At 37.4% G+C, this 72,089-nt stretch overlaps 2 protein-coding genes across 2 annotated transcripts in view; one reads left to right on the top strand and one right to left on the bottom strand.

Moving 5' to 3' along the window:
- Positions 1-19,431: 19,431 nt before the first annotated feature.
- On the bottom strand, positions 19,432-43,898 carry LOC128664911 (translation initiation factor IF-2-like). Its single transcript, XM_053719703.1, has 7 exons — positions 43,742-43,898; positions 29,437-29,490; positions 29,232-29,258; positions 24,550-24,628; positions 21,434-21,489; positions 20,682-20,828; positions 19,432-19,792 (listed from the first exon to the last, which is right to left on the bottom strand). The coding sequence occupies exons 1-7, from the start codon at positions 43,896-43,898 to the stop codon at positions 19,644-19,646; spliced, it is 669 nt and encodes a 222-aa protein (XP_053575678.1). The 3' UTR covers positions 19,432-19,643.
- A 12,492-nt stretch (positions 43,899-56,390) lies between these two features.
- MRPL9 (mitochondrial ribosomal protein L9) overlaps positions 56,391-72,089 on the top strand; it is a 20,951-nt gene continuing 5,252 nt past the window's right edge. The window contains 6 exon segments of the mRNA XM_053704076.1: positions 56,391-56,519; positions 57,692-57,851; positions 60,148-60,272; positions 60,360-60,413; positions 60,661-60,762; positions 69,417-69,500. Of these exon segments, the coding sequence (XP_053560051.1) occupies positions 56,412-56,519; positions 57,692-57,851; positions 60,148-60,272; positions 60,360-60,413; positions 60,661-60,762; positions 69,417-69,500 (633 nt within the window). The 5' untranslated portion in view covers positions 56,391-56,411.

Below are 72,089 nucleotides of genomic sequence, written 5' to 3'. Positions count from 1 at the left end.
TTTTTTTTGGGTCTAGCTATACTCCTCATTAGTCTCTTCAGTAAGGGCAGTGGTGACTTTTTTTTTTTAACATGTTTATTTAATTTTCCATCAATCTCAAAAGAACTATAACAGAGCTCATTTGCTCACATTGTGCACCATGCAGGGTATAATTTTTCAGATCATATATACAAAAACAGAGATAGATATATAACATTTGTGCCTACACAATTACTCTAAATCCGTGCCCATTGCCTTCTGGACACCACCTGCTGGTTAAGAATTGTGGGCATAAAAGAAACAAAAAGCCCAAAATACTGCGTTGTGAAATAAGTAAAAAATACTGCATATCGTTCTTATTGACCTGAATACAAATGAAAAAGAAATAAGGAAAGAAGACAAAAAGATAAAAAAAAAGGGAGAGAGAGAAGAGAAAAAAAAAAATTAACTAAATTTGACTACCTCCTCCTCCCCTGCTCTAAAAGCAGGCTAACTTATAGTCCGCAACTTTTTTTCTTTTTCCCTTTCCTCCCCTTTCCCCCTTCTCCTTCTCCTTTCTCTTTCTTTTCTCTTTTGTCCGCACTTTTCAAAACCAGGCTACTGGAAATATTTCTCTTAGTATCAAACCTTCAAAATAATCTGTTTTATGAAATGCCTTAGGCCTAGATTTAGAGTTTGGCGTTAGCCGTGAAAACCAGCGTTAGAGGCTCCTAACGCTGGTTTTAGGCTACCGCCGGTATTTGGAGTCACTCAAAATAGGGTCTAACGCTCACTTTCCAGCCGCGACTTTTCCATACCGCAGATCCCCTTACGTAAATTGCGTATCCTATCTTTTCAATGGGATTTTTCTAACTCCGGTATTTAGAGTCGTTTCTGAAGTGAGCGTTAGACATCTAACGACAAAACTCCAGCCGCAGGAAAAAAGTCAGTAGTTAAGAGCTTTCTGGGCTAACGCCGGTTTATAAAGCTCTTAACTACTGTGCTCTAAAGTACACTAACACCCATAAACTACCTATGTACCCCTAAACCGAGGTCCCCCCACATCGCCGACACTCGAAAAAAAAATTTTAACCCCTAATCTGCCGACCGCCACCTAAGTTATCCTTATGTACCCCTAATCTGCTGCCCCTAACACCGCCGACCCCTGTATTATATTTATTAACCCCTAATCTGCCCCCCTCAACGTCGCCTCCACCTGCCTACACTTATTAACCCCTAATCTGCTGACCGCAAAGCGCCGCCACCTACGTTATCCTTATGTACCCCTAATCTGCTGCCCCTAACACCGCCGACCCCTATATTATATTTATTAACCCCTAATCTGCCCCCCACAACGTCGCCTCCACCTGCCTACACTTATTAACCCCTAATCTGCCGACCGGACCTGAGCGCTACTATAATAAAGTTATTAACCCCTAATCCGCCTCACTAACCCTATCATAAATAGTATTAACCCCTAATCTGCCCTCCCTAACATCGCCGACACCTAACTTCAATTAGTAACCCCTAATCTGCCGACCGAATCTCGCCGCTATTCTAATAAATGTATTAACCCCTAAAGCTAAGTCTAACCCTAATACTAACACCCCCCTAAGTTAAATATAATTTAAATCTAACAAAATTAATTAACTCTTATTAAATAAATTATTCCAATTTAAAGCTAAATACTTACCTGTAAAATAAATCCTAATATAGCTACAATATAAATTATAATTATATTATAGCTATTTTAGGATTTATATTTATTTTACAGGTAACTTAGTATTTATTTTAACCAGGTACAATAGCTATTAAATAGTTAAGAACTATTTAATAGCTAAAATAGTTAAAATAATTACAAATCTACCTGTAAAAGAAATCCTAACCTAAGTTACAAATAAACCTAACACTAGACTATCAATAAATTAATTAAATAAACTACCTACAATTACCTACAATTAACCTAACACTACACTATCAATAAATTAATTAAATACAATTGCTACAAATAAATACAATTAAATAAACTAGCTAAAGTACAAAAAATAAAAAAGAACTAAGTTACAAAAAATAAAAAAATATTTACAAGCATAAGAAAAATATTACAACAATTTTAAACTAATTACACCTACTCTAAGCCCCCTAATAAAATAACAAAGCCCCCCAAAATAAAAAAATGCCCTACCCTATTCTAAATTACTAAAGTTCAAAGCTCTTTTACCTTACCAGCCCTGAACAGGGCCCTTTGCGGGGCATGCCCCAAGAAATTCAGCTCTTTTGCCTGTAAAAAAAAACATACAATACCCCCCCCAACATTACAAACCACCACCCACATACCCCTAATCTAACCCAAACCGCCCTTAAATAAACCTAACACTAAGCCCCTGAAGATCATCCTACCTTGTCTTCACCATACCAGGTTCACCGATCGGTCCAGAAGAGCTCCTCCGATGTCCTGATCCAAGCCCAAGCGGGGGGCTGAAGAGGTCCATGATCCGGCTGAAGTCTTCATCCAAGCGGGCCAGAAGAGGTCTTCCATCCGATTGAAGTCTTCATCCAAGCGGCATCCATCCAGAGCGAAGCAGCAGCATCCTGAAGACCTCCACCGCGGAACATCCATCCTGGCCGACGACTGAACGACGAACGACGGTTCCTTTAAATGACGTCATCCAAGATGGCGTCCCTCGAATTCTGATTGGCTGATAGGATTCTATCAGCCAATCGGAATTAAGGTAGGAATATTCTGATTGGCTGATGGAATCAGCCAATCAGAATCAAGTTCAATCCGATTGGCTGATCCAATCAGCCAATCAGATTGAGCTCGCATTCTATTGGCTGTTCCGATCAGCTCTTCTGGCCCGCTTGGATGAAGACTTCAGCCGGATCATGGACCTCTTCAGCCCCCCGCTTGGGCTTGGATCAGGACATCGGAGGAGCTCTTCTGGACCGATCGGTGAACCTGGTATGGTGAAGACAAGGTAGGATGATCTTCAGGGGCTTAGTGTTAGGTTTATTTAAGGGGGGTTTGGGTTAGATTAGGGGTATGTGGGTGGTGGGTTGTAATGTTGGGGGGAGTATTGTATGTTTTTTTTTACAGGCAAAAGAGCTGAATTTCTTGGGGCATGCCCCGCAAAGGGCCCTGTTCAGGGCTGGTAAGGTAAAAGAGCTTTGAACTTTAGTAATTTAGAATAGGGTAGGGCATTTTTTTATTTTGGGGGGCTTTGTTATTTTATTAGGGGGCTTAGAGTAGGTGTAATTAGTTTAAAATTGTTGTAATATTTTTCTTATGTTTGTAAATATTTTTTTATTTTTTGTAACTTAGTTCTTTTTTATTTTTTGTACTTTAGCTAGTTTATTTAATTGTATTTATTTGTAGCAATTGTATTTAATTAATTTATTGATAGTGTAGTATTAGGTTAATTGTAGGTAATTGTAGGTAGTTTATTTAATTAATTTATTGATAGTGTAGGGTTTATTTGTAACTTAGGTTAGGATTTCTTTTACAGGTAAATTTGTAATTATTTTAACTATTTTAGCTATTAAATAGTTCTTAACTATTTAATAGCTTTTGTACCTGGTTAAAATAAATACAAAGTTACCTGTAAAATTAATATAAATCCTAAAATAGCTATAATAGAATTATAATTTATATTGTAGCTATATTAGGATTTATTTTACAGGTAAGTATTTAGCTTTAAATTGGAATAATTTATTTAATAAGAGTTAATTAATTTCGTTAGATTTAAATTATATTTAATTTAGGGGGGTGTTAGTATTAGGGTTAGACTTAGCTTTAGGGGTTAATACATTTATTAGAATAGCGGCGAGATTCGGTCGGCAGATTAGGGGTTAATAATTGAAGTTAGGTGTCGGCGATGTTAGGGAGGGCAGATTAGGGGTTAATACTATTTATGATAGGGTTAGTGAGGTGGATTAGGGGTTAATAACTTTATTATAGTAGCGCTCAGGTCCGGTCGGCAGATTAGGGGTTAATAAGTGTAGGCAGGTGGAGGCGACGTTGTGGGGGGCAGATTAGGGGTTAATAAATATAATATAGGGGTCGGCGGTGTTAGGGGCAGCAGATTAGGGGTACATAGGGATAATGTAAGTAGCGTCGGTTTACGGAGCGGCAGATTAGGGGTTAATAATAATATGCAGGGGTCAGCGATAGCGGGGGCGGCAGATTAGGGGTTAATAAGTGTAAGGTTAGGGGTGTTTAGACTCGGGGTACATGTTAGAGTGTTAAGTGCAGACGTAGGAAGGGTTACCGCATAGCAAACAATGGGGCTGCGTTAGGAGCTGAACGCGGCTTTTTTGCAGGTGTTTGTTTTTTTTTCAGCTCAAACAGCCCCATTGTTTCCTATGGGGGAATCGTGCACGAGCACGTTTTTGAGGCTGGCCGCGTCCGTAAGCAACTCTGGTATCGAGAGTTGAAGCTGCGTTAAAAATGCTCTACGCTCCTTTTTTGGAGCCTAATGCAGCCTTTATGTGGACTCTCGATACCAGAGTTATTTTTATGGTGCGGCCAGAAAAAAGCCGGCGTTAGTTTTTCAGGTCGTTACCGACAAAACTCCAAATCTAGGCCTAAGTAAGTATATATTGTATGGGAAGCGGATATGTCTGTATAATTTTTACCCATTTCTTAAAGAAACGTTGAGTTGATTTATTATATAAATTTGGGGTATTATATTGTTCAAACATAATCTGTTGTCTCACTTCTTCTAGGAATACCTTGAAAGATAATGGTCTCGTCTGTTTCCAGTTTCTTAATATTAAATTGCGGACTATAAGAATAATAGTATTAATCAAATTATAATTCTGAACTGTTGTATTTAAGAAAAAGATGTTTATAGGTTCCAGAACTAAGTATTCCGAGCAGAATTTGTTTAGCCAGAAGTTGACCTTCTGCCAAAATTGTCTTATTTTTGGGCACAACCAGAAACATTGCATCAAATCTGCCTTAAGCATTGAACATTTATAGCATATTCCAGTATTTTCAGGAGACCATACTGCCAATCTTTTCGGTGAAATATAAGCGTTATTAAGTAGTTTTAAGAAAGATTCATGCCAGGAGGAACGAAGGGGAGCTTCAATCAGCCATTTAATACCCTTCTTAATGTGATCGCAATTGAGTCCTGGAAAGAATTTTGCCCAATAACCTATAAATTGTTCGTAATTTAATTGTCCTTGGTTTGCCAGTAAAATTTTATATAGCAATGAAATTGAGTGCTTTCCTTGATTATAAACATTAATATAGTCTCCGATTTGTTCAAAACCTATTGACCCAATCCCAAGGTTGAATTTCTTATGAACAAAGTGACGTACTTGAAGGTATGCAAAAAAACTCTTCTTGGGGAGATCAAATTCACTAGCAATACTTTCAAAGGTTCTTAAATTGAACCTTTGATCAAAAATTTGTATTAACTTGTCAAGTCCTTTATCCGCCCACTCTTTGAATACCTTATGCTCACATCCAGCTATAAACTCAGGATTCCCTCTGATCGGGAGGTAATGAGAGAAGTGAAAATTAATTTTGAGATATTTGCATGACATTTGCCACGCTTTAACCACATTGTACATACTGATAAACCTTTTAATATTGTCTGGGAGTTCTACAAAAGTGCAATGTAAAATTGCTTTACATGAGAACGGGTATATCAGGCTCTCTTCTAAGGTTAGATTAGTTAATACCTCGGCAGACTGAAGCCAGTCCACCCCGTTCCTTGCCAAGATAGCCATATTATATAACTTAATGTCGGGAAAGCAAGCCCCCCAAAATCCTTTAATTGTGACAATTTTTTAATAGCTATCATATGCCGCGATTTGCTCAAAGAAATTTAGCACATTATTGATTAAATATTTTAATATCTTTTGCCTTGATAAATAACGGTAAATTATTCATAATATAAATTATCTGAGGAAATAGGATAGATTTGATCATCACAACTTTAGCTGATAGGGAGATTGAAAGTAAAGCCCATCTTTGCAGCTTAGTTTTAATCCGTGAGAAAAAGGGCATAAAATTAAGTCGATACCAACACTTAGGGTCTTTATGTAACATAATTCCCAAGTATCTAATACTCGTGACCTCTCTTAAATTATGTTGTGTCATGCTGTCCTTATTTTTGTGCATCCATAAGATCTCTGATTTAAGCGTATTTACTTTGTAACCAGAAATATTACTAAATAACTCTAATGCCTTAAACGCAATTGGAATATTTCTGTACGTTTGTTGAAAATATAAAAGTAAATCGTCGGCATATAAGGACAGCACAAACTTCTGAGATCCAATCTTTATTCCCTCTAATTCTTGTCTAAGATAGGTTGCTAACGGTTCAATGGCCACATTGAATAGAAGGGGTGATAAAGGGCACCCCTGACGTGTCCCCTTCTCTAATTTAAAAAACGGTGATTGGATATTATTGACCAATATCGAGGAAATGGGGTAGTTATAGATAGTTTTAATAAATTCAATCAGATTGCCTGAGAAGCCAAATTTTTCAAGCAAAATGTAGAGGTGTTCCCATATTATAGAATCAAATGCCTTCTCCGCGTCGACCACAACCATAGCAAGATCATCATGATACGTTGGTTTTTCCTTGAGCAATTTATTTCAAAAATATTCAATTAACATATATGTTTTACGAATATTCTTCGTTGGTGATCTATTACACATAAAACCAGCCTGATCTTGATGGATAATTTTATGGAATATTTCCTTAAATCGTATTGCATTTATTGTGGTTAATAATTTATAGTCTATATTCAACAAGGAGATAGGTCTGTATGACCCAGGATCTGATAGAATTTTGTCTATTTTGGGAATAAGGGTTATGGTCGACGCGGAGAAGAATCGAGACATTGTTTTCCCATTGATAAAATATTCATTAAATAGACAAGTCACTATGGGGGCTATATCTGTCTTCAACAGTCTATAGAATTCCGCCGGAATGGTGGTGACTTTAAAGCAGCTAGGAATTTGTAAGGTGGGCCTTACTGATTTTCCTAACATCTTTGCTGCCCTGTTATAGAGTAGGTGACTCTGTTCTTTCTGTCTTATAGGTCTCTGTGAGGAGCTGTGTCCTTGCATACCTAGTGCTGTCTACATGCCGGATAGCAGATTTGGCAGGTAAATGCTTTTGTTTTCCTTCCAGGTGGGGAGATTATGCACTTACATTATTTGCTGAATTTTCTAACAAGGGACTAGTTATCCTAATGTGAGGATAAGTGGGCATGAATTCAGGGCATGTGACTGAGATGACATTTTTTTAGGCTCAATTTTATGGAGATGGTTCAGGGGGATTTAACTTTTAGCGTTTGTTTGCCCTTAGCCAGTCAGATAACAGGCAAACTGTTTTACTTGTAAAGCACTTTCATTGAAAGATTATGTGTTTTACTTTTGTTTAGTTTAACGTTAGTGTGAATGCCAACGGCCTCGATATGTGTGTCAGTTTCCTCCGTATCCAGAAAGTGAAGCGTTGGCTGGTTTCGCGCTTCTGTGGCACAGTTTAATTCAGCCGATCACGTGATCGGCATTTCGTCTCAGTCTTTCAGTGGGCCATCAGCAGAGTCAGTGTCTTTCTGAATTGCTGTGCACAAGTCATCCGGTTATCGGAACTTAGACAAGTTGTTTCCATTTATCCTAAGGGGATTTGGTGAAGGTAGGCGCCTCAGTTAAAACTGAGGTGTTAGGTTCCTGAGGTTAATCCTTGTTAGCGCATAGTTTATATATATATATATATATATATATATATATACTGCTTTTTTTTTAGGTAAAAAAATTGTTTCTTTTTCTGCAGAGGGTATTGATTTATTTTTGTGTACATTACATCTAAAAGATTTATAATTCATGTCTGACACAAATCAAGAACATGATCAATTGAATGCCTGTCTTTTGTGTTTAGAAGCTCAGATTGCTTTTCCTATGCAATTCTGTTCCTCATGTGTTAAAAAGACTTTATAATGTAAAGAAAGAATTTTAGTTTTTGAGCCTCATGTTTCTCAGGATGATGCTGTTCAGGTAATTTCCGCAGCCTTCTTCTGTAACGTCCCAAGCCTCTATGGTGTCACAAGCTGTGCCCTGCGGCTCTTCTATTGCTCCAAGTGAAGTATATTTGAAAGCTGAAATTGCTGAGCAAGTATATTCAGCTGCTTTTCCAATGTTAAAGGGAAAGCATAAAGAGGAAGAGGAGTTAAGACGGAAAGGTTTGTGATCCCAGTGGTTTGTCTCAGATGGCTCTTTCTATAAGATCTGATGAGGAAGATGCGTCAGAGCTTTCTGAGGGTTAAATTTCAGATTCGGATAGTGTAATTCCTTTGTCTGAAGCTGATGGAAGTTCATTCAGATTGTCAGTATATAGCAGGGTTATAATACAATGTATTTATTATTGTTCTTTAAAACAAAACCCAAATTAAAATGTATATACGAAACAATTAAAATTAATATAAATTCCTAAATTCTTTTTATTAGTTAAGATTTATATACACATTGCAATATATTATGTAGAGATCAGATTATGAATCAAATGATATACACTTAAACTGTTACAATATTCTATACAAAGATCATAAAAATATACCTTTACAATTTACCTTATTCACAATGAATTACATTAAAATACCACAATGAAATACCAGAATCTTCTGTAATTAACCAATAACTCTAGTTCAATACCCAATATGGATTACCAACGTACTATGCTTAATTAATAACTACCAGGGATTTAACCACAATAACCAGTTTGTGTACAGTTCTGAAAGAGTTCACTATAATGACTGACTTATAAATCTGGAGTGCAAAACCTTATCTAGCAAATATTTTTTTTTAGCAATAATGACTAGTTGATCTACACAGGATTATGAATATGAGTTTAAAATACAAAGTATGCTCTTTAAAAGTACTAGCTGTAATCTAGCCTTAGATTTAAATATTATATATACTTAACCCATACTTTATACTTTACCCAAATAAGCAAATCAATGTTTCAGCTTCCAGAGTTTCTTGTGGGTCATCTATGGAGGGTTTACTCACAATTTGCAAAGGTATAGACCTCAAGAATTGTTAATCTTTCTTTGTTCAAGAAAATGTCCCCAAAATGGCAGAGAATATACTTGGTACCAAAGCCTATGTATTTTTCTCTCCAAAAGTTAATGCTTCTTTGAGTCTCGGTGTATCCTTTTTTTTTAGAGTGTGTATGCATCTTTATCCAAAAATAAAGAAAGCCTCCTCCTTTTCCTTAATCAATGCCACAGAATTTTGATAGGCCCTCGAAGCTTGTCTTTAGATTGGCCCTAACGGAGCTGAGCACTGATTGGCCCTTCGAGCTGAAACATTTGATTGGCCTACTGGGAACATATGTTTTAAACAGTCAATTCGTTTGGCTGTCATACCAGTCTTAATACCCTAGGGGGCAGCAAACAACCAGAAATGCAGTCTCACCATCAACATTGCTAACGGCCTAACTATCTCATTTTATATGTATATTTAGTATATTCACTGTCATCTGATATTAATAAACTATGTGATCAGCATATATATCCCATTTAATATAATTGAAAAAGTACAATTTGAGATCAAACACTAGTATTATCAATTCTATGTTAAGATAGAAAATATTATATAGACTTCCTATACATTCTACTTATAATATTTTGAGAGCTGTATTTAAAGTTATATAAATATTTAGTGCATGACCATATGATATTACTTAGGTGACCCCATGCAGGCAATCCTGTATCAGCATCTATTAGCCCCATCTGGAAGATAGAAAAAACAAAAATATGTTATATATTTTAAAATGGGATTATTACAATTGTTATTTAATCTATTACAAATCTGAATTGCATTTCCCATATCCATATATAGATATTTATACAGTCTGAGTATCAATTAAATCTTTGAGAATTATACAGTTCATGTAGATAAATTTCTAACTTCTCTTTTTAAAATCAAGATTTAAATTCTTATATGCTTTCAGCACTCATAGGGTTAAACATGTCTTTCTCTTGTAAGGTGTATCCAGTCCACGGTTCATCCATTACTTGTGGGATATTCTCCTTCCCAACAGGAAGTTGCAAGAGGATCACCCACAGCAGAGCTGCTATATAGCTCCTCCCCTAACTGCCATATCCAGTCATTCTCTTGCAACTCTCGACAAGCATGGAGGTAGTAAGAGAGTAGTGGTGAAACGTAGTTGTTTTTTTCTTCAATCAAAAGTTTGTTATTTTTAAATGGTACCGGAGTTGTACTATTTTGTCCCAGGCAGATAATAGAAGAGGAATCTTCTTGTGATTTCTATGATCTTAGCAGGTTGTAACTAAGATCCATTGCTGTTCTCACACATAACTGAAGAGAGAGGTAACTTCAGCTGGGGAATGGCGTGCAGGTTATCCTGCTATGAGGTATGTGCAGTTAAAAACAATTTCTAGAGATGTAAATGCCCCCTGAATACTATAGGACATCTCTATAGGGCTCTTAGGCTTTCCAAAGTCATTTGTTTGGGAAGGTAGGGCCACAGCAGAGCTGTGGCAGTTTGTTGTGACTGTTAAAAAACGTCTATATCGTTATTTTGATCCGTTTTTTTGAACTAAGGGGTTAATCATCCATTTGCAAGTGGGTGCAATGCTCTGTTAGCTTATTATACACACTGTAAAAATTTCGTTTGATTTACTGCCTTTTTTCATTGTTTTTCAAATTCTGACAAAATCTAATTTCTCTGAGACTGACGCTTGATTTTATCAAAGCATGGCTTCTCCGAGTCAGTCATTGATACCTTAATTCAGGCACGAAAGCCTGTCACCAGGAAAATCTATCATAAGATATGGCGTAAATATCTTTATTGGTGTGAATCCAAGGGTTACTCATGGAGTAAGGTCAGGATTCCCAAGATATTATCTTTTCTCCAAGAAGGATTGGAAAAAGGATTTTAAAATTTTTGGTTCTTAAAGTTCTTCAAGGGGTTCCGTTTGAACCTCTTCATTCCATAGATATCAAACTTTTATCTTGGAAAGTTCTTTTTTTGGTAGCTATTTCCTCGGCTCGTAGAGTTTCCGAGTTATCTGCCTTACAATGTGATTCTCCATATCTGATCTTCCATGCAGATAAGGTAGTTCTGCGTACCAAACCTGGGTTTTTACCTAAGGTGGTATCTAATAAGAATATCAATCAGGAGATTGTTGTTCCATCATTGTGTCCTAATCCTTCTTCAAAGAAGGAACGTCTATTACACAATCTTGACGTGGTTCGTGCTTTAAAGTATTAATTACAAGCTACGAAAGATTTTCGTCAAACATCTGCTTTGTTTGTTGTCTACTCTGGACAGAGGAGAGGCCAAAAGGCTTCGGCAACCTCTCTTTCGTTTTGGCTAGGAAGCATAATCCGCTTAGCTTATGAGACTGCTGGCCAGCAGCCTCCTGAAAGGATTATAGCTCATTCTACTAGAGCTGTGGCTTCCACATGGGCCTTTAAAAATGAGGCTTCTATTGAACAGATTTGCAAGGGGGCGACTTGGTCTTCGCTTCATACCTTTACAAAATTCTATAAATTTGATACTTTTGCTTCTTCGGAGGCTATTTTTGGGAGAAAGGTTTTACAGGCAGTGGTACCTTCCGTTTAAGTACCTGCCTTGTCCCTCCCTTCATCCGTGTACTTTAGCTTTGGTATTGGTATCCCACAAGTAATGGATGATCCGTGGACTGGATACACCTTACAAGAGAAAACATAATTTATGCTTACCTGATAAATTTATTTCTTTTGTGGTGTATCCAGTCCACGGCCGCCCTGTCATTTTAAGGCAGGTATTTTTTAACTTTAAACTACAGTCACCACTGCACCCTATGGTTTCTCCTTTCTCTGCTTGTCTTCGGTCGAATGACTGGATATGGCAGTTAGGGGAGGAGCTATATAGCAGCTCTGCTGTGGGTGATCCTCTTGCAACTTCCTGTTGGGAAGGAGAATATCCCACAAGTAATGGATGATCCGTGGACTGGATACACCACAAGAGAGGCCAAAAGGCTTCGGCAACCTCTCTTTCGTTTTGGCTAGGAAGCATAATCCGCTTAGCTTATGAGACTGCTGGTCAGCAGCCTCCTGAAAGGATTACAGCTCATTCTACTAGAGCTGTGGCTTCCACATGGGCCTTTAAAAATGAGGCTTCTATTGAACAGATTTGCAAGGGGGCGACTTGGTCTTCGCTTCATACCTTTTCAAAATTCTATAAATTTGATACTTTTGCTTCTTCGGAGGCTATTTTTGGGAGAAAGGTTTTACAGGCAGTGGTACCTTCCGTTTAAGTACCTGCCTTGTCCCTCCCTTCATCCGTGTACTTTAGCTTTGGTATTGGTATCCCACAAGTAATGGATGATCCGTGGACTGGATACACCTTACAAGAGAAAACATAATTTATGCTTACCTGATAAATTTATTTCTCTTGTGGTGTATCCAGTCCACGGCCGCCCTGTCATTTTAAGGCAGGTATTTTTTAACTTTAAACTACAGTCACCACTGCACCCTATGGTTTCTCCTTTCTCTGCTTGTCTTCGGTCGAATGACTGGATATGGCAGTTAGGGGAGGAGCTATATAGCAGCTCTGCTGTGGGTGATCCTCTTGCAACTTCCTGTTGGGAAGGAGAATATCCCACAAGTAATGGATGATCCGTGGACTGGATACACCACAAGAGAAATAAATTTATCAGGTAAGCATAAATTATGTTTTCTGTTTTTTCTTGCTATTTCTTACTTGAAATGCCAGCTCGTCTGGGAGATGTATATTGGGGGCTTAGGATGGGACAATTTATCACCTATATGCTAAGGGCTATTTCCTCTGAAGACGTTTGTACATTCCATTATTCTTATAGACGGACCGTCTGTTCTTTACAGGGGTTCCTGTGATCTAAGTAATTAATTTCTTTGGCTAAATTAATTTAGAGATTTCAATCTGGAAAGGCTATCCAACAATAATTCATTAGAAGTTATCTCTCTTCTGAGACCGTGATCAAAGGCTCTTTAGATGTGACATTATCTCTTATAATTTGGGACCAATGTTTGTTTTTCTTTAGAAGTCCTGTCTATTTCTTTTGTTCTATAACTCTGTAGTTGAGAGCAAAAGGGAGGGGTTGATATCACCCATTCCAGTGTTTGTTCGCAATGCAGCTAAATCAATTCATAGTAGATATTAGCTAAATCAAATATTAGGTTCTATGATACATCTGTAGTTTATTTAAGGTTACTTCGCAGATACCCTGACAAAATTTAAGTTTGAACACCTTCGTATCTTGTTAAAGGAGGTTTTGGCTACTTTGAATGATTTGGACACTCCTGTCGTGGTTAATCCTAAGAAGTCTAGTAAACGTAATGATTACTTTGAAGTCCTTCTACTAAGGAGGTGTTACCGGTACCTGACCGGGCTACAGACATTATTACTCAGGAGTAGGCAATGCCGAGGGTATCCTTTTCCCCGTCTCCTATTTTTAAGAAAATGTTCCCAGTCACTGTCTATTGCGGAGACATGGCACACAGTTCCTAAAGTAGAAGGAGCTATTTCTACTTTAGCCAAGAGAACAACTATTCCTATAGAGGATATTTGCTCTTTTAAAGATCCTATGGATAAAAAGATGGAGGTTTATTCAAAAATAATTTACGTTCATCTAGGTCTTTTATGGCAACCTGCAGTATGTATTGCCACTGTGACTAGTGCTGCATCCTATTGGTTCGATGCTTTGTCTGACTCTCTTCAGGTAGAGACGCCTTTAGATAAGATTCAAGACAGAATTAAAGCTCTTAAGCTGGCTAATTCCTTTATTTCAAATTCTATATTGCAGGTGATTAGGCTGAGTGCTAAGTCATCTAGTTTTGCTGTGTTAGGCTAAAGAGCCTTATGGCTAAAGTCTTGGTCAGCAGACATCTCCTCTAAAGTCAAGCTTTTAGCTCTTCCTTAGAAGGGGAAGAAATTGTTTGGACCAGGCCTGACAGAAATTATTTCCGATATAATGGGTGAAAAAAGGTCTTTTCTACCTCACGATAGAAAGAATAGAACGAAAGGTCGTCAGAGTAATTTTCGTTCATTTCATAACTTCAGAGGTAAGTCTTCCCCTACGTCTACCAAGCAGGATCAATCTAAGCCTAATCAGTCTTGGCATTAGGGAAAGCTGACTCTAAATCGGCATGAAGGGTTTGCCCCCGATCCGCGACCGGGTCTAGAGGGGGGCAGACTTTCTCATTTCTCTCAAGCTTGGATAGGAGATGTTACAAACTGGAATTCAAAAACTTTCCTCCCAGGGGCAGGTTCCACCTTTCAAGATTATCTGCAGACCAGACAAAAGAGAGAGGCATTCTTATAATGTGTTCAAGATCTCTCCTCACTGGGAGTAATTGTTCTGGTTCCAATACAGGAACAGGGTCTGGGGTTTTATTCCAATCTGTTTGTTGTTCCCAAAAAGGAGGGAACTTTTACACCATTTTCTAGACCTAAGAGTACCGTCTTTCAAGATGGAGACGATACGTTCAATTCTTCCTTTAGTACAAGAGGGTCAGTTCATGACGACCATAGATCTAAAGGATGCTTACCTTCATGTTCCCATTCAGAGGGATCATCACAAATTTCTGAGGTTTGCCTTTCTGGAAAAGCACTTTCAGTTTGTAGCACTTCCATTTGGCCTTGCTACATCTCCCAGAATCTTTTCAAAGGTTCTGGGAGCTATATTGGCAGTGGTCAGGTCTCAAGGTATTGCTGTCGCTCCCTATCTGGATGATATTTTGATCCAGACGCCATCTTTTCAACGAGCAAAATCTCACACAGAGATCTTGTTGTCATTTCTTCGCTCCCATGGTTGGAAAGTAAATCTGGAAAAGAGTTCCCTTGTTCCAGCCACAAGGGTAGTGTTTTTAGGGACTATAATAGACTCCCTATTAATGAAAATATTTCTGACGGAGGTCAGAAAATCCAAGATCCTCTCCTCTTGCCTCTCCCTGCAGTCTTCTGTTCGACCATCAGTGGCTTAATGTATGGAGGTAATTGGACTAATGGTTGCTTGCATGGATATAATTCCTTTTGCTTGGTTCCATTTGAGAGCTTTACAACTTTGCATACTCACACAATGGAATGGGGATCATGCAGATCTATCTCAGAGGATAGATCTGGATCAGTCGACAAGAGACTCTCTCCCTTGGTGGCTTTCTCAGGAAAATCTGTCTCAGGGTACATGCTTTTGGAGACCTTCCTGGGTGACTGTCACCACGGACGCCAGCCTGCTGGGCTGGGGAACAGTTTGGGACTCTTTAAAGGCTCAGGGACTGTGGAGTTGAGAGCAATTTTCAATGCTCTGATGGCTTGGCAGTTGTCTTCAGTCCAGTTTATCAGGTTGCAGTCAGACAACATAACTTCAGTGGCTTACATCAACCATCAGGGAGGAACTGGGAGTTCCTTAGCCATGAAGGAGGTGTCCCAAATTATCCTGTGGGCAGAAGCTCACAAATGCTATCTATCTGCCATCCACATTCCAGGAGTTGACAACTGGGAGGCGGATTTTCTGAGCAGGCGGTCCCTTGGAATTTTCAGGTTGGCATACCCGTTTCCTCCGTTTGCTCTCCTTCCACGAGTCATTTCCCGCATCAAGCAGGAGAGAGCATCAGTGATCAGGATTTGGTATGCAGACCTAGTGGAAATGTCATTTCTTCCACCTTGGAGACTGCCTCTGAGAAAGGACCTTCTACTTCAGGGTCCGAAGCAACTATTTAACGGTTGGTACTAAGAAAAGATGAAAAGCTAAGTATCTGACAGGAACCGTTTTATGGTCACAAGTCATTTAGGATAATCAGAAATAGCAAGTGACTGGCAGTGTCAGTGACACTGTCCTTTGTTGGTTAAGGTCATGGTGGTGGTCACAAGGTATCTTGGAAAAGGAGAAATATCAAATTAATGTTACAGCGACCGTGACCTTTATGGTGTCACAAATTAAATTGCCTGTCTGTGCCATGTGTGTGTGCACTCTATTCTATGTGAATATGACATTTGAATGTACTAAAATGGACAATGTCCTCCATGCTTTTAATTGATTTGATACTATTTTAAACAACTCTCCAATTTATTTCTTTTATCAAAATTGCTTCATTCTTTTGCTATCCAATGTTGAAGGAGCAGCAATGCACTACTGGGAGCTAGCTGAATATAATGGGTGATCTAATTGGTTAAAGGAATATACAGTATGTGCAGCCACCAATCAGCTCCCAATAGTGCATCACTGCTCCTAAGACTACAAAGGTATGCTTTTTAAAATATTGATGTGGGGGGCTGGCAGTTTAGGGGTTAATAATATAGTGGGTTATTTTGTGATGTGGGGGTGGCGGTTTAGGGGTTAATAGTGTAGTGGGGGCCTGAAGTGTGAGGAAAAGCATTAAAAATGAAAAATAATGTTATTGCTGATTGGTGGCTAAATGTAGCCTCCAATTCGCAAGTGCTACCTAGGGTGCTGAACCAAAAATGTTCTGGCTCCTAAGCTTACATTAGAAAGTTGCTTAAAATTGCATGCTCTATCTGAATCATGAAAGAAACAAAAATGGGTTTAATATCTCTTTAAGAATTACATGGAATGACAAAATTAAAGCTAATATAGCTGATTACAGCTTCAGATAAAGAAAAGAATGCAGAAATAGCACGCTCTTGATACTGTTAGCAAGATTGCGGCAGAGAGAGGCTCAGGACAGCAGCGTTGTACAGGGTACGGCTCTGGTACTAAAAGGCTTAACGACCGGCGCCGTACAGGGTCTGGCGCTGGTCGTTAAGGGGTTAGTGTAATGTTAGGGTTTTTTTTTTATAGAAATGGTAGTTTTTGGATTTTTTTAAAAAGTAAGGTTGGATTTTTTTTACTTTCTCAGGTAAGTTTTTTTTTTTTTTTTAAAGGTAGGTTTTTTCGGTAGTGTTAGTCTATTTTGGGTTAACTTAGAAGGTGTTAGCTTAGGGAGTTTAGATGTTAGTGGGTGAATTTGCATTGGGGGCTGGCAGTTTAGGGGTTAACAGTGTAGTGGGGACTGTGGCGATGTGGGGTGCTGGTGGTTTAGGGGTTAATAGTGTAGAAGCTTACTTTGCAGTCCAACAGTAAGATATAAAAAATCTGCTGAAGTTGGTGAAACGCAGAAGTATATTTAAGGAAAATACACTATTTAACCCGCTCCAACTCTGCTGGTTACGGATACCCAAAAATTGAACTGAACAAGAACTTCAATACCTAAAACCGAATTGATGTATCCCCTTAGCTAATTATACCAGACTTTACCACTCTCAGTCACTTGTGCTTTGTTAACGTCAGGGACCACAAGAAGATGACACTTCAATATGAAGCATATACAATCCAGTAACAGCACCATATTGGCTATGTAAATAATTCTATCAGCTCTGGGACTATCTATAACCCTGGTACACACCAGAGAGTCAAGACCCCCATAGTGACCGCTCAGAGAAAGTTTAACAGATATGTACCACATTGGTATTTTACCACTATAAGAGACTCCCTGGTTACCTTTAGATCATCCCTAAGGGGTATCTTTACAAATTTACGTGGTTAGTGGCCAGTTAAGGACATATGCACACAAAGTGGTTATTTTAACCTCTATTTCAGCTCTCCAGAATCTTCCTGAGCACACAATTTGATTTTTTTGCTACGGCGAATATGTTCTACTCCCGAGGCTATTACAGCCACAGGTTTACATTCACTCACTTTCACACCGACGGTGGTTTTTAATATGTTTACCCCCATTTTAACAATATTATTAAATGTTAAGTTTTAAAAATCCCCCATTTCTTTGGAGTCTACTTCCTATGGTACAACAGTGATTCCATCACTTTGTGCTGGTGAGTGCTAAATAAGTACATTCTTCCAATTGCGGTTGCAATTGATACTCTTGTGTTTGCCTCTTTCTATGTACAGCACCCCAGTCCCAACATATACCAGTATTTAACAATTCTCTCTTTCATTAATAAGGAGAGTTGAATATAATTAGGGACCCAGCACCAGTAGTGCCGTCGTTTCCTCTCTTTTTTTTGCATATGGACTCACAATAAGTTACAATCTTAAACAAGTAACTATTTTAGACAGCCGCATAGGTCTATTTGTAGCCACACCCTCGTATACATATCCTAGATAGGACCACTACCCCTTTTTCAACGCCAAGAGTGTAGCTGTAATTGCAGAATTAGACACCTTTCTCATTTGTCAAGCTTTGCTAATAAAGGTTTCATTGATCCATGATTCACTTGATTTTATTACCTATATGTTTTTATATTGTCATTGAATATTGTTTTTATTATCGCTAACATTAAACACTCCTTTTAATCAAGAACTGTATATCACACTATATACTCTTTTAGCCAAGGATTGTGTATATATCTATAATATATATATATATATAATTTTTCCCACCACCCATCTATAACCGACAAGTTTCCTTTCTGGTCTATCTGACCTGTCATTAGATACCTCTGCCTTTCAGGCGCTTTGCACACTATACCACTATAATCTCTGCGGACCTCAGAGAGGCCATATTTTACTATTTGGCTGACCTGGGTTAGTAGTAAGGCAAAGTCCTCCTAAGTGGGCAAAAAGCTAATAGCCTTTGTGAGAGGTTTGTTTGTTTCAGCCACAGAGGAGCACCCACCTCAATATTATTATCAGGTACTTCTGGTGAGTTTGAGATCATGCTGTCTAGAGCATAGAAAATCTATCATGTTATGAATTGTGGTCTGAGGGCCCTTGCTGTGCATGTCAGCTCTATCTGCCTTGGAGGACTTTCTGGAAGCCATGATGATAGAGAATATAATGTAAATGGCAAAATTGTAATGAGCTGGTTAGTAGAATATTTCTTAAAAGTGCCTTAGACCTGATGGTGATAACGTTCAGAGTAAGCACACCATGGCTAATTAGTGGTATATGCTAATTGAAAAGAAATATTCATGTAGTTTATAGTCCTATACCATTTAGGGTTCAGCGATGCTTTGCCTTAGTTTCTTATTTTTTTTTTTTAATATAGTAGCTACAATATTTTTGTTGCTCATAGAATGTGTATTATTTTATAATTATATCTGTCTAGAGAAAAGTCTTTTTTTGTTGTTGCATATGTTTTTTCCTACAGTCTTAATAAAGCATAGTGGTTGCACCTGGTAGACTAGTCTTAAGCTGTATGTATACAAAATTCCCCCCGTTCAGTATTTAAATTGTGTTAAACCTTCACAGTGTATAAGGACTTAAATCAGTTTAATATGTTTCACCTTTTGATGTTTTATTTAGATAAGTTTGTTGATTATAGTTTTTGGTTTTAATTTTATGAACCTCTAATATACAAAATAGAATTCTGTCAACTCAAAGCTTGAGAGTCTGATAAATAAATTATCTATACATTTCTTGTTGTACGTCCATGTACCATTTTAAGTATTAAAAAAATAAAATAAATAAAGATAAAAAAGAAAGTTAATTTGACACATTCAATTTACTTGGTCTAATTTTATTAATTAGTAACCATGGAGAATTCCCAATAAGAGGTAGAGATAAGAAGGATGACAATACAAGATGGTTTCTCAGGGGCGGGACATATTGGCACACAGGAGTGGCAGAAGAGGCAGAGCCCTGGCTGGTGCACGTAGCTCTGGTAGATATGAGAGAGGGGCTCTGATGTAAACAGTTTAACTTCAGTTGTTCTTTCAGCTAAAGAACTCCTCCTCCTCCCTTAGTTCTTCCTCTCGCCGTCTCTGTACTTCTAGGTCTTTATTTATCCAAAACTCTAAAAGTTTCCATTTTACTTCTTGTGTGCTCTCTGTCTGAACTGCTTTCTCTTTGGTTTCAGTTTGAGCTATTGAAATAAAAAAAGAATAAAAAATAAGGAAATGTTACTTTTATAACATTATGTATCTTATGGAGGACAATAAATAGCAATTGAATATATTTCCCCATATTTATACATATATCATATCACCCATTCATGTTATATAAATGATAATTTATAGCTGTATGTCCCTTTATCCCTTCATGGGGTACTGATATGTTTGATATTAAGCAGTATTAAAGCACATTTACTCTGGCTTGTATTTTATTCTGTGATACAGATAGCAATATAACATCTATATCTGTCAGTTCTACCAGACCAGTACAATTCACTAGTGAAAGCTTAACTGTGATTGTTGCTCTATAAATATAACGTGTGTTACCTACTTTTGTATTAATATAGTATAACACTAATGATAATGAATTGCCTACCTAGGGTTAGGTTTATATAATGTATTCTCCATTGTGTGTATATTTGTATTTATTATTAATTAATAGAGGGGATCCCGAGTGATTCATTAAGTATTGTGAGGATTATTTCTGTCTTTACTAAAATTTGTTCTACATAATTGATTTTATCAAAGGGACACTTGTCAAAATTTAAACTTCACAATTCACCCTATTTAATGGTACTTTTAATGTTTGTTGCACTTTTACATATTTATAACTTGCCCCAAGGCCCAAAATAATCCCCATATATTACATTAAACAAAAGTAACATTCAGTCTAACCTCTAACCTACTCTCTCTCTTTCTTTTACCCTCTTACTGTTTTTTTCTAACCAATTTCCTTATTTATTTTACCCCCTTTACACAGTTTCCTATTTCCTACTGTTCTTTTTATTTTCTGCTCTTTCCCAGGTGCTTTATTTTTATTTTTGCTTTCAATTATGTTTGTTTTCTGTTGTCTTTTCTCACCTTCCCCTGATTTTTCATCCTTCTTCTGCACCTTCACCTCCTTCTCTTCCTTCATTTCCTCATCTTCCTCCTTCTGTTCCACCTCCCTTTTCTCCTTCTTTTCTTTCTTTGCTTTCTTTTTTAACCTCTTCTCCTTTTTCAGAGAAGCTTCAAAATAAAAATAAAACTAAATGACATATTCTTGTATAATTCACCATGCACATTATATACATATACAGTTTCTCAATATATTGATAGAACTTATTATCATTTTATATAAGTCCTGTTTCATACTAACTTAAATGTTCTTACAATTTCCAGTGCATCTAATCACTGTGACAGCACAATATAGATCCCTTAGATCCGCTACAGTAACTTTATATGTAAATATATTTTCTCTCTAACTCTAGCATTGCTCAGTACATTTACTGTCTGTACCTCTTCCTATTACTCTCACTCTATCTCTCTCATTGCACTACAATATTCCTATTTATAGCTCCTCCTATTGTCCCATAAAGCTTCTAATTCCTCCTTATATTCTAAACAACTTCTCTTACAGCTTCATTCATTGTTACTATTTGTAACTGCTTATAATACCCAATTCTTACATTTCTCCTATTGCCTCCTAGTGCCCCATATTGCATCCCTGTAATTAGCCTATTGTGCTAACCCCTAGTCTTGTGCCATACAGTCTCCCCCTATAACCTTCCTTATTTAATCCTTACTAATGAGTTAGATTCCCCCTCATATAAACAGCATGTAAGTTCTGTTACCTTTCCTGATGACGGGGCTGATGTTTGGTTGCTCCTCATCAGGAAGTTTGGATTTTCTAAAAACAGGAAAAACAATATTAAAATGATATTTTTGACATAAGATACTTAGTCATTAACCAGTTGAGTTTATATAAAAGGGAAATAATTGTAAAAGATAACAACACAGAGCTCCACACCAGAACTGTACCACAAAACACAGAACAGTTGAGAGCTCTGCATATAATTTGTATGTAAATCATGTGAAATGCAGCACATAATTACTGATGTTACTGAGGATTTAATAGAGGCGCACTGGTGTAGCACAGCCTCATGACCAGCAGATGGCAGCGCCTCAGCTTCATACCAATATAAAGCAACAGTGAGGTGGGCATGATTACAGCTCGGCTGAACCTGCCTTGTCATGATCTGTGATCAGTATTACACAGGGAAAAGCTTGTTCTACCCAGAATCTGTAGCACAGATGTGTTATTTTATACCCACCAAAATGGTCTAGGAAAGGCCTGTTATGTAAATTAGTTTCTATATGAATCAAAGAATTACATTTATTATCACAATTTGTTCTAATATGTTACCTTTTTACATCAATTGTGATTATAAAAGCAGCAATTATATAAATATAAACATAAGAAAAAAGAATGTGAGACAACTAAAAGGGAAGGATGCTAAAACTTCTTAGTGTGTGTTAAATGTGTGCCCAGTAGCCTCTCTGATGGTGCTTACTTGTTTTACAAAAAACAAATGTTAAATAAAAACGTAAAAGTGGAAAATAATTTTATATATATTTAAAGGGCCATAATACCCAAATGTTTAAACACTTGAAAGTGATGCAGCATAGCTGTAAAAATCTGATTAGAAAATATCACCTGAACATCTCTATGTAAAAAAGAAAGATATTTTACCTCAAAAGTTCCTCAGTAGCCACCTCCCATTGTAAAGGATTTCTAAGCAGCATTTTAGTGTGTTTGTCCTGGGACATCTGAAGGGACTAGCATCGTGCACTCTCATATTATTTCACCAATCAGGTAAAGGAAACTTACTATGAAATCTTATGAGAGTTAAGTCAAATCTCATGAGATCACAGTAAGAGTTCATGACCTCAGCACTGCTGATGCTGATTGGCTGCTGTTCATTTCTTCATTTTTTTAAATTTGTTTACCTGCAGCTGGGAGCAGCTGAGTATAGGTAGCCCTCAGTTTACGCCGGGGTTAGGTTCCAGAAGGAATGGTTGTAAATCGAAACCGTTGTAAATTGAAACCCAGTTTATAATGTAAGTCAATGGGAAGTGAGGGAGATAGGTTCCAGGCCTCTCTAAAAATTGTCATAAGTAACACCTAAACATTATTTTTAAAGCTTTGAAATGAAGACTTTAAATGCTAAACAGCATTATAAACCTAATAAAATAATCACACAACACAGAATATATAATTAAACCAAGTTAAATGAACAAAAACATTTGCTAAATAGCATTATAGATAGGCTTACCAGAAGTCCCACTTTTACTGGGATTGTCCCAGTTTGGAGGGGCTGTCCCAGTGTCCCACCCGGTTGTTCATTCTGTCCCAGTAGGGTTGCCACCTCCAGGTTTCAAATCATGTGTCCGGGTTTCAGACCGCCTGAAACCCGGACACATTATTCAAAATGACTGGACTGTGGCTCTCCAGTATAGTTGGATGCTGGTACTTTCTTACATACAGCCCTGCTTAGCTTAACGTTCGTGTCCTTCAAAGTTTACATTTAGTAATACAGGCTGAGTGAGCAGCATAGGGTTTTTTTAATTCTGTAGTACTACTTGGTTTATTTTTCTAAGAATTTAACAACCCCCGACCCCTGGTGACATTGCCGGTAATACACCTTTAGGGGAATCATATGGGTATGACTAGGAAGTACAGACAGGCAGGATTTTTGGCCTGGATCTTGCTTTACTTCATGCAGGATAGCATTTTGGCTATAATCTTCCTGCATTATGGTATAGAGTAGCCTCTTAAACAGCTTTAGCAGGTACGTGGTTCTTTTTTAATTTCATTCAATGTTGTATTTATGCCTTATCAGTATTTGGCTCTGTTCCTTAATTAGACACATAAAACACATATTACACTGCAGATATTGAATTGTGAAATTGATAATTATGAATGTGATAATCATGCTTGATGTTTGGCATTATATAGAATCTGAGATTTAGATTAATGATTTATTTGCCATGACAACGTAATGGTGCCTTTTTCACTAGGGGGTGGTGTATGTTATGGTCTATTTAAACTGTGTGATTTACTTGTTTGACTGAGGAAGGGTAGAGTATCCACAAAACATTACACACATAATAATTGCCACGCCCCCTTGACCATGCTCCTGACCACACCCCTACTGGCACCGCACCAGGTGGTCCCAGTTTCACCTCTAAAAATTATGGTAAGCCTAATTATAGACCTAATAAAATAATCACACAACACAGACTTCACTTGCATTTTTCTGCAAACAGTTCTATGCATTCCAATCTGGATTGATTTATAGACAGGAAGATCTTGTTCCTTTGAAATCTGCTCGATAGCTCAGGTCTGGTTAAACTCATTAATTTCAGCTTGCTTGGCTTTGCTGCAACACAAGCGGACAGCTCCACCTACTGGCTATTTTAATAAATGCACTGCTTCTCAATGCTTTTCAATAGCAGTCACATGACTGAAAAAAAAGGTTGTTATTCTGAAACGGTGTAAATTGAACCATTGTAAAACGAGGGCCACCTGTATAACTTTTTACACAGAACTTACTCTGCTGAGCTGAGGAAATTGTGAGGTAAAATATCTTCCTTTTTTACATAGAGATGCTCAGGTGATATTTTCCTGTCAGCTTTTTACAGTTATACTGCATCAGTTTCAAGTGATTTAGCATATGAGTATTATGTCCCTTTAAGATTAGTTTGTGTGTGTATATAGACAAACAACATACATACGTGTAGTTGCACCTAGCAGTGTAATGTCCCTTTAATATGTCACAGCATTTCTGTTGTCTTGTGACTCTTGTGGGCTGCACAGATGTATTATATATACTAATATAAATATATAAACAGTACGGCTAAATTGTATAGATGAGTTTATTATGGGAGGCAACTCCCTGTAACTTACCGGATGCTCTTCCTAAGCGCCCATCCTCCAATTATAATAATTATGAGGGCAAAGACTCCCACACCAGCAGATACGTATACTGTAGAGAAACAGCAGGTAAAACAGTGTTATTTATACAATAGACTTTACCAGTATTGAGATCATTAAGTACAATTAAATAAACGTGGCATGTTATATCTTCTACCTTTAGCATGCTATGGCCTAGATTTAGAGTTCGGCGGTTAAAGGGCTGTTAACGCTCCGCGGGCTTTTTTCTGGCCGCACCATAAATTTAACTCTGGTATCGAGAGTTAAAACAAATGCTGCGTTAGGCTCCAAAAAAGGAGCGTAGAGCATTTTTACCGCAAAAGCAACTCTCGATACCAGAGTTGCTTACGGACGCGGCCGGCCTCAAAAACGTGCTCGTGCACGATTCTCCCATAGGAAACAATGGGGCTGTTTGAGCTGAAAAAAAACCTAACACCTGCAAAAAAGCAGCGTTCAGCTCCTAACGCAGCCCCATTGATTCCTATGGGGAAACACTTCCTACGTCTGCACCTAACACCCTAACATGTACCCCGAGTCTAAACACCCCTAACCTTACACTTATTAACCCCTAATCTGCCGCCCCCGCTATCGCTGACCCCTGCATATTTTTTTTAACCCCTAATCTGCCGCTCCGTAAAACGCCGCCACCTACGTTATCCCTATGTACCCCTAATCTGCTGCCCTAACATCGCCGACCCCTATGTTATATTTATTAACCCCTAATCTGCCCCCCACAACGTCGCCTCCACCTGCCTACACTTATTAACCCCTAATCTGCCGAGCGGACCTGAGCGCTACTATAATAAAGTTATTAACCCCTAATCCGCCTCACTAACCCTATCATAAATAGTATTAACCCCTAATCTGCCCTCCCTAACATCGCCGACACCTACCTTCAATTATTAACCCCTAAACTTCCCATCGGAGCTCACCGCTATTCTAATAAATGGATTAACCCCTAAAGCTAAGTCTAACCCTAACACTAACACCCCCCTAAGTTAAATATAATTTACATCTAACGAAATAAATTAACTCTTATTAAATAACTTATTCCTATTTAAAGCTAAATACTTACCTGTAAAATAAACCCTAATATAGCTACAATATAAATTATAATTATATTATAGCTATTTTAGGATTAATATTTATTTTACAGGCAAATTTGTAATTATTTTAACCAGGTACAATAGCTATTAAATAGTTATTAACTATTTAATAGTTACCTAGTTAAAATAATAACAAATTTACCTGTAAAATAAATCCTAACCTAAGTTATAATTAAACCTAACACTACCCTATCAATAAAATAATTAAATAAACTACCTACAATTACCTACAATTAACCTAACACTACACTATCAATAAATAAATTAAACACAATTGCTACAAATAAATACAATTAAATAAACTAGCTAAAGTACAAAAAATAAAAAAGAACTAAGTTACAGAAAATAAAAAAATATTTACAAACATAAGAAAAATATTACAACAATTTTAAACTAATTACACCTACTCTAAGCCCCCTAATAAAATAACAAAGCCCCCCAAAATAAAAAATTCCCTACCCTATTCTAAATTAAAAAAGTTACAAGCTCTTTTACCTTACCAGCCCTGAACAGGGCCCTTTGCGGGGCATGCCCCAAGGATTTCAGCTCTTTTGCCTGTAAAAAAAAACATACAATACCCCCCCCCCCAACATTACAACCCACCACCCACATACCCCTAATCTAACCCAAACCCCCTTAAAGAAACCTAACACTAAGCCCCTGAAGATCTTCCTACCTTGTCTTCACCATACCAGGTTCACCGATCCGTCCTGGCTCCAAGATCTTCATCCAACCCAAGCGGGGGTTGGCGATCCATAATCCGGTCCAGAAGAGGCTCCAAAGTCTTCCTCCTATCCGGCAAGAAGAGGACATCCGGACCGGCAAACATCTTCTCCAAGCGGCATCTTCGATCTTCTTCCATCCGGTGCGGAGCGGGTCCATCTTGAAGCAGGCGACGCGGATCCATCCTCTTCTTCCGATGTCTCCCGACGAATGACGGTTCCTTTAAGGGACGTCATCCAAGATGGCGTCCCTCGAATTCCGATTGGCTGATAGGATTCTATCAGCCAATCGGAATTAAGGTAGGAATTTTCTGATTGGCTGATGGAATCAGCCAATCAGAATCAAGTTCAATCCGATTGGCTGATCCAATCAGCCAATCAGATTGAGCTCGCATTCTATTGGCTGTTCCGATCAGCCAATAGAATGCGAGCTCAATCTGATTGGCTGATTGGATCGGCCAATCGGATTGAACTAGATTCTGATTGGCTGATTCCATCAGCCAATCAGAAAATTCCTACCTTAATTCCGATTGGCTGATAGAATCCTATCAGCCAATCGGAATTCGAGGGACGCCATCTTGGATGACGTCCCTTAAAGGAACCGTCATTCGTCGGGAGACATCGGAAGAAGAGGATGGATCCGCGTCGCCTGCTTCAAGATGGACCCGCTCCGCACCGGATGGAAGAAGATCGAAGATGCCGCTTGGAGAAGATGTTTGCCGGTCCGGATGTCCTCTTCTTGCCGGATAGGAGGAAGACTTTGGAGCCTCTTCTGGACCGGATTATGGATCGCCAACCCCCGCTTGGGTTGGATGAAGATCTTGGAGCCAGGACGGATCGGTGAACCTGGTATGGTGAAGACAAGGTAGGAAGATCTTCAGGGGCTTAGTGTTAGGTTTCTTTAAGGGGGTTTGGGTTAGATTAGGGGTATGTGGGTGGTGGGTTGTAATGTTGGGGGGGGGGTATTGTATGTTTTTTTTTACAGGCAAAAGAGCTGATATTCTTGGGGCATGCCCCGCAAAGGGCCCTGTTCAGGGCTGGTAAGGTAAAAGAGCTTGTAACTTTTTTAATTTAGAATAGGGTAGGGAATTTTTTATTTTGGTTAGGGTAGGGAATTTGTTATTTTATTAGGGGGCTTAGAGTAGGTGTAATTAGTTTAAAATTGTTGTAATATTTTTCTTATGTTTGTAAATATTTTTTTATTTTCTGTAACTTAGTTCTTTTTTATTTTTTGTACTTTAGCTAGTTTATTTAATTGTATTTATTTGTAGCAATTGTGTTTAATTTATTTATTGATAGTGTAGTGTTAGGTTAATTGTAGGTAATTGTAGGTAGTTTATTTAATTATTTTATTGATAGGGTAGTGTTAGGTTTAATTATAACTTAGGTTAGGATTTATTTTACAGGTAAATTTGTTATTATTTTAACTAGGTAACTATTAAATAGTTAATAACTATTTAATAGCTATTGTACCTGGTTAAAATAATTACAAATTTGCCTGTAAAATAAATATTAATCCTAAAATAGCTATAATATAATTATAATTTATATTGTAGCTATATTAGGATTTATTTTACAGGTAAGTATTTAGCTTTAAATAGGAATAATTTATATAATAAGAGTTAATTTATTTCGTTAGATGTAAATTATATTTAAGTTAGGGGGGTGTTAGTGTTAGGGTTAGACTTAGCTTTAGGGGTTAATACATTTATTAGAATAGCGGTGAGCTCCGATCGGAAGATTAGGGGTTAATAATTGAAGTTAGGTGTCGGCGATGCTAGGGAGGGCAGATTAGGGGTTAATACTATTTATGATAGGGTTAGTGAGGCGGGTTAGGGGTTAATAACTTTATTATAGTAGCGGTGCGGTCCGCTCGGCAGATTAGGGGTTAATAAGTGTAGGCAGGTGTCGGCGACGTTGAGGGGGGCAGATTAGGGGATAATAAATATAATATAGGGGTCGGCGGTGTTAGGGGTAGCAGATTAGGGGTACATAGGGATAACGTAGGTGGCGGCGCTTTGCGGTCGGAAGATTAGGGGTTAATTATTTTAAGTAGCTGGCGGCGATGTTGTGGGGGGCAGATTAGGGGTTAATAAATGTAATATAGGGGTCGGCGGGGTTAGGGGCAGCAGATTAGGGGTACATAAGTATAACGTAGGTGGCGGTCGGCAGATTAGGGGTTAAAATTTTTAATCGAGTGGCGGCGATGTGGGGGGACCTCGGTTTAGGGGTACATAGGTAGTTTATGGGTGTTAGTGTACTTTAGGGTACAGTAGTTAAGAGCTTTATAAACCGGCGTTAGCCAGAAAGCTCTTAACTCCTGCTATTTTCAGGCGGCTGGAATCTTGTCGTTAGAGCTCTAACGCTCACTGCAGAAACGACTCTAAATACCAGCGTTAGAAAGATCCCATTGAAAAGATAGGCTACGCAAATGGCGTAGGGGGATCTGCGGTATGGAAAAGTCGCGGCTGAAAAGTGAGCGTTAGACCCTTTAATCACTGACTCCAAATACCAGCGGGCGCCCAAAACCAGCGTTAGGAGCCTCTAACGCTGGTTTTGACGGCTACCGCCGAACTCTAAATCTAGGCCTATGTGTTTAACATATGTCACCTATGTATCAAGCTGTTTGTGAGATGATGACATCATATGAATTAAAATCTGTAAATGACTGCAGTGACAGCCAGGAGTAATAGTTAAAGGGTCACTGAAGTATTATCTACCAGATAGTATATTAATATGACTGTAGTATAATTTACAGGGCACATAACTAGATGTGTATGAGAGTTATTCTACAATTTTATTTTAATAAAAAAAAAATTTCACTTACCTGAATTATTCAGTCCAGCCAGTAATCCTGTAAAAAATTACAATAAAAGTTAGAAGTATGTAAAATAAATGTTTGTTATTCAGATTTTTTTTTATAATTATTACCAAACTCTCTAAAACTAACACAATTAATACATAATGCATTTAAACTATACAGCCTGCAAACACAGAAGAAATCATTAGGCTGACTAGTATTATATTCTTACCATTTGCTAATGCAGTCTTGAATGCCTTCATGTTCATCTGTACCAGGGTCATCCCTATGTACAAAGACAAAATAAAAGAACTATTTTTGCTGTAGTTCTAACCATAAGACATCACACAATTAATGTCCTACATAACTATGTAAGTAAATAGTGCACATGTGCAAGGGTCTTTGTAAAATGCCTTATCAGTTGGTACACAAGTAGATACTGATGTTAGTGGAACTTGTACATGATGTAGCCAAGTTATGGGACATCCTTAACTTATTTTTATATGTCTGTGACACCTCAAGAACAATATAAATACAACATAATAATAAAATAACTATTATGATCTGCATGATCCTAATGAGCATTCTGATATCTGTTAACCCTTAGCTCTAATTCTGTGTGACACAAAGATCTGAGAGCTGTGATAGATGACACCTTATATGATTTTCCCTGGACAAATAAAGTTTCCCAAGCTGAAAGTGAAGTTCAATTTCAAACAACTGCGCACCACCCATGTATACATTAACCTCCCAATATAATAGTCGCTTACTTTTTTTACAGAAAATGGATATGATTTTGGAGTTATTTATATATATATTATATCACTCTTTCTTACCTTTACCCCTCCCCCGGTCTACTTCCTTATTTCCCTCGTGCACAAGAACGGATGCGATATGCGCATGCGTATCCTGTCTTCATTCGCGCATGCGTAAAAAATTTTTGTTCCGTTCCGCAGTTCATACAGGATCAGAGTATCGGATCCAGAGCTAACACGCAAGCGCAAGTCATGCAAGGAGCATGACGACAAACGAGACAATCGCTGTTATACGCATGCGCGAAACTGTGTTATGACGCGGGGGAAAAGGGGCAGGACGCCCTGGGGGAAGTGAAGGGATTGGAAATCAAATTCTGAAAAAATGTCAATCAAAAGGCAAACAATGTCGGGCGGACAATTGCGGGAATACGGAGGGTAAATTAAAATTAAAAAATGAAACGTTAGCGATTATTTAGAGAGTTTTGATGAATGAACATTATAGTTTTTTATTATGATAAATAGAATTATGTAATTGAGAGCAGCGGACTTGAACTTCACTTGAAGTTTATTGACATCCTGATGAACTTTTTAAATAATCATGGCATAATATTTTGTTTTTTGAAACCAAATACTTTCCCATCCACATTCTTTACTTCCCCTATACAGATATATATTGGTAATATTTCCCTATTTAATTGCACTCTCTATAGTGAATTAACTGTATAGAGATTTAATATAGCAACCACTTCTGTGACGCTAATAAAACAGAGCAATAAAACATAATGAGATCAATCACAATCGTGTAGAAAAATGTATGAAATTATATATCTAAATAAAGTCCCAACAGACTTCAATGGTGGTTTTCTGTATACAAATAGTATATACATTTTGCTAAAGGATTGTAATTGACCCCCATATTAGTTAATTAACCCTCTGTAGCGAGGTGACACATCAGACAGTACAGTCTACAGGAAGGGATGATCTATAACAAACTGTAGTTATTAGTGAAGAAGGATATACACTTTACCTTGCGGGGTGCTCACAGGTGTCCCCAAGACAGTTTGGAATATAAAAAGAAATATATAAATCGCCAAGTAGAAACAAGCCATGTTAGCTGTAGTCCACTCTCACAGAAAATGACTGTACTGACTAGCTGCAGCTGAGGTATAATAGTGTGTGATGTCACTGTTGTATTGTGTGAAGTTGTGGTATTGTGACATCATTTCCTTTGACAACATCTGACCAAACAGATTTACCCACTGATAATTATGAATCTGTATTTTATAATAGTATGGGGTTTTGTAATCCCTTGTTCTGTAAAATGATATTAAGATGTCAAGGAATATTATCTATAATTTATTATAGGGTATAATTTTATAGTTTTTATCATAATACATATGCTACAATACAATGTGATGCTAAGTATTAGGGATTGGCAAATGTTTCTAAACAGCAAATTTTAAAACTAATTTTTATACATTCGTTCGTTCAAATCGAATTTCGAATGTTTACATAACATTCTAATATTCAATTTTTGAATGTTCGTTTTCGAATTTTTAGAATACATTTGAAAATATTCGTTAAAATAATAGAATGTTTGGCTTTCCATTATATCATATTCAATATTCAAATTCGATATCTATATTTCACAATCGATTTAGAAATACAATATTCGAATTCGATTCGATATATCACATTCTAAATGTAATATTCAAATTCGATTGAATATATCAAATTCGATTTTGAAATGTTATATTTAAATTCAATTTCAATATATCAAATTTGATTTGTAATGTGATATTCGAATTCGATTTAAATTTCAAAATAGTATTTTCTTTTGCAATGTACTATTCAAATTCAAATTAGTTTTAATAATTCTGTTATTCAAAATATTTTAATACAATTTTAATTTCGAAATAGTATTTCTAAGCTACAATTGTATTTTCTAATGTAATATTCAAATTCCAATTATTTAATATTTGAATTTAAATATTTAAATCAACTTATTCCCTCCCATATGTTATAAATAGGTTTAGTTTTGGAGAAAAGGGACGTACTGGTTTTGTGGTCATGTTGGAATATTTTGATACATATTTTTTCTATATACTATCTATTTGCTCCTGTAGCATTTTTTGGGGGGGATTTTTGTGTGGATACAACTGTGGAGAGTGGACTGCACACCGTGAGAAGACACATTTGTTATCTTCATCTTCAATCAATTTCATATATTTTTGGAGAGGTAATATGCGGTGTATTATTATTTTTTATAGGCAAAAAAACAGGCCATATTTTCATGATGTCTTAACTAGAACACTGGTGAAATACTCAGTACATATGGTGAGAGCCAGTTTAGTTACCATGGTTACTGATTATTTTACCTGTGCTCCAGTTAAGACGTTCTTAAAATATTGCCTACTAGTCTAGGTTAACTTGAGGACTGTGGTTGAGAAGTACTGATGTTCATCATAGAGATGTTATAATTGTAATGTAGTGTTGGTTGTGTTTTACTGTGCTAGTCCTGCCTTATATCTGGGTATGAAATGGGCATTGGCAGCCAGTGATGCTGACTAGGGTCTAATTTATATTTATTGTATACTAGATTTTTTTTAGATTTGCGAACTCCGATATGCATAAGTAGGGACTGTAACCTAAAATGCTTATTTTAATATTTTTTTTTATTTTATTTTAATTAGATATTTTTAAATGTTTTTGTATGCTGTTTTTTGGCTTTGCATTTTGATAAGTTGATATTGCTGTAGTGCTATCCTTAGCTATGTAGATTGCATTGTATTTATGTTTTTCTATTGGAAATTCGAAATTATTATGTAATTCAAAATATAATTACTAAAGGTTATAATTTTTAATTAGAAATTTCAAGTAAAGAATAATGTATTTGAATTTTATGGTGCTTATATAATCTATTGTATTTTTTACATCTTAGTTAATAAAGTTATTATGGTGTTTTTTTTTCAAATTTTACATCTTTGTTATAGTTATTATTGTGTTCATTTCGAATTTAAGGCCTATAGTAGTTATATTAAGTGATAGATGTGTTGATTGTTATAATTTTGAATTTTAGTTATTATTGTGTTAATTTCGAATTAATAACTATAGCAAAGATGTAAAATTCAAATTTTAATTCAAAATAAAAACATCTTATCTATTATAGTTAGCAATAGTGTTAAAATTCAAATTTTAATTCAAATTCATTACCTTTATCACTTAATATAACTATTAAGTGACAGAGGTGTTGATTTTGAAATTCAAATTTTAACACTATTAGTAACTATAATAGATAAGATTTTTTATTTTGAATTAAAATTCGAATTTTACATCTTTGTTATAGTTATTATAGTTTTAATTTTGAATTTTTGTTATTATTGTGTTATTTTAAATTATTAACTAGCAAAGATGTAAAATTAGAATTGTAATTCTAAATAAAAACATCTTATCTATTATAGTTACTAATTGTGTTAAAATTCAAATTTTAATTTGAAATCAATACCTCTATCACTTAATATAACTATATTAAGTGATAGAGGTGTTGATGAGGAGGGTATGATGTGTTCAATAGGAGCTTCAGAGGAATCACTTGAGTGAGGGAACTGATGCGAAAGGGCATCCGCCTTCTTGTTCTTGGTCCCAGGAAGATAAGAGACCACAAAGTTAAAAAGGGTAAAGAACAAGGCCCACCTGGCCTGTCGAGGATTGAGTCGATGAGCAGTCTCTAGGTAAGTCAGATTCTTGTTGTCGGTGAGAATCTGAATGGGATTGGTGGTGCCCTCTAACCAATGACGCCATTCAGTCAAAGCCATCTTAATGGCTAAGAGTTCACGACTACCCACATCATAGTCCCTCTCAGCAGGAGTAAAGTGTTTAGAGAAAAATGCTACAGGGTTTGACTTGGAAGTTGCCAGGGTGCCAGGAATCAGACTGAGACGAGAAGTGCAAAAATAATCACACCTTTATTAATAGCAAAAAATAATAAAAAGTCCACAAGTCAAATAACAAGCCAGGAATCAAAACCAGAGCTGGTAGTCAGACGAGCCGAGTCAGGAGCCAAAGCGAATAGTCAGACGAGGAACAAGGAAAACAGCAGAGTCAGGAACAAGCCAGGGATCAGGAACCAGGAAGGACGTCAGGCAGCCAGGTAATACACAGGAACTCTCACAAACAGGTCTGAGACAACGCAAAGGCAAAGCATACTGAACAGAGGCCCTTTAAATAATAAGTGATGACATTACAATTCTGAGAATGCATCCTGTCTCACATGGATGATGCACACCAGTCTGGCCATAAAAGGAATTGCAGGAATTGAGCAGCATCCCCCACAATGCACCATAGTCAGGAAGAGAGGTGAGTAAAATGGCTGCCAGCAGCACATGACAAACACAACAGGGAAAAAACCCTGACAGTACCCTCCCCTCAACGACCCCTCCCCCGCGGGAGGACAAAAGGCTTATTGGGGAAACAGGCATGGAAGGCACGGAGGAGGGCAGGAGCATAAACATCAGAGGAGGGAACCCAAGAACGCTCCTCCAGACCGTAGCCTCTCCAGTGAACTAAATACTGTACACGGCCCCTGGACATACAAGAGTCAATAATGCTGCTGACCTCATACTCCTCATGGTTGTCAACAAAGATAGGACGGGGACGAGGCAACACAGTGGTAAACCGATTACAAACCAATGGTTTCAAGAGGAAGACATGAAAAACATTGGAGATGCGCATAGCAGGAGGAAGGTCAAGAGCGTAGGCCACAGGATTAACCCGTCGGAGTATTCGAAAAGGACCAACATAACGGGGAGCCAATTTATTGGAAGGCACACGAAGGTTCAAGTTGCGGGAGGACAGCCAAACTCTCTCACCAACCTGGTAGGAAGGTGCGGGCAGACGCCTACTATCAGCCTGGAACTTTTGGCGCTGCATAGAGCGATGAAGACAATCCTGAATCTGCACCCACGTGGAACGGAGTTGCCAGAGATGCTCCTCCAAAGCCGGAATACCCTGAGACATGAATGAATCAGGCAACAAGGATGGTTGAAACCACCCATAATTCGCCATGAATGGGGATATCTTGGAGGAAGCATTAATAGCACTATTACGAGCAAACTCTGCCCAAGGTAACAGTTCAGACCAATTATTGTGGTGATCTGAGACATAGCAACTGAGGAACTGTTCCAGAGCTTGATTAGACCGTTCCGCAGCCCCATTGGATTGAGGGTGATATGCCGAGGAGAAGGAAAGCTGCATCCCCATTTGAGCACAAAAGGAACGCCAAAATCTGGAGACAAACTGGCTACCCCGGTCCGACACTATCTCCTTGGGTAATCCATGTAAACAGAAGACCTCCCGGGCAAAAATTGAAGCAAGCTCCTGAGCAGTAGGCAGCTTCATCAAGGGAATGCAATGTGACATTTTAGAAAAATGGTCAACCACCATAAGGATAACAGTATTGCCATTGGAAACAGGGAGCTCGACAATGAAGTCCATGGAAAGATGTGTCCAAGGATGCTCACCATTAGTAATAGGTTGAAGAAGACCCACAGGAAGACGTTGAGGAGTCTTATTCTTTGCACAAACTGAGCAGGAGGCAACATACGCAACAACATCAGAACGAAGACCTGGCCACCAGAATTGTCGCTACTTGTCGCGCTACTTTAATGAAGATAAGCGATACTACACCTTTTTCTCTGCCCCATTCAAGATATATAGTCGTCTAAATTATTTCTTTACCAATCAGGCAGGACTAGCATATTTAGCAAACTCCCTAATTAAACCCACCTCGTGGTCAGATCACTCAGCCATGATAATACAGTTCAAATGGCCAAACATTAGAACTACCGAATTCCATTGGAAGCTAAATGACTCCCTAATGGAAACTGAGGAACTACGTGAAAAACTAAGACACTTACAGAATTTTTCGAAATTAATAAGACTTCAGACATTGATGATTTCACCATATAGGAAACACATAAATGCTACATGAGAGGAGAATTTATAAAGTATAAAGCCCAAAAACAAAAGCTAGCGCGACAATACTATTTAGATCTCACCAAACAACTCTCAAACCTAGAACTCCTGCATAAAAAGAAAGCTACTGACCCCGATATCCTTAAGAATTTACAAACCTGCAGATACAAATTAAAAGAATTATTAGCCCAGGAACAGCAGATTTTATGAAGGAAATAAAGCAGGAAAAATTATGGCCAGATATTCAAAAACAAAATTTTTTAAATCTTATGTCCATGAATTAATCGTCCCCAGTAATAAAAAAATAAAAAATACTTACTACCTGACATTATAAAACATTTTAGGGACTATTATTCCAAGTTTTACAACCTTGTCACTACACAAAACCAAACAGACCTAGAAACAAACATCTCTGAGTACTTAGAAAATACCATCCTACCCACCTTATCTGAAGAACAAATAGAAGACCTTAACACTCTGATAACCATGACAAAATTGAAACAGGCTATAAAAGAATTGAATGCTAGCAAAAGCCCAGGCCCAGACGGGTTTACGGTACGTTATTACCAAACCTTTAAAGACATTTTAACCCCTTTCCTTTTAACACTTTTCAATAAAGTAGACAATGATAACCCCTTCCCCAAAATATCGTAGAAGCACATATAACCGTTATACCCAAACCTGCTAATCCTCCCTCTACCCCATTTAACCTAAATCTCTACTCAATGTAGATGTTAAATTATTTGAGAAGATATTAGCAGCATGTAACAATAAAATTCTCCCAATAATAATCCATACTAACCAGGCGGGATTTATACCAAACCGTTAAGCAAGAGACAATACCATAAAGATAATTAATCTCTTAGATTATGCCACCCAAGAAAAAGTTCAAACTATATTTTTATCAATCGATGCAGAAAAAACCTTTGATAGGCTCAGTTGGGGCTTCTTAAAAGCACAAATTTTGACTAGGAGCAACCCTAATAGGGAAAATATTCACGTTATACCACTCCCCACGGCCAAAATACATCTAAATGACTCCTTATCATCCTCCATTGAAATATCGAACGATACACATGAGGGGTGTCCCCTCTCACGCATTTTGTTTGTAATGGCTATGGAAGCGCTGGCAGCAAACATTCGTCAAAACCCTAACATCACGGGCATAAACATCAAAGACACAAGTTATAAAATAACTTTATATGCCGATGACATCATGCTCACCCTTACACAACCAACTACCTCACTACAGGCTCTCTCAGCAGAATTCTCAAAATACAGTAAACTCTCCTTTTTTAAAGTTAAAAGTGATGCAGCATAGCTGTAAAAAGCTGACTAGAAAATATCACCTGAACATCTCTATGTAAAAAAGTAAGATATTTTACATCAAAAAATCCTCAGTAGCCACCTCCCATTGTAAAGGATTTCTAAGCAGCATATTAGTGTGTCTGTCCCGGGACAACTGAAGGGATGAGCATCGTGAACTCTCATATTATTTCACCAATCAGGTAAAGGAAGCTTACTATGAAATCTCATGAGAGTTAAGTCAAATCTCATGAGATCACAGTAAGAGTTCATGACCTCAGCACTACTGATGCTGATTGGCTGCTGTTCATTTCTTCATTTTTTTTATTTTTTTACCTGCAGCTGGGAGCAGCTGAGTATAACTTTTTACACAGAACTAACTCTACTGAGCTGAGGAGATTGTGAGGTAAAATATCTTCCTTTTTTACATAGAGATGCTCAGGTGATATTTTCCTGTCAGCTTTTTACAGTTATACTGCATCAGTTTCAAGTGATTTAGCATATGAGTATTATGTCCCTTTAACGAATTCAAATCAGATTTTATTAGTCTAAACACCCCGCAGCCTCTCATATAACACATCCAACAAACATACCAATATCAATTCAAACCCTCATCAATAAAATATCTAGGGATCCAAATCACGGAAGACAAAGGCAAATTATTTACACTAAATTATATGCCACTACTGCAAAATGTCAAACAGGAACACAAATACATATCTTGGCTAGGCCGCATAAATGCTATCAAGATGATGATATTACCGAAAATGTTATACATACTGCAAGCCTTACCCATACAAATACCCGATCACTACATACGCACTCTACAAAAATCCATAAACACATACATCTGGACTAAACATATGAGTAGGGTTTCGATGAAAACCATGTTTATGCTCAAAGACAGAGGAGGGCTAAAGGGACATTCTACACCAGAATATGTATTGTTTTAAAAGATAGATAATCCCTTTATTACCCATTTCCTAGTTTTGCATAACCAACACAGTTATATTAATACACTTTTTACCTCTGTGATTATCTTGTATCTAAGCCTCTGCAAACCGCCCCTTATTTCAGTTCTTTTGACAGACTTGCATTTTAGCCAATCAGTGCTGGCTCCTAGGAACTCCATGTGCGTGAGCATAGTGTTATCTATATGAAACATATGAACTAATACCCTATAGTGGTGAAAAACTGTCAAAATGTCCTGAGCTAAGAGGTGGCCTTTAAGGGCTTAGAAATTAGCATATGAACCTCCTAGATTTAGCTTTCAACTGAGAATACCAAGAGAACAAAGCAAAATTGATGATAGAAGTAAATTGGAAAATTGTGTAAAATGACATGCCCTTTCTGAATAATGAAAGTTTGTTTTGGACTAGACTGTCCCTTTAAGTGTTCCAAATCTAACATATTACAAGTTGGCCACCCACATTGTGAACTGGAGCTAAAATGAAAAAAGACAAGGAATGGATAACACTAGAACGTTCGTATGGTGGACATGCCCAAAATTTAATAAATACTGGTCCCTTATATGTAGTGAAATGAATAGATATCCCCCTCGACCCTTTGGTCTGCCTTTTCCACAAACCTTTAAAACTGAAATGCAAACTCAGATCTAAACTCCTACACCTAATGTTGAATTGTGCCAAACAACTAATTCCAAGACATTGGAAAAAAGAAGCAATCCCTCTGACAGGAGATTGGGTTACACATGTCACCCTAATGCTAGCACTTAAATACCACTACTTCCAGCTACACAAATTAGAAGACTATTATTCAATTAAAGTTATTTGGTAGGAATATACTTATTCTAATAACTGTTAATATTACTTTACCTGGTGTATGTAAAGCCAAATACTTTGCAAATATTGTACAAACATCATGTATTTATTATGATTGAATTGCATTGAAGCCATGTTATATTGTTTTGCTGAAAATGTTTAATAAAAAAATTTTAAAATTAAAAAAAAAAAAGAAATAAAAAAAGAAATAAATAATAAAAAAAAAGAAACCACTGCACACATGTTTAAAAATGACACAGTGGCTATTTAAATGACCACTAAACACAGTAAAATTGCATAATCAATAAATGCATAATATAGAAACAATGCAAAAGCACTTAGTTTGAATTTCAAATGAGTAGATTTTTTTCTGACAAATGTCAGTTAGTTACATTTTCCTTCCTAGTGAATCATGTGGCAGCAATTAGCCAATCACAAAATTCATATACATACCTGTATATTCTGTGAATTTTGCTCATGCTCAGTAGGAGCTGGTGCCTCAGAAACTGTGCATATAAAAAGATTGTGCACGATTCTGGAGCTCTGGATGAAGGAACTATAATCTGCCGCTATATTGATCTTTTGTACCAGCATCAGATAAAATCAAGCATACTATTATATTCTCTTTATCTAGCAATCACAATTGCTATTTGATGTATTCATGACTCCAGAACCAGAACTGGACATCTGAGGCCCGTTGCGGCAGCAATCTTTCAGGCAGCACTGCCCCTCAGTAGCCCGGGGAACACAGCCATTCCTAGACAAGAAAATATCATAGTGTACATTCTGACCACTCATCACAACTGACACTAACCGGCAGTGTTTGATTATTCTCACTCCAAGAGGCCTATTTATCAAATGTCTGTCGGACCTGATCCGACAGTGTGGATCAGGTCCGACAGACATCGCTGAATGCGGAGAGCAATACGCTCTCCATCAGGTTGAATTGTGGCAATCTCTGTCCGCCTCATCAGAGTAGGCGGACAGGGTTATGGAGCAGCGATCTTTAGACCGCTGCTTCATAACTGCTGTTTCTGGCGAGTCTGAAGACTTGCCAGAAACACTGGCCCTCAAGCTACATTCGGAGCTTGATAAATGGGCCTCTAAGAATCATATTCTTGCCTACAATGCAGATGGAAGAGGTAGCCATATTGGGAAAGAACCAGTCATACTGTTTAGAATTATGCCAGACAAGATACACTCATACAAACCCTAATTGACAAAACACCTTCGGGTTTTGAACTGACCCTTCTTCTAAAAGACCATGCCACATCCGAAGGGATCCCGGAGCACAAAGCTACTAATCCCCTGAGAGTGGAAGTGGTGTCGGCTGACACAGCTCAACTATGTGAGCTGCAAGAAGAGCTTTATTTGCAGAGCTCTGCTATAGACATGACACCAGCCACACAAGATTGATCACTAACGTTTGGAAAGACACTGAAATATATGAGTTATGATCTCAGCCTACAAGCCAGAGTATTGAGTACCGGTATTTGGGGGTCTGGATGGTATTGTTCTTTCAGGATTCTCTCCAACAGTGAGATCCAACATGAAACCAAAAATCTCTCCTCTATATGCACCTGAAGGTACCTACAGACTTAAATAAATAATGGAACTATGCTCTTCAAGTTAACTGAGAAGTTTATATTAGACCAGGATGCCATTATACAAAATACAGAGAACCACTTCACAACTCTATACTATGCTTATATAAGGACAATGAACTCTCAAAATCTGACTACAAATGGAATAACAATAGGACCTCCTGTCCTTCTCTCGTGGATTGTTGTCCACTCAACAGAGTACTTTGAAGTCTTCAATTTCTCTACGGCCTATATAGGACACCTATATTATTGTTATACTTCCTTAAATTGCACACAGGGGGTAGGATTATTTTAGTGATGGACCATTCAGACCAGGAAAGGTTAAATATGTTATACCCCCTTTTTTTCCTATTGATTTCAATGGTAGCTCAATGGCATTCTGTTATATCACATTGTGGATTGAACTTACTATGAATCCTAACATGGTTACTTCTCTAAATAAGTTTTAGCCTTGTTATATTAGGTAAATGTATACAAATTACACAATACAGTTTAACAGTTATTTTACTGTAGTATATAACATATATTTCAGTGTATTTTGCTCTAAAAGAAATAAATGTGTAAAAGTATATTGTTTTATTACCCCTAGGATGACAGGGTTAATTTGTCTACAGTGGAACAATGTAGCGCCTGAAGCTGTTGGCTTCAAGCGCTAAAACCCAGCGCCGTTGCCTTACAGTGCTAAAGCCAGGCGCGGTTAGGATGGAATAGAATGTCATAACGGCATTAAAAGGTTACTATATAAGAACTTAGATAATTAATTCAAACCGTGAAAAAGTTCCTGAGACATAGGGCTATATGTCTCCTTACATGGTCTATTCACATTATGGATAATACTTTCCTTGCACTGTGGCTATCAGCTGGAGCCGTGGTAGAGAGCAGAATATTTCATTATCTATCTAAACTAGCACTATAATATATTTTTTAAAGTACAGGAAGCGGTTTGTATCATTTTCACTGGAATTATTAAGAAGCTTTGAAATTACTCCTATATCTTACTACTTGATTACCACCTTCATGGCTCCTCTAACATATAAATATAAAAGTTGAAGCAGGTGCACTCTCACAAACAGTTCTATTCCAATGCCAGGGTGCTAGAGTAAGGTTCAAGCAGGAAACAGCACTCACTGGTCTTAACAAATAATGGATTTATTTAGTGACGTTTCGGGGAATACACCCCTTCATCAGACCAATGTACATACAGTGAAACAAACATTTATACACCCACATAGGACCCTCCCCCAGTGTAAAAACCACCAAAATTGTTGCCTAGGCAACCAAACTAATGTAAACAACACCGAAATTGAAAACATACTTAAAATGCATAAAATACAAGGACCAAATGCAGAAGGAAAAATGCAGAGTCATAATCATCTAATACAACAACCTTATAGACACAGTATTTAAAATGTATCAAATACATAAGCATAGTATCAAAGAATGTATCCAGTATGTAAACATACTAAAATGTGTAGATAGATATATATGCATTGTCAGCTAGGTCCTAAAACACCAAATTCATAGTATAGAGGAGAACGTACATCATTAGCAAAGAGATAGCGATAATAAGTGGTATCACACATTCTTACACAACATATTAGTAGACTAGAGTGCATCAAAACACATAACAATATGTATAAGTAGTAAATCTCCAGTGGTACTTTGCCTACCCCAGAGTGATCCCATATCGTCAATATCCTGATACTCTACTTGTGGGCTGATCAGATGTACATGGCAGGGAACCCAGATAACAAGCTACTAGAACAGCACAACCTGACATACCAAAAAGTACATACTAGATATCCATATGTATCGCTCAGCGGGTCAAAAGGGCCCTGCTTCAAAGGAATGAAACCGCAATGCGCATGCGTATCACTCGGACATCTCCGCCCATACAGGGGGACCCAGGAGCTACGGGATATGTCTGGATGAGTAAGCCCCCAAGTGTACTAACCAATACCTGCCCTAACCGTGTATAGTACAAAGACCGGTAGCAGGAGTGCTAAGTAATAATAATCGCGTAGGCTAACCTGCTAAAGTCTAACAATGTGGAGAGCTATAAATGCGGTTATACTCATCATATGAAAAAAGACTGGATAAAATATGATCTCTACTCATAGGGGATTGGGACAGTAGTGCGCATGCGTATCTCCCGGAAACCACCACCCACATAGGGGGACAAACGAGTAACGGGATAGGGTGAGAAGGGCAAGCCTTTATGTGTAGATGTACTCAATGTGTAAAGTAGCGTGAATAGGTAGAGCTCGGCTCAGAGATTGTGAAATCACTCACGGGGGTGGCAAGCCCCTCTAGTCTCAGACAATAGTCACAATGCAGCTACACAAGTACGGTGTGGGAAGTCACTAAATTATACAGTGGCATGCTAATGCGCATTCCCCATCATGGGGAATCAATATAGCTCAAGGTCCAGAACTGGACTACAACGGTAAATAGGTCATATATATAGCAAAAATTCATATCTACAGCAAAATACATATCTACAGCAAAAATATCATCAAAATATCATACAACAAAAATACGATAAGGATTCCAACAGAAAAAATATATACAATAATGGTTGCAAACAGCAAAAATTCACATTGCGAGGAAGTGGGGAAATGAGCGTACTAGGTCAGAGCTGACCCTAAGCAACACTGTAGAGGTCATTAATCACAGAGGGACATTGTGTAAAGTCTATAAAAGCGTAGCACCATAGCGGGGGGTATAGATGTATATACAAAATATAAAACGTAAATGACTCAACCCACACATCTATATGTTGGAGATACATACATAGTTAAATACATGAACATCTCACTCTCACGCTTAAATATTAAGAGTCCCATATAGCCAAGATATTAAAGAGGTCTTGGTCAGAAAATAGATACATAAGACCTGTACTGTGTACCAAGTCCCGATTATGCAGTCACAGCGATTCCAAGATAGTCAAAGATCTACAATGTCTATGAACACACCTGTATGCTTCCAAGGCCGGATGTTAGGTCAATTTTCCAATCTTCACAGGAAGCAATGCCAGTCAATGCCCATGTTAAGACTGCAGGGGTGGACAGTGTTCAATTTGTAGATCCATGCCGCCTCTTTTTGTAATAACAGCTTACCCCGATCACCGCCACGGCTTAATGGCGGGACGTTGTCAATCAATTTGAACCTTAAATCTGCCACGGAATGGTCCATTTCCATGAAGTGCCTTGCTACAGGCTGGTCACTTGTCTTATTATCAATAGCCGTGCTTATGGCACTTCTGTGGTTTGCCATCCGCTTTTTTATATCATCAGAAGTCTTGCCTATATAAAATAGGCCACAGTTGCAGTTTAACATGTATACCACATATTTAGTTGTGCAAGTAAGGTAGTGCTTAATTCTGAACAACTCATTGGTATGTGGGTGCCGGAATTGGCTGCACTGGAGCATCGAATTGCACGTGACGCAGCTAGGTCATTTGAAGGATCCTTTTTTAGTTGAAGTAGTTCCTCTGCTATAGCTGTTGATGGGATCTGTCCTCATCAAAATGTCCTTTAAGTTCCTCCCTCTTTTGTAGCCAATTCTTGGCGGACCATACCCACGGTATGGTAATGAGGAATCGGACTCAATGATGTCCCATCTTTCTTTCAGGGTCATTCCTAATGTTCTTGTATTAGGAGAGTAGCTAGTGATGAAATTCACTCTATTCTTAGAATTCCTATCAGTATGGTTAACGGTGATATCCAATCTTGCTTCTTTGATCAAGTGGTTCTTGTAGCCTCTGTTCCTGAATCTTTCTTCCATGTCTTCCAGTTTGGTATCCCTTCTAGTACTTGAGGTGTTGTTCCGAATCACCCGCAACAGTTGTGCCTTAGGTATTGCTCTTATTAATGATTTCGGATGATAGCTGGATGCATGGAGCAGTGTGTTGCGGTCAGTTTCTTTCTTGAACAGGGTGGTACCTAAGCCAGTTGCTTCCTTGTAGATTCTGAGGTCTAAAAAGTCTACTTCCATGTAGCTTGACACCTCTTTCAGTTTTACCTGGTCCCCAATGGAGTTCAGGGTGGTCACCCATTCTTGGAACGATTCCATTGACCCACGCCAGACCACGATAATATTGTCGATGTACCGTTTGTAAAAGAATACCTGGTCATGGTCATATACTTTAAAGATGTTCTCTGCCATATGCTCCATAAAGAGGTTAGCGAAGGCTGGGGCCATGTTGGAGCCCATGGCTGTTCCCATCAGCTGGAGGTAAAACCTCTTCTCGAACTTGAAGTAATTCAGTTTCAGACAAAGAGATAATAGATCAATTATAAATCCAACCGGTGGTCCCACATAGGGATATCTCTCCAGACACCTAGTCACAATGTTCATACCCAATTCGTGAGGGATAATCGTGTAGAGGCTTGCCACGTCTAGGCTGGCACGTACGTCACCTGGTTGTACCTCGGTCAGTGTGGTCAAATCCTTAATCAGTGCAGACAAGTCCCTCAGATAAGATCTCATATTAATCACCATGGGCTGTAGAATGGAATCTATGTAAGTTGCCAGAGGCTGTAACAGTGATCCACGGGCAGAGACAATCGGTCTTCCAGGTGGATGGTCCAGCTGTTTATGAATTTTTGGTATTGTATACAAGATGGGTCTTATCGGGTAGTCCGTGATCAGCCAGTACCGCAGGCTAGAATTTATCCAGTTCATCTGTGCCCCGTGTTTAATCAGGGTGTCAATTTGTATTTTATAAGTTACAGTCGGATCACAGGGCATTGCCCTATACGTGGCTGCATCAGCCAGTTTCTCAATTTTATAGTCCTGATAGTCCTGCAGGACTATTGCACCACCCTTATCCGCTGGGCGTATAATAATCGAGTTGTCAGCCATTAGGGTACGTACAGCCTCCCAGTCAGTGGAGGTCATATTGTTTCTAAACCATGTTTGGCAGCCTTCGTCCAGTTTTTGTTGTATAATCCTAGTTTACATTCTGATACTGGGGTTAGTAGTGGGTGGGTCAAATGAGCTTGGCTTCTTAAAGAGATTTTTGTTGTCATCCAGAGTTTTCCCTTGAAAAAAGTCACCAAGCTTAAGTTGCCTCTGGAATCTCATAGTATCAATGTAAGTATAAAATTCATTAGTGGCAGTGGTGGGACTCGTCTGCACTGATTAAGGATTTGACCACACTGACCGAGGTACAACCAGGTGACGTACTTGCCAGCCTAGACGTGGCAAGCCTCTACATGATTATCCCTCTCGAATTGGGTATGAACATTGTGACTAGGTGTCTGGAGAGATATCCCTATGTGGGACCACCGGTTGGATTTATAATTGATCTATTATCTCTTTGTCTGAAACTGAATTACTTCAAGTTCGAAAAGAGGTTTTACCTCCAGCTGATGGGAACAGCAATGGGCTCCAACATGGCCCCAGCCTTCGCTAACCTCTTTATGGAGCATATAGAAGAGAACATCTTTAAAGTATATGATCATGACCAGGTACTCTTTTACAAACGGTACATCGACGATATTATCGTGGTCTGGCGTGGGTCAATGGAATCGTTCCAAGAATGGGTGACCACCCTGAACTCCTTTGGGGACCAGGTAAAACTGAAAGAGGTGTCAAGCTACATGGAAGTAGACTTTTAGACCTCAGAATCTACAAGGAAGCAACTGGCTTAGGTACCACCCTGTTCAAGAAAGAAACTAACCGCAACACACTGCTCCACGCATCCAGCTATCATCCAAAATCATTAATAAGAGCAATACCTAAGGCACAACTATTGCGGGTGATTCGGAACAACACCTCAAGTACTAGAAGGGATATCCAACTGGAAGACATGGAAGAAAGATTCAGGAACAGAGGCTACAAGAACCACTTGATCAAAGAAGCAAGATTGGATATCACCGCTAACTATACTAATAGGAATTCTAAGAATAGAGTGAATTTCATCACTACCTACCCTCCTAATACAAGAAAATTAGGAATGACCCTGAAAGAAAGATGGTAGTCGCACCACCAAGTTCAGTGAATAATTTTCTTTATTGAGCCAAGATCAAAAAAATCAGCAACGTTTCGGACACAAGTCCTTAATCTTGCATAACAAACAGACACTGATTCACTTCTTATATACCCAAAATAAGTCACACCTGCACAGCTAATTGTAACACCTGAGAAGTCAGGTATAACATTAACAGCCAAATGCTGCCACCATGTGGTCAACTACAAACATCACACTTATCTAAATACTTTTAATTTAACTATTACTTATCCAGCAATTAATTAATACATAGTCTAAAATATATCTATGTACAGTGCAGACTCTCAAGCAGTATATTATTTTCACTTATTCCTTTATACTACATATTAGCAAAGATAGATGTAAACATTTTATTTAATAAAGATTTTCATATAGATTTCTACAGAAAAATTGACCAATCTAATTCTTTATTCATGCCCCCTGGAGATAATGTCCCTAATTCATAAATCCAATATGCTTCACGTTTTTGTAATAATTTAATTCTATCACCCCCTCTTCTAGGATGTTGTACTTGTTCCAAAATCTGGAACCTTAATTGGCTTAGATTATGCCCTGCAGACAAAAAATGATGGGCAACTGGGGCATCCTTTTTCTTGGTTCTAATACTACTTTTGTGTTGGACTATACGTTCTTTGACGCACTGGGAGGTCTCGCCCACATAACCCAGCCCACATGGGCATTTAATCAAATATATCACAAAATCAGTATTACAGGTATAATGCCCCTTAATGAAATATTTTTTGCCAGTACTTGGATGACTGAATGTTGGCCCTTTAATAATACTATTACAATTTGAGCACCCTAAACAGGGAAAACTACCCAGATTTTTCTTACCAAAATAAGTTTGAACTGGTCTCTTAGATGGACCAATATCTGCCCGTACCAGAACATCTTTTATGTTTTTTCCTCGTTTAAAAGCTGGCATAGGGGGAATCTTAAATTCCTGAATATTAGGATTACAAGTGCTCAAAATGTGCCAATGCCTACGAATAATCTTCATAACCTGTTGGTTCCAAGGGGCAAATTGACTTACAAAAACTAGTCTAGGGTTTTTTTTAACATCATCCATCACAGGTTTTTTCTTTTCCAATAACAACTCTCTAGGGGTGTTTAATGCATTCCTAAATTCAGTCTCAATTAATTCACATGGATATCCCCTTTGAAGGAAGCGATCTCCCATTTCTTTAAGCCTGTCCTTAACCACTGTTTCATCAGACACAATACGCCTTACACGTAGAAACTGGCTCCTGGGTAAAGATCTTACCAGTGAAGGGGGGTGTGCACTTTTATAGTGCAGGAGAGTGTTGCAATCTGTGTCTTTCCTATGAAGGTCCACAGTTAGACTCGATTTACATTTTGACACAACTTAAATCTAATGTGACTAGTTGCTGCGTTTAAGTCATTCACAAAATTTACCAGGGTTCCAATGTCGCCCCCCCCCACACCCCAAACACATCATCAATATAGCGCCACCAGGTGGCGCCATATGATAAAAATAAAGGATTATTATAAACAAAATGTTCCTCAAACATATTCATAAAAATATTTGCGTATGTGGGAGCGACATTGGAACCCATGGCGGTCCCTTGGAGCTGAAGATAATAATTGTCCTCAAAAAGAAAATAGTTACACCTTAAAATAATATTAAGTAACTGCAAAATAAATTCTGCCTGTGAAGTAGTATATCTATCAGATTCACTCAGAACTTTCTCCACTGCTCCAATCCCTGCCTCATGTGTGATAGCTGTATACAGCGATGTCACATCCAGACTAAAAAGAATGCATTTATTATCCCCTAGATATAAATCACGCAATTTAGCTAGAAAATCTCGTGTGTCTTGGATGTATGAACTAGAATTAACAAAAGGTCTAAGAACCTTATCCAAATATATTGATACCTTGGACAATACTGAGCCCATGCCTGCCACAATTGGGCGGCCAGGAGGTGCTTGCAGATTTGTATGCACTTTTGGCAGAGTGTACATCACTGGAGTGATGTCCTCAGATTCTAGTAAAAACCTTCTCACATCCTTATCAATAATGCCATTATTAAATGCAAACCGAACACATGCCTCAATCTCCTTCTTTATCTCAAAGATAGGGTTGTGGGTCAATAGTTTATATACAGTAATATCAGATAATTGTGTTTTAATTTCTTGGACATAATATTTTTTGTCCAATAAAACAATTGACCCACCCTTATCCGCACTTTTCACCACCAATTGTTTGTTCTTATTCAGATTATCTAAAGCACATTTATCCTTAGATGTAAAATTCTTATTGTACTTTAAATAATTAGCATGTGACCCAGTTTTTTTATCCAAAGCTGCAATATCATTTTGTACCAATTGTATATACGTTTGTACCCCAGGATTTACCTGCACAGGTGTAAATACACTTTTATTAGAAAGACCTAGTACTGTATGTTCAAATTCAATGCTCTATCAGTTACAGTGTGAACATCTCTCTTCCCACCACTAGCAACATCAGGCATTTCAGAAAAAAAGCTTTTAAGTTTTAATGTTCAAAAGAACCGATTTAAGTCCTTTTGTAGCTCAAAGCTGTCCCCTTTGTTTTGTGGGCAGTAAGAGAGGCCCTTATCGAGTAAACCCTGTTCAGTAGAAAAACCGGAAGTGTCACCTCCAAATCTGTTCCTCGGATCACTCAGCCAGCGGTAAACAGTTCCGGCAGTGTAATCACTCTCATCCCGGGCAAACTTCTGTTTCTTCCGTTCCTGGATCTCTCTCTTTAAAGTATCCATCTGTGTGTCAAGGGAAGAAATCAATGACTCCATCTCTGTACCGGGTAAGTTTGCAGCCAATTCCTTCTTCATCTCTTCTATCTGTGTACTCTGTTTATCGATCTCTTTTTGCAAACACTCCACAGTTAACACCATCAAATCAAAACTGCATTTATTCAGAATCATCTCAAATTTCTGGCAGTATTCTTGGTTATCTGTCATCAAAGTGGGTCTGGTATGCAAGAACAAACAATTGGTGGTGAAAAGTGCCAATAAGGGTGGGTCAATTGTTTTATTGGACAAAAAATATTATGTCCAAGAAATTAAAACACAATTATCTGATATTACTGTATATAAACTATTGACCCACAACCCTATCTTTGAGATAAAGAAGGAGATTGAGGCATGTGTTCGGTTTGCATTTAATAATGGCATTATTGATAAGGATGTGAGAAGGTTTTTACTAGAATCTGAGGACATCACTCCAGTGATGTACACTCTGCCAAAAGTGCATAAAAATCTGCAAGCACCTCCTGGCCGCCCAATTGTGGCAGGCATGGGCTCAGTATTGTCCAAGGTATCAATATATTTGGATAAGGTTCTTAGACCTTTTGTTAATTCTAGTTCATACATCAAAGACACACGAGATTTTCTAGCTAAATTGCATGATTTATATCTAGGGGATAATAAATGCATTCTTTTTAGTCTGGATGTGACATCGCTGTATACAGCTATCACACATGAGGCAGGGATTGGAGCAGTGGAGAAAGTTCTGAGTGAATCTGATAGATATACTACTTCACAGGCAGAATTTATTTTGCAGTTACTTAATATTATTTTAAGGTGTAACTATTTTCTTTTTGAGGACAATTATTATCTTCAGCTCCAAGGGACCGCCATGGGTTCCAATGTCGCTCCCACATACGCAAATATTTTTATGAATATGTTTGAGAAACATTTTGTTTATAATAATCCTTTATTTTTATCATATGGCGCCACCTGGTGGCGCTATATTGATGATGTGTTTGGGGTGTGGGGGGGCGACATTGGAACCCTGGTAAATTTTGTGAATGACTTAAACGCAGCAACTAGTCACATTAGATTTAAGTTAGTCTTTAGTGAGGAGAGTGTTGTATTTCTGGACACAGTTGTGTCAAAGTGTAAATCGAGTCTAACTGTGGACCTTCATAGGAAAGACACAGATTGCAACACTCTCCTACACTATAAAAGTGCACACCCCCCTTCACTGGTAAGATCTTTACCCAGGAGCCAGTTTCTATGTGTAAGGCGTATTGTGTCTGATGAAACAGTGGTTAAGGACAGGCTTAAAGAAATGGGAGATCGCTTCCTTCAAAGGGGATATCCATGTGAATTAATTGAGACTGAATTTAGGAATGCATTAAACACCCCTAGAGAGTTGTTATTGGAAAAGAAAAAACCTGTGATGGATGATGTTAAAAAAAACCCTAGACTAGTTTTTGTAAGTCAATTTGCCCCTTGGAACCAACAGGTTATGAAGATTATTCGTAGGCATTGGCACATTTTGAGCACTTGTAATCCTAATATTCAGGAATTTAAGATCCCCCCTATGCCAGCTTTTAAACGAGGAAAAAACATAAAAGATGTTCTGGTACGGGCAGATATTGGTCCATCTAAGAGACCAGTTCAAACTTATTTTGGTAAGAAAAATCTGGGTAGTTTTCCCTGTTTAGGGTGCTCAAATTGTAATAGTATTATTAAAGGGCCAACATTCAGTCATCCAAGTACTGGCAAAAAATATTTCATTAAGGGACATTATACCTGTAATACTGATTTTGTGATATATTTGATTAAATGCCCATGTGGGCTGGGTTATGTGGGCGAGACCTCCCAGTGCGTCAAAGAACATATAGTCCAACAAAAAAGTAGTATTAGAACCAAGAAAAAGGATGCCCCAGTTGCCCATCATTTTTTGTCTGCAGGGCATAATCTAAGCCAATTAAGGTTCCAGATTTTGGAACAAGTACAACATCCTAGAAGAGGGGGTGATAGAATTAAATTATTACAAAAACGTGAAGCATATTGGATTTATGAATTAGGGACATTATCTCCAGGGGGCATGAATAAAGAATTAGATTGGTCAATTTTTCTGTAGAAATCTATATGAAAATCTTTATGAAATAAAATGTTTACATCTATCTTTGCTAATATGTAGTATAAAGGAATAAGTGAAAATAATATACTGCTTGAGAGTCTGCACTGTACATAGATATATTTTAGACTATGTATTAATTCATTGCTGGATAAGTAATAGTTAAATTAAAAGTATTTAGATAAGTGTGATGTTTGTAGTTGACCACATGGTGGCAGCATTTGGCTGTTAATGTTATACCTGACTTCTCAGGTGTTACAATTAGCTGTGCAGGTGTGACTTATTTTGGGTATATAAGAAGTGAATCAGTGTCTGTTTGTTATGCAAGATTAAGGACTTGTGTCCGAAACGTTGCTGATTTTTTTGATCTTGGCTCAATAAAGAAAATTATTCACTGAACTTGGTGGTGCGACTATCATCTCTTGTTACATTTACTGGGGGTATTGTGCAGTGCCCCCGTGTTTGCACACCTTGGATCCCAGGTGCTGGACTTTGAGAACTTTTCCCTGAAAGAAAGATGGGACATCATTGAGTCCAATTCCTCATTACCATACCGTGGGTATGGTCCGCCAAGAATTGGCTACAAAAGAGGGAGGAACTTAAAGGACATTTTGATGAGGACAGATCCTATCAACAGCTATAGCAGAGGAACTACTTCAACTAAAAAATGATCCTTCAAATGCCCTAGCTGCGTCACGTGAGAGTGAGATGTTCATGTATTTACCTATGTATGTATCTCGAACATATAGATGTGTGGGTTGAGTCATTTACGTTTTATATTTTGTATATACAGCTATACTCCACCGCTACGGTGCTACGCTTTTATAGACTTTATAGACTTTACACAATGTCCCTCTGTGATTAATGACCTCTACAGTGTTGCTTAGGGTCAGCTCTGACCTAGTACGCTCATTTCCCCACTTGCTCGCAACGTAAATTTTTTCTGTTTGCAACCATTATTATATAGATTTTTTCTGTTGGAATCATTATCGTATTTTTGTTGTATGATATTTTGATATTTTTGCTGTAGATATGAATTTTTGCTATATATATGACCTATTTACCGTTGTAGTCCAGTTCTGGACCTTGAGCTATATTGATTCCCCATGATGGGGAATGCGCATTAGCATGCCACTGTATAATTTAGTGACTTTCCATACCGTACTTGTGTAGCTGCATTGTGACTATTGTCTGAGACTAGAGGGGCTTGCCACCCCCGTGAGTGATTTCATAATCTCTGAGCCACGCTCTACCTATTCACGCTACTTTACACATTGAGTACATCTACACATAAAGGCTTGCCCTTCTTGCCCTATCCCGTTACTCGTTTGTCCCCCTATGTGGGTGGTGGTTTCCGGGAGATACGCATGCGCACTACTGTCCCAATCCCCTATGAGTAGAGATCATATTTTATCCAGTCTTTTTTCATGTGATGAATATAACCGCATTTATAGCTCTCCACATTGTTAGACTTTAGCAGGTTAGCCTACGCGATTGTTATTACTTAGCACTCCTGCTACCGGTCTTTGTACTATACACGGTTAGGGCAGGTATTGGTTAGTACACTTGGGGGCTTACTCATCCGGACCTATCCCGTAGCTCCTGGGTCCCCCTGTATGGGCGGAGATGTCCGAGTGATACGCATGCGCATTGCAATTTCATTCCTTTGACCCGCTGAGCGATACATATGGATATCTAGTATGTACTTTTTGGTATGTCAGGTTGTGCTGTTCTAGTAGCTTGTTATCTGGGTTCCCTGCCATGTACATCTGATCAGCCCACAAGTAGAGTATCAGGATATTGACGATATGGGATCACTCTGGGGTAGGCAAAGTACCACTGGAGATTTACTACTTATACATATTGTTATGTGTTTTGATGCACTCTAGTCTACTAATATGTTGTGTAAGAATGTGTGATACCACTAATTATCGCTATCTCTATGCTAATGATGTACGGTCTCCTCTATACTATGAATTTGGTGTTTTAGGACCTAGCTGACAATGCATATATATCTATCTACACATTTTAGTATGTTTACTTACTGGATACATTCTTTGATACTATGCTTATGTATTTGATACATTTTAAATACTGTGTCTATGAGGTTGTTGTATTAGATGATGTTGACTCTGCATTTTTCCTTCTGCATTTGGTCCTTGAATTTTATGCATTTTAAGTATGTTTTCAATTTTGGTGTTGTTTACATTAGTTTGGTTGCCTAGGCAACAATTTTGGAGGTTTTTACGCTGAGGGAGGGTCCTATGTGGGTGTAAAAATGTATGTTTCACTGTATGTACATTGGTCTGATGAAGGGGTGTATTCCCCGAAACGTTACTAAATAAATCCATTATTTGTTAAGACCAGTGAGTGCTGTTTCCTGCTTGAGATATATATATATATATATATATATATATATATATATAAATTCAGATTTTTTCTAGTTTGACCACTAGATGGCCACATCTACATAGTAGTTGATGCACTGACGTATATTTATAGTGAGGGCTGTATTTATCTTTTCTTTTTAACCTGATACTATGGGGTCGATTTATCAAGCTGCGGCGGATAGGAGCGCACATATTTTGCGCTCGAATGCAATCCCGCCCCCTGTCCGCGCACAGCCAATCACGCGCAGGCAGGAGCTGTCAATCTCCCCAGTCGGACGAGACTGGGGAGACTGAAATTCATCACCTAAGAGGTGGCAAAAGGTAAGGGAAGCAGCGGTCTGATGACCGCTGCTTGTTAAATACGGACTGCAGGTTCTCTTGTGAGAACCTGCAGTCGTAGGGGGTCGAAGCCTGCGATAAATCGACCCGATATTTCCTTGTTTACATACCACTTTGTTGCCACCATAGGTTTATAAAGCTTCATTATCTTATTTAGATACTGAGCTAATGACATATGGCGTATATGTACAGCCACCAATCAGAGCTAACTGAGCTAATGACATAAGGCATAAATGTACAGCCACCAATCAGAGCTAACTGAGTTAATAACATAAGGCTTATATGTACAGCCACCATTCAGAGCTAACTGAGTTAATGACATAAGGCGTATATGTACAGCCACCAATCAGAAGCTAACTCCCAATGCAGCATTGCTGCTCCTCAATCCCCCTAGGTATGTAACAAAGGATACCAAGAGAATGAAGAAAATTAGATCACAGAAGTAAATTGAAAGCTGTTTAACCCCTTAATGACCACAATGTACTCTGTACGTCGCTGGTTGTTAAGGGTTTTTTAGATCATAATAGAGCAGGTCTTGCTGCAAGCGGCGGGGCTGCGCTATTATGAACTACCTTCCGGCAGCAAGGATGCTATCAAAAAAGGAATCCCCATTCAAAGACCATTAAGGGGTTAAAATTGTATGCTCTATTTGAATTATGAATTAAATATTTTAGTGTTCATGTCCCTTTTACTATAGACAGATTAAACTCCTGATTGTGGTTAGTGTATATTATGTACGTTGTGTCTCTATACTCAAAGAAGAAAAATAATATATATAAATATATACACTTTCCAATTTACTTCCATTAACAAAATGTGCAGTCTTTTTATATTTAAACTTTTTGAGTCACCAGTTCCTACTGAGCATGTGCAAGAATTTACAGAATATACGTACATGCATTTGTGATTGGCTGATGGCTGTCACATGATACAGTTGGCATGGAAATAGACAACTGAAACTTGTCATAAAAAAATCTACTACTCATTTAAGTTCAGACTAAGTGCTATTGCATTGTCTTTTTATCATGCATTTTTTTGATTATATAAATCTACTGTATTTACTGGTCCTTTAACTGAGTTTTCTTAGAGAAAAAAAGATAACTGAAAACACATATAATATACACAGAAAGCATACTTTAGTATTGCATGATCTGTGAATTATACTAATGTACTGAGGATTTCATGGTTCAGACAGAGAATTTAGTTTTACTTCTATAAGCAAATCTATTTTTTCCCCTTTGAATCCTTTTTTAATCGAGGTAGACTCAGGAATAGAAATGCACTACTGGGAGCTAGCTGCTAATTGGTGGCTGTACAGTTTTGCCTCTTGTCTTTATCTCACCCTATGTATTCAGCTAGCTCCCATTATTGAATGTCTGCTCCTCCAACAGACAATGAAGCAAATGTAATAATAGAAGTAAATTGGAACGTTGTATAAAATGGCATGCACTATCTTAATCATGAAATAAAAATGTTGTTCAGCTAGCTCCCAGTAGTGTATTGCTGTTCTGGAACTGGCTTTAACTATGTGTTTATTGTTACATGCAATCAAAAGTGCAATAATTAAATGCTCTTACATTTTCTTTTAAAACTTTGCTAAAATATTAGTTTAGCTTCTAAAATATTTTCTCAGCCATATCTCATTATTTTTCTACAAAAATTGGGCTGGGGGTTCAGATGAGGGCTTCCAACAATGCTGCAATGTTTGTGACTCCAGGAACACAAAGGGGGCTGAGAAAATAATTTAGAACGCTAAACTAAGATTTTACCAAAACTTTTATGTCATTTTACGTAATATACATTTGTATTGTGATTATGGACAAATCAGTTCAATTTTTCTAGATTATTACATGGATATCCAATATAATTTGATGTATATTCATAATAATTATAGTTATTTATATAGCAATTATTATAGCAATTTTGCAGTAACTGGCATACGTTATTTGTTTTATATTCCCCACCTCTAATCAAGTAACTAACAGTATATAAAATTAAACTTAGTACAACTGACACACAATTGTACACGAACGAATCCACTCCACGAACAACCAACCGCACTAAAGTAACCAGCCCCTTACATACGTCACATAATAACACGAACTGTGTCTATAACAATCACCGTGATAGGCAGGTAGTAATCATGTGACCTGACGTCAGTAGGATGTTGTAGATGATTGGTCGTCCTTTCCCACATGTTGCCCTTGGAGTTTCTGTCAGGATGCTGAAAGGAACGTGTGGCCTGTTAACGAGGGGATCCTTGTCTTTGGTTCCTAGTCGGGTAATGAGTGTGGCACTGATTGGTAGATCATTAGTTAGGGAAGCGGGGCACGCATAGCCTGTAGAAAATGCCCACAGTGGAGAGTTTGCATTAGATCCCGAAAATATGGGAATAACTAGGAGACGTTGGAAAGTGCCTTAGCCGGGGGAATGGGACAAGAGATGGGTGTCTGATATGAACAGTGTGGGAATAATATTATTAGGGTAATGTCGTGCCGAATACTAAAATAGTTTACATCTAGGCAGCAAATCCATGCTGGAAATGAAAGCATGGATGGTGAGGACAGACTGTCACCTGTTTGAGTCGATAACTAGGAGAATTGGGGCAAATTCCAAAGCTGGGAGTGAGAAGGGAATTGTTAGTCTAGTCAGTGAGGGTATATGAAGGAAAATGAGTGTCAGAATGCCAGATAGAAGGGGGAAATGCTGTAGACTAGAGCAGTGATGGCTAACATTGGCACCCCTGATGTTTTGGAACTACATTTCCCATGATGCTCAACTAGACTGCAGAATGCCTAAGTATCGTGGGAAATGTAGTTCCAAAACCATCACTAGGGGGAGAGAAAGTAGATTAAAAAAGAAGAGCAAGAGAACATGAGGCAGATTGCTCAGTAACAAGAGGAGAATTCTCTGAATAGTTAGGGAATAAAATAGACACTGAAGGACAAAAATGTTTTCAGAATTTATTAGGGATACTCATGTCTTGGTTCTATCTAAAAGATTGCATTTTAAAATTTGTGATAGATAAATCAATTTTTGTTCAGGTTTGGGGACTTGTGTCTTTCCGCCAACAGCGCTTTGAGCGTGGTAGTTATCATTCCGTCAATAATAATTGATACCTTGGTATCAGTTTTCTGAAAATATTCATTTCTTGTTTCATTTAAAATATTAATTTACGTGTGGAAATATATTCACATTTTCTTTTTTAATTGGGGGTCATCTGCTACATTTTTTTTTTTTTTTTCAATTTTATGTAAGAGATGTCAACATAAAACGGCACCAAAGCAGCAAAAGAACAATTTGTGGTTTATTATGTCATTGGCACGCATTAAAAATAAAGAAATGGAATAAAGATTGCTGTGAGGTAAAGATGGATTCAGGTAGGGCTCAGCAGTCATTTTGTTAGGATTTTGGACTGGCTATTTTTGATGCAATGTTCCTTTTTGGTTTCAGGGCACAGTAATTGTAGAACGATGGTGGCAGGTGCCTTTGGCAAAGGAAGGAAAGGAGCCGGTTTTGAAGCCCATAAGGCATCGCGTTTACAGGGTGCTGGAAGACACAAAGCATACAAAGAAGGAAAATATGGAGTTGATACTCACTCGCAATGTCCACAGTAAGGCTGGTGTCAGATTGGCTTTTGATGGCTGGTTAGTGGCACTTCTACACACTATTTATACTACTTATTTATTGCAGTGTTTTATGTTTGACCTCATTTACAGTGAATGTAAAGCTTAATGAATAAGTTCCTGTTTTAAAAAATATTCTTAAAAACGGGCACTTTCATTCATTAAACTTTACAATAAAGCTTCTTTTTAAAAATACTTTACCTTTTGCTTTATGTAAAGCAGACTGGCGAGCTAATGAATGAAAGTGCCCCTGTTTTTAAGAATATTTTTAAAAACTGGCACTTTTCATTAAACTTTACCTTCACTTTAAAGGGACACTGTACCCAAAATTTTTCTTTCGTGATTCAGATAAAGCATGAAATTTTAAGCAACTTTCTAATTTATTCCTATTATCAAATTTTCTTCATTCTCTTGGTATCTTTATTTGAAATGCAAGAATGTAAGTTTAGACGCCGGCCCATTTTTTGTGAACAACCTGGGTTGTCCTTGCTGATTGGTGGATAAATTCATCCACCAATAAAAAAAAGTGCTGTCCAGAGTACTGAAACCAAAAAAAGGTTAGATGCCTTCTTTTTCAAATAATGATAGCAAGAGAACGAAGAAAAATTGATAATAGGAGTAAATTAGAAATTTGCTTAAAATTGCATGCTCTTTTTGAATTGCAAAAGAAAAAAATTGGGTTCAGTGTCCCTTTAACATAGGTCAGCCTTTCCCAGTGCATATTCAGTCTTTAAGTGCATAGAACTTGCACAAGAGCAACAAAACTTTCCTCTGTAAGATCCAGAAATGCTGGGAGAGATAAATAAAACTAAGCAGCAAGACTGTTTCAAATAGCCAAAATTCTTTTTTTGTAAAAGAATAAAGTCTTTTAGAGTCTAAAATTTAGACCACATAATTTCACTGCTTCCAGGTGTCTATGCTGTCCTCTGTGTGTGTTTAATGATACTGTATTTGCTAAAATTTAAACTTAAAGGCATAATTTTTAGCTTATATAATGCTCTAATTAAAGAGACAGTTAAGTTAAAAAAAAACAAAAAAAAAAAACTTTTGATTCAAATAGGGCATGTAATTTTAAACAACTTTCCAATTTACTTTTATCACCAATTTTGCATTGTTCTCTTGGAATTCTTAGTTGAAAGCTTAACCTAAGAGGTTCATATGCTAATTTCTTAGACCTTGAAGGCCGCCTGTAAGCTGAATGCATTTTGATCACTAGAGAGCGTTTAGTTTGTGTTTCATGTAGATAACATTGAGCTCATGCTCGTGAATTTACAGAGGAGTGAGCACTGATTGGCTAAAATGCAAGTCTGTCTGCAGATGCATAAATACAAGGTAATTACAGAGATAAAACGTGTATTATTATAACTCTGTTGGTTATGCAAATCTAGGGAATGGGTAATTAAAGGGACACTGAACCCATTTTTTTTTCTTTCGTGATTCAGATACAGCAAGCAATTTTAAACAACTTTCTAATTTACTCCTATTATCAATTTTTCTTCGTTCTCTTGCTTTCTTTATTTGAAAAAGAAGGCATTTAAGCTATTTGTTTGGTTCATAACCATGGAAAGCACTTGTTTATTGGTAGGTGAATTTACCCACCAATCAGCAAGAACATCACAGTGTGTTCACCAAATATGGGCCGGCATCTAAACTTACATTCTTGCTTTTCAAATACAGATACCAGGAGAATAAAAATAATTTGATAATAGGAGTAAATTAGAAAGTTGCTTAAAATTTGCATGCTCTATCTGAATCACGATAGAAAAAATTTGGGTTCAGTGTCCCTTTAAGGGATTATCTATCTTTTAAAACAACAAAAATTCTGGTGTTGACTGTCCCTTAAATTGTGTGTTTTTTTTTTTTTAACAAACTGAAGCAAAGTATGGTGTTGCTTGTTTTATCCTGCTACATTTTGCGCAGTGAGTAAGTTAATTTGTTATCGAAAGCTGAGATAAGATACACAGTCAAAAGATGCTTCCAACTGGTGTATTCCTGGAATGCAAAACACTGCAAATGTTGTTAACAAAAACATTGAATGCAGCTAATTTACATTGATTTGCTTAATTACTGATTGAGATATATTCACACACACTTTTTTTTTTTTTTTTTTTTTTTTTTTTTTTTGGAGATCCATGATTTAGAGTACAATGTTTGTTTGTTTGTTTTGTTTTTTCTGCAAGTCATAAAGTTGCAGAAGATGATGTGTTTTGTGCTGTGGGTGGATATGTATGCAGTAATTGTGCTCTCATGACTTTCTTCACATCCTTGTTTGTCCAATCACAGAGCTGGGTAGCCGTGGTGACACTGTAAAGGTATCAAAATCGGTAGGTCGGAATAAGTTGCTGGCAGAGGGTCTGGCAGTGTACCCCTCCCCAGAGAACAAGCAGTTTTTCGAAGAGGAAAAGAGGGTAATTGTATTCTCCTTGCACAACATTTAACAAAAGGAGGTGCATAAACAAATGGCTCTTTAACTACACATTTCTCTTGTTCCTTAGAGGCAGCGTGAAGGAGCTCCTGGGGAAAGGATGCAGACCTGGACAGGAGAGCTGGTAGGAAACAGACATGCAAGTCTGACCTACAGAGATGTAATAGTGTAACTTTTTCAGAGAGTTAAATTTGAGGATGGTAAAAACAGACCAATGTGGGAGGGGGCACATGCACCCTATGGGAGTGATATAAACGTTAGCTTTATGTAGAGTGTCTTTCAGCACAGGTAGTGGTGATTGTAGTATTTATTTATTGATCAGATTAACTTGTGAATCTAATCAAGTGTCATTTTCTCTGCTGCTTCTTCAGACTGTGAATTACCTGAAAAATTCCTGTCTAGAGGTTGGAATGAAGAATAATGTCAAGTGGGAATTAAACAAAGAGATTGTGTCCCGAAACTTCCTTAAAAATGTAAGTGACTCTCTTGCACAACCTTTCTACTTTTAATTTGTGTGCAGTTTTTAATCTGTGTACCCAAGAGTTCTCCTTTATGGTGGGAAATATTGTAATCCTCAGAGTGCATGTGAATACAGGAACTAGAAATGACACACGTCTTTGCCGCCTCCTGGTGGCCAGGAATAGTATTTCCCATAGGTTATGAATGTTCTCGTAGACTCTCACTGCCAATAGAAGGAAATATAAGTTACCAAAATACTAAGAAAGCACTTAAAGGGGATAGTAAAGTCAAAATTAAACGTGCATGTAATTTTAAGACACTTTTTTTTTTTTTTTTAAATTCACTTCTATTTTTAAATATACTTTGTTCTTTTGGTATCTCTTGTTGAAAAAATACACATCTATCCTACACTAGTAGGAGCTAGTTGCTGATTGGTGCCTGCACACATTTGTCTCTTGTGATTGGCTAACTAGATGTGTTCAGCTAGCTGTCAGTAGTACAATGCTGTTCCTTCAGCAAAGGATAACAAGATAATGAGGCAAATTTGATAAAAGAAGTAAATTGGAAAGTTTTGAAGCAAAAAAGTAAAGTGTATGTATAATAAAGAATGAAACATGCAGCACTTGCAGTAAAACAATTTATCAATATTTTATTTAAACCTCATAAAACATTGGTGGGGACCAAACTTGGTCTATTTCTGTAAAACATTTGAAAAAACACTATGGGAAATACAGTACTGTATTATAGATGATATATGGCACAAAAGGTACAGTTCAATGTCACATAAACAGAATATATCAAAGTTCAGGCAAAAAAAGAGATCACTTAAAGTGCCAAAGCACGCTCTCTAACACTGATAGTCTGTAACTGACAGTCCATTTATAACAAACACGCAAGATGGAATGATGGTGAGGAAAATGGAATCTTAGTCACTAAGACTTAGTGTATACAACACCCTTACACATCCAGTTTAATTTAGGTAGTGTGATCAATTAAACTGTCACAAGTTATCCACTTATTAATGATGTGCACGCTGTAGCTTTAAAATCGCCATTGACCCTGGAACCTCAACTGTGGGCAGACATTTAATTCCAGGTGTGACAGGCTACTAAGCCCGACAGGGACCTGCATATCCAGACAGGAAAACGGCTTACAAGGTGTGAAATGACACTCCTATCAGAGACCTGTAGAAAAAGAAAAAACAGAGTAACCAATTTTGTCTTTCTATAACGGGGGTAGCAGTAATGTTAGAAGTAAAGCAAAGACAAACTAGCCGCCTTCTAACTGCTAAAAGCCACTACTCTTACTAAAGAGATTGACATGGACACAGCTAGACCCCAATCCTTGCTTGCAGGGAAACGTACCCATAAAAGGATGAAATATCTTCACACACCAACTCCGCACATCCTCCATTGACAGAGGCAAAGAGAATGACTAGGGATTATTGGTAAGGGAAGTTACACTTAAAGGCACACTGAACCCAAATGTTTTCTTTCGTAATTCATATAGAGCATGCAATTTTATGCAACTTTCTAATTTACTCTTATTAATTTTTCTTTGTTCTTTTGCTATCTTTATTTGAAAAAGAAGGCATCTAAGCTAAGGAGCCAGCTAATTGCTGGTTCAGAACCCTTGGTGCTGTCCAATCAGCAAGGAAAACCCAGGTTGTTCACCAAAAATGGGCTGGCATCTAAACTTATTCTTTCTTTTCAAATAAAGATACCAAGAGAATGAAGAACATTTGTTAGGAGTAAATTAGAAAGTTGCTTAAAATTGCATGGTCTATCTGAATCCCGAAAGGAAAAAATGTGGGTTCAGTGTCCCTTTAATAATCCTTTAGATTGGGATTAGAGACGTTTTTTGCTTACCGATATCTCTTCATGTTATTACAAAACATATGGAGAATCGGCACTTTACTAAATGGCCTGCTATTGCCATTTGCTGTTTCATCTCTTAGGCTGGGACGATACCAGTATAGATGGTCTAATCAATATTTTTTTCGAGTCAGCATTCCGGGTCTTAACAGTGGATTTAATCCAGTATAGATGCGGTTAATTTTTTTTCCACAGTCTTTGGCTGGGTTATGGCTTTGCTGGGTCAGAAATCTGACACTAGCTGTGGTTGGATTATTATGACCTGATAGACTGTGAGACCTTCCAGTTCGAGAGATGTTTATTTTGTCCAAAGGATTTCCAAGAAAAAACCCTGCAAGAAGGACACCAAAGAAAGAAAGCTTTCCATATGTTATGAAAAATTCTCTGCTTAACTGACTTACTTGCATAAAGCAAAGTATAGATGTCAGAGAAACCACTGATCTTGAGGTCTAAGCATTTAACTTTCATACTGTCAAATCCAGCAAACAGATCTGGGTGAAACACAGTTCCTTGGGACAGAAGATTTTTTCCTCATGGATTGGGTCCATGTAGGAAGAAAATAAATCTGAATTAGGTCCACATACCATACTGCAGGCCCGCGCCAAAGCTATGCGAATTACTGAAGCTGAATCCTGTTTATTTCTTGCAATGGCTCTTGAAAGAAGAGCAAATTGGGACAACAGGAACATTAAATGAAATATTCAGGGACAAACTAAGGCATCTATCAGAGCTTTGGAGTCTCTATATCTGGCACAATATGCTTGAAGCTCTGATTCAGCTTGTACACTATTAGCTCTATACATGGTAAAACCCAATTTAGAATAAACTGGTAGAATATGTCTTGATGAAGAACCCATTCTCCTGACTGAACAGATTAAAGAAAGTAGTCTGCTTCCCAATTGTTCACTCCTTGAATATGAAGTTGATAGAGAACAGCTTTCCTTCTCTATTCATAACAGAGACATTTCTTGCATGGTGAGGGAGATGCAAGTCCCTCCTTGATAGTTGATTTAAGCAACCACTGTAAAGATGTCTTTTCAGAAATGGAGATGAGACTTGACTGAGAATGGACTATTGCCTTAAGAGAGCTCTAAGAAATGCTTGGAGTTCTATAATGTTGAGTGTTAACCTTGGCTCCAGAGGAAACCTAACTCCTTGTATCCCTCACGACCTCTAGATATTCCCCTGGCTCAGGCGAGTGCTGATGAGAGCACTGAAAACAAAGACAGGAAAGCAAAAAAAAGGATGCATAAATGCTATAGAGCAAGGAAACCAAAGTACCTTTGAGATAGCCATAAGGAAAATAGGAACCTTGTAAGACACTGTAAGAGCTGATGAGCATTTGGGCTTACCTTCCACATTTGCTAGGTAGACTCATGAAATCTAAGTGAAATACTGAGTATAGCACCTTGTCACGCCTGCACCTGAGAATGAGTCTGTGATTCCTGGTTTGCAGCCTCTGCTTTGTCCTTGACGCACAGGAGGGCTGAGGAAAAACTTGAATCAGACACCCCCTGCACAACAAAAATATGTTAAAACGCACACATAATAGATTCCTTATTTGTGAACTAGGTATGTTAACACTAAGCTTGCAATAGTGTGTATTGAGACTAGCAATGCGTGCTGATGCAAGTACTATAATATTTTCATAGATCCATGTTTGCATGTAGCTGAACATACAATTTGAATATCCCACTAGTAACTGGAATGACGTCGTGGACTCTCCATGTCATAGGAAAGAAAAGGCATTCCTTGTTAGCAATACTGACTTCAATAGTATACAGAGACTTATCGCTTCCCCAGTGTAGACAGTGCTTGATGCATATGTTCTGCTGCTTTAATGGTTCTCACAGGTCTCCTTGAAAATAGGGGATTTCCCTCCGGGACCTACTACCACAACGTCCAGCCGATAAAGGCCTCAGCACATGCTCTATGTACGTTCAAAGATCACAAAGTTAATATACTGATATCTGTCTAAATATCTCTATTTCCATAGTGACATAAGTTGGTGTCAGTGAAATTAAATGTGGTGAAATGTTTTTTCACCACATTTAATTTCACTGACACCACTTTATGTCACTATGGAAATAGAGATATTTAGACAAAGTAGATATCAGTATATTGTCAACTTTGTGATCTTTGAATGTACATAGAGCATGTGTCATTTAAAGGGACACTGAACCCACATTTTTTTTTCTTTCATGATTTAGATAGAGCATGAAATTTTAAGCAACTTTCTAATTTACTCCTTTTATCAAATTTTCTTCATTCTCTTGATATCTTTATTTGAAATGCAAGAATGTAAGTTTAGATGCCGGCCCATTTTTGGTGAACAACCTGGGTTGTCCTTTTTGATTGGTGGATACATTCATCCACCAATAAAATAGTTCTGTCAAGAGTTCTGAACCAAAAAAAGCTTAAATGCCTTTTTCAAATAAAGATAGCAAGAGAATGAAGAAAAAATTATAATAGGAGTAAATTAGAAAGTTGCTTAAAATTGCATGCTCTATCTGAATCACGAAATAAACAAATTTGGGTTCAGTGTCCCTTTAAGGTACATTTACTCCACATACATAGTGAACACTGGTTTTTAACATGCTTTTGTTTGGATTCAATCTTTGTCATCTTGACATATGGGTTCAGTGTTTTGTTTTGTGTAAGGGAAGTTATACAAATAACTGTTTACCACGATTTAAAATTAATATGATTTTGATTGGTAGCTCCATCTATATTTATATTAATTAGAAAATGTAAAACTATGACATGCACCCCGAATACAGTGTAATAAATTGGTTACCTAATATCACAATACTAATATACACTCTCTAGCCAGCTTTGGTTTAGTAAGTAAAATTTGTGTGTGGGTGGTATAAGACGTATAACGATAATATTTCACTCGCAGTTATGATTCGTAATATTTGAGTCAGTCACTGCGCTATGCAACCCGTTTTAGTGAAAATTGCTCTTAAAAATAAGATTGGAACGTGATCTGAATGAAAATGGAGTGAAAAATTCTTAGTAAAAGTTGCATTCAGAATAAGGTGCATGTCAAGTTTCCCATATGTACGAAGTACTCATCTTTGTGTGCCACATATTGTATCAATTCAAGCAATATTGCCAGTATTAGACATATTTTTTAGTCAAGTTCACGCCCATATACATTGCTTCCAATGAAATGACAAGAAGCGTATGACAAGAAGCGATTTTATAGGTCTGTAAAGGGGCGTGATCGGGTCCGGTCGTCTGATTGGTCTAAAAATGGCACTGTATGATTCAAAAGCTCTGAGTCTTTGGCAATCGGTTTGTCAGTTACCACCACAAGATATACATTGAAAAAGGCCTGTGTTAGTGGCGGAAACGCGTTTGTACTTGTATTAAGCTAGACCACTGACTTTACTATCCCTGGCACCTGAAGCCGACGATTCCAGCTATCGGCCAGGAATACAGAGGGATAGTATACTGTGGTTCTAGTCTATTGTTTTTATATGTGATGAGTAGTGGGTTTGTGTTTTTCAAGGGTAGATGACTTACCCATTTTTAAATATTATTAATTAAAGTTTGATTTTTTTTAACAAACTTAAAAGGACACGAAACCCACATGTTTTCTTTCATGATTCAGATAGAGACTGCAATTTTAAACAACTTTCCAATTTACTTCTATTATTTAATGTGCTTCCTTCTCTTGTTATCCTTTAATGAAAACTATCTAGGAAAGCTCAGGAGCAGCAGAGAACCTAGGTTCTAGCTGTTGATTGGTAGCTGCATATATATCAATTGTGATTGGCTCACCCATTAGTGCATTGCTGCTCCTTCAACAAATGATACCAAGAGATTGAAACAAATTGGATAATAGAAGTAAATTAGAAAGTTGTTTTAAAATTGTACTCTCTATCTGAATCATGAAAGAAAAAGTTTCGGTTTATTTCACATATTCTGGTGAGCTGATATATTCAGCCTAGTTATTTACGAAGTAGGAATTAGTGCTAGTTAAGACCTTTCTTGTCCCCTTCTCTCCCCCATTCCCTGTTTTGAATTTTTGTATAAAGTGCAGCACCGAGATCATTGATCTTTTTTCCTAAAATATATTACTCACAGTGCCAATATTTTTCTTCTTTTGTTGCATTTTAATTGTATACCATATTTTTTGTGTGCTTTAGGCCTACAAAGGGATTAAATGCATAGTTAAGTGTGCTCCTGCAGCACCCTTTATTGTGACTGTGCATAATAGCTTTGTGATACCTAGTAAAAAAAAGGATGTGTGTGTGTGGTGGTTTTTTTTTTTTGTTTTTTTTTTAACACTATTATATCACTTTAAGATTCTGCCTGTAAACAAACGAGTCATTCCTCTTTTGGACTGGTCCTGAACAACGTTTCAAGTTATTTGTTGGTTTATATCGTTTGTAATACAATTGTAGCTATAGTGCTTTACAAGTTTTAGCTATGCATTTTATTTTAATTGTAAATGTTCCTACCTAGTAGTTACAACAAAAAACTACATTGATTTATTTTTTTGGGGTGTGTTTCTGCTGTATGGTATTTTACAACTGCAATAGACTTGATAGGGTTTAAAGTGTTATTCATGTTTGTATTAGTTGAGTTGTGTGTTTTTTGTTTAATTAAAATGTATTATTGTCAATTATCTATAATTAACATTATACAAGTTTGTAAGTAACAGCTATATCATATAGTGGACCAACTTAACCCCTTCACGCCGTCCTAACAGCGCTGGGCTTTAACGCAGAAGGACGGCATGGAACGTCCTACCTTTTTAATAAGGCGCCCTGCAGCCTTCCCCTTTTAACAAACTAAAATCAGACTGGGGGCATGCCTAGCAACGTAGGCAGTCCCCCCATGATCAGATCCTAGCCTTGAAATCACATGATCGCATCTGCAATTGCGTGATTTTCTTTTTTGCAGCAAGTGTTTAACACTTGTGCCAGCCATGAAGGAGTTAATATAAAGACAGTAGTGTTCAAGACTGACAGGCTTCTTACATTTTTACCTGATGAATAAAACTGTTGTGAAGGCTGGCACTGTGCTTCTACAATCATATTATGTAATAGGGGTGTGCATGACTAATATTTTTACAATCGACTAGTTGAGGGCTGTTGCTTTCAACTAGTCGACTAGTCGAAATTACCCCCTCTTGCCCGAAAATAGGTATTAAATGCAAAATATTTTAATGTAATTGTAAATTTTTATTTTTTTTAAATTTATTTTTAAAACCTAGTAATAACACGTCATCATAACTGCTGCCAAGTGAGACAATCCGCAATAGGTAGTAGGCTTAGGCTAAGGCTATGGGCTGTTTTTGACTATGTTAATATAGCAAAATGTAATATATCAGTAATCGACTAATGCCGTACTAGTCGATTAATGAGACCGATCGACTAGTCGATTAGTTGACTAGTCTAACTCAGCCCTATTATGTAACCAACTTTTTTGGTTATTTAGTTAGCATATACTTATTTTTTGCATGTTTGTTGCTGAAATGGTGGATCAGGGGTATAGAACTGTTGTCCAGTGAGAAGAAAGTTGATTGTAGAGGATTTTTTGAGTTGTGTTAACACCAGATGAGGTGGCTAGATGCAGTGGTCTGCTAACTCAGTGTTTCTCAAGTGGTGTGCCACTAAATTTTGATAGTAAAAAAAAAATCCAAATTTCAATTAATTTTTTCCTATTTATAGAATTTTTATATAAAAAAAATTTCTCCAGTTCAATATTTAATGTAACATTTTGCTTATTTTGCTGCAAATACTAAACTAAAGCACCACCAATTAACCATCAGTAGTATAACAATGTTTACAACCGTCAAATACTGCATGCTTTTTGGATAAACATGACTGGTTATGGGTAAGAATGTGGACAGACAGCATAGTGTGTATATAGTATGTGGTGAGATTCTTTCGAATGAGTCTGCGGGACCAAGTAAGTAAAAAAAAAAAAAAAAAAATATTATATATTTTTTTTCTTGTTGTACTATTAAAATCCATATTCTAAAATAATTTTGAATATAGTCAATGTAGTATAAACTGTAAAATCCTTTCAATTTGATTAATTAAACGAGAGTCTAACATTGAGAACATGGCTGTATGTTAGGAGTGAGCTTTTACCATGAGATGTCGAGGTGGAAGGAGGAAAATACGCAATTTACAAATATTGCATCTGGTTTTGCCTATCAAGAAGTGTAATCCTTAAAGTTCATATTTAGGAAGTGCACAGTGTTGATTTGTTTCAGTTTTTTACTTTGTTGCCATTGTGTTGACCTGATAAGATCCCTTAAAAGATGTCTGCTATGTCACAAAATATTATAAAGATCAATGCTAGTTAAATGACCTGACATTTATCTGTTTGGTCATCATGTGTTTTAGTTCTCTTGCTAGTGGCTCACTTGTATTCTTAAAGTTTGGGTACCACCTATGAGGAACGTCTCTTGGAATGCCATTAGAAGAGAGAAATAAGATTTCATTCTTTTGGATTTTCATTGGTAGTGGAAGTCCTGTTTGTAGGAGGAAAGGTTTTGATAGGCTTGAGAATAGTTGCTGCCTACATAAGTTGCTCTGGTGAAATATGGCCATTAAGATATATATTTTTTTTTCTCTTTATTATATTTTTGTGCTTTTAAGTTTCCACTCTTTATATAAAATAAAGAGAACCTATTTTAATGAAAGCTATTTTTATATAATAATTAAGTTAATCTTGTCTTTGCCCCCTGTATATTGTAGCATTCTCATTCTTAAACATACACATTGTACCACATGACTTATCGTATTAATGCAATCTCTGCTTTGCAGCTGGGGGTGGTGGTTCCTCTGTATGCTCTGAAGATACCAGAAGAGACTATTACCAATTATGGAGAGTACTGGTGTGAGGTGACGGTAAGTGTTTTGTCTTTTTTGTCAGAGCCGTGGTACAAACCTATAACTAATGACCACTTTTTCATCCCGTGTTTTTTTTTGCCCTGTTAATTTTACACATTTGTATAGACCTGTCATTATGAATGAAACCTATTTAGTCATCTTCTTACTAGCAAGAAACAACTCTTATTGAAACACATTCTAGTTTCATCCCCACTCAAGCTGAGGATTATGGGGATTCATCTTGAGGGGAACTGACGCTTGTCAGGAACTTGATTTTGACTTTTGGATGCAATTCTTAGAGGTTTTGTACAAAGAAGGAATTGTGTTTTAAAAATAAAATGGAAGTATAGAATGGGCTGTTCAGTACATAATTCACCATTCTTCTTAAAGGAATAATAAACCCTCCATTTTTTTTTTCTTTCATGATTCAGATAGAGCATGCAATTGTAAGCAACTTTCCAATTTACTTGTTTTATCAATTTTTCTTCCTTCTTTTGGTATCTTTATTTCAAAAAGCAGAAATATGTGTTTAAGAGCCGGCCCCATTTTTGGTTCAGACCTGGGTTGCACTTGCTTATTGGTGGCTAAATGTAACTAACTAATCAGCAAGCGCAACCCAGGTTCTGAACCAAAAATGGGCCAGCTCTAAAACATACATTTCTGCTATTCAAATAAAAATACCAATAGAAGGAAGAACAATTGATAATAGAAGTAAACTAGAATGTTGCTTACAATTGCATTGCTCTATCTGAATCACAAAAGAAAAAATTGGGTTTACTATCCCTTAATGGGACAATTGTGGATTTAAAGTGTTGGATTTCACAGCCTTTGTGTTTGCTAAAATGAACAGCAAATCCTCCAGTAGATGTAATTATTAATAAAGACCTGTTTAGAGTGGACTTCCCATGTACACCTAGAAAAAAAAAAAGTTTTCCAAAGTCAGGATGACCCTTGGTAATCTATTGTCTTGTCTGTATTTCAAAGTGTGGTTGTTTGTGTATTATTATTATTATTATTATTATTATTATTATTAACAATGTTCTCCACTTAAAATGTTGCTAGCCAGGTTGGAGGCAGTGTAATAAATTTTTTAATATTATAAAATGTTCTGGCTATCCAAAGCACAAATTAAAAAGCATAATTTAACATAAAACCTATTTAATGATGATTTGTGCAACAAACATTGAAACCTTTTTATATAAAATTTTAGACTGATGATCCAGTCATTAAAATGGTCCTGGGGAGAACACTGATGCACATCTTTCAATGGTTTCAATGAGTAATAAATATCAAGGTTCACTAATCAAATCCTCTATTTGTAACTAATTATTTAGCTCTAGAATTTTTTTACCTATTAGTGCAAAGTTGAAAAGAAATGTCTAATTATGTTTGCGACAGAAATTGGCATTAATATTATTATGTTGCCTAATATCAATTTCCTAAGTTTCTTAAAGGGACAGTCTACTCCAGAATTGTTATTGTTTAACAATATAGATAATCCCTTTATTACCCATTCCCCAGTTGTGTATAACCAACATTGTTATATTAATATACTTTTTACCTCTTTGATTACCTTGTATCTTCCCCTCTGCAGACTGCCCCCTTATTTAAAGGGATACTAAACCCAATTTTTTTTTCTTTCATGATTCAGATAGAGCATGAGATTTTAAGCACCTTTCTAATTTACTCCTATTATCAATTTTTCTTTGTTCTCATGCTATCTTGATTGAAAAAGCAGTACTGTAAGCTTTAGAGCCAGACCATTTTTTGTTCAGCACATGGGTAGCACTTGCTGATTGTGGCTAAATGTAGCAAACCAATCAGTAGCTCTACCAAGGTGCTGAACTAAAAAATGGGCTGGCTCCTAACCTTTTATTACTGCTTTTTCAAATCAAGATAACATGAGAACAAAGAAAAATTGATAATAGGAGTAAAATTAGAAAGTTGCTTAAATTTGCATCCTCTATCTGAATCATGAAAGAAAAAACGTGGGGTTAGTATCCCTTTAAGTTTGCTTGAAAGACTTGCATTTTAGCCGATCAGTGCTGACTACTAGGTAACTCCACGGGAGTGGACACAATGTTATCTATATGGCCACACATGAACTAGCTCTTTCTAGCTGAAAAAACTGTCAAAAGGCACTGAGATTAGAGGCAGGCCTTCACATTTGCAAATAAACCTACCTAGCTTTAGCTTTCAACAAGACTACCAAGAGCACAAAGCAAATTTGATTGATAAAAGTAAATTGGAAAGTTGTTTAAAATTGCATGCCCTATCTAAATAAGTAATTTTTAATTTTGACTAGACTGTCCCGTTTAATTCTGTTACAATCATTTAGCAAGTCGACACATCTGCTGCACTAGTAATCTTTACATTGTATTCAGTCATATTTATGTATCTATCACATCTGCTGCTGTTCTACCTCTGTATAGAAAATAGATTGTCCCCTACAAGCTTCACAGCTCCATAACTGAATCCAGTACAATGTTCCACTACATGCTTCACAACTGAACCCAACACAATGTCCACTACAAGCTCCATTAACTGAATCCAGTACGATTTTTCACTACAAGCTCCTCAATATGTCCCCAGCACAACGTCTCTACA

The sequence above is a fragment of the Bombina bombina genome, chromosome 1 (genome assembly GCF_027579735.1).
Source record: "Bombina bombina isolate aBomBom1 chromosome 1, aBomBom1.pri, whole genome shotgun sequence".
NCBI classification, from domain to species: domain Eukaryota; kingdom Metazoa; phylum Chordata; class Amphibia; order Anura; family Bombinatoridae; genus Bombina; species Bombina bombina.
The sequence above is the reverse complement of the archived record's forward strand: the minus strand, read 5'-3'. Positions and strand labels throughout refer to the sequence as shown.

What these genes read in the sequence shown, in the direction of transcription:
- LOC128664911 (XM_053719703.1), bottom strand. Translation starts at nt 43,898, where the DNA reads ATGGCAAACCACAGAAGTGCCATAAGCACGGCTATTGATAATAAGACA. An exon ending in CAAGACTGCATTAGCAAATG is followed by an intron (nt 29,259 to 29,436) that starts GTAAGAATATAA and finishes AATTTTTTACAG; the next exon opens with GATTACTGGCTGGACTGAAT. An exon ending in GGCTGGACTGAATAATTCAG is followed by an intron (nt 24,629 to 29,231) that starts GTAAGTGAAATT and finishes GTTTCTCTACAG; the next exon opens with TATACGTATCTGCTGGTGTG.